Source organism: Rhyacophila brunnea, unplaced genomic scaffold (genome assembly GCF_057557595.1).
Source record: "Rhyacophila brunnea isolate RB1 unplaced genomic scaffold, BYU_Rbru_1.0 scaffold_20, whole genome shotgun sequence".
NCBI classification, from domain to species: domain Eukaryota; kingdom Metazoa; phylum Arthropoda; class Insecta; order Trichoptera; family Rhyacophilidae; genus Rhyacophila; species Rhyacophila brunnea.
In genome coordinates, this window is record NW_028232860.1 from 34,658,105 (window position 1) to 34,730,193 (window position 72,089).

The 72,089-nt window shown below is 34.3% G+C and overlaps 4 protein-coding genes across 4 annotated transcripts in view; 3 read left to right on the forward strand and 1 right to left on the reverse strand.

The window, feature by feature from the left end:
- The first annotated feature begins 3,535 nt into the window (after window positions 1-3,535).
- Window positions 3,536-10,021, forward strand: LOC147071581 (gustatory receptor for sugar taste 64f-like). The gene is made up of 6 exons (XM_085947975.1): window positions 3,536-3,556; window positions 4,279-4,401; window positions 5,797-5,951; window positions 7,440-7,602; window positions 9,360-9,449; window positions 9,917-10,021. The coding sequence occupies exons 1-6, from the start codon at window positions 3,536-3,538 to the stop codon at window positions 10,019-10,021; spliced, it is 657 nt and encodes a 218-aa protein (XP_085804101.1).
- Window positions 10,022-16,786: 6,765 nt separating this feature from the next.
- Window positions 16,787-40,109, reverse strand: LOC147071582 (gustatory receptor for sugar taste 64f-like). Its single transcript, XM_085947976.1, has 9 exons — window positions 40,101-40,109; window positions 38,715-38,949; window positions 37,623-37,778; window positions 34,379-34,501; window positions 31,962-32,119; window positions 28,056-28,210; window positions 26,696-26,861; window positions 19,210-19,299; window positions 16,787-16,891 (listed from the first exon to the last, which is right to left on the reverse strand). Exons 1-9 carry the CDS (start codon window positions 40,107-40,109, stop codon window positions 16,787-16,789), a joined length of 1,197 nt encoding a protein of 398 aa, XP_085804102.1.
- Window positions 40,110-40,318: 209 nt separating this feature from the next.
- On the forward strand, window positions 40,319-47,866 carry LOC147071583 (inactive peptidyl-prolyl cis-trans isomerase shutdown-like). The gene is made up of 4 exons (XM_085948184.1): window positions 40,319-40,491; window positions 42,367-42,670; window positions 44,559-44,755; window positions 47,202-47,866. The coding sequence occupies exons 1-4, from the start codon at window positions 40,442-40,444 to the stop codon at window positions 47,713-47,715; spliced, it is 1,065 nt and encodes a 354-aa protein (XP_085804310.1). The 5' UTR covers window positions 40,319-40,441; the 3' UTR covers window positions 47,716-47,866.
- Window positions 47,867-60,655: 12,789 nt separating this feature from the next.
- The window catches only part of TfIIFalpha (transcription factor IIFalpha), a 22,687-nt gene continuing 11,253 nt past the window's right edge, over window positions 60,656-72,089 (forward strand). The window contains exons 1-8 of the mRNA XM_085948183.1: window positions 60,656-60,839; window positions 62,102-62,292; window positions 63,412-63,546; window positions 65,190-65,291; window positions 66,649-66,717; window positions 68,831-68,949; window positions 70,193-70,321; window positions 70,842-70,956. Of these exons, the coding sequence (XP_085804309.1) occupies window positions 60,825-60,839; window positions 62,102-62,292; window positions 63,412-63,546; window positions 65,190-65,291; window positions 66,649-66,717; window positions 68,831-68,949; window positions 70,193-70,321; window positions 70,842-70,956 (875 nt within the window). The 5' untranslated portion in view covers window positions 60,656-60,824. The remainder of the gene's footprint in view (window positions 60,840-62,101; window positions 62,293-63,411; window positions 63,547-65,189; window positions 65,292-66,648; window positions 66,718-68,830; window positions 68,950-70,192; window positions 70,322-70,841; window positions 70,957-72,089) is intronic.

The window sequence follows — 72,089 nt, forward strand, 5'->3', positions numbered from 1 at the left end:
TTTTCTAGTGATCTGTGATATTGTATTTTATCTGAGGTGGCTTCAAGTTTTTTTTTTTTTTTAGAATTATTAATAACCATGTCCTTGCTTTTTCGTACAAGGTGGTTGTTAGTAATTTTGAACAATCACAAACACCCAGGCTTTGAGAAAAATACATAAATGTTTTTTTGTCATGACCGGGAATCGAACCCAGGAACTCTCGGGTGGAAGGCGAGCGCCTTACCAACTGCACCACGAGATCCGATTGTATGTTCGATTATCATTTTGTTTAATATTTAAAAAAAAATACGAATTATCTAGACTTTTGCCATGAATCACTCACTGTCACTATCAAAACAATATTAAAGAAAATTAATAATCACCAATAAATTGTATTAACAAAAATAATAATAATATAGATTGTCATGTGTTATTCGGAATAATTTGTATTTAAAGCCATTGAAATGTATTATATCAACGGATTTTTAAATTATATTTTTTCTAAGTCGTTGCTAAGTCAATTTTTCATTAACCGATTCAAAAAGGTTGCTCCATAAATGGACATAATAGCCAACAAAAATTCCATATATATATAATAAATATTGAAATACCTCCACGTGATACTAGATCCACACAGAATTGTAGAGAAGAAGAATATAAAATACGTCAATAAATATCTCAATATCAAATTGCTTTTATTTTTCCAGTAAGCCTGATCTTCTTCTCCAGTACCTGTTTATCTTTGATACTGTTCCTTAAATTAGCCATCCGATGGCCTGCGCTAAGTCTGGCGATAGCTCAAGCTGAATACAAATTATCATCATCGTCGCATCTTCATTCGAAGACGACATCTACATCCCGCTGGACCCTCAAGAGAAAATTCTGCACCTGCTGTTTTGTGGTCCTGTCTTTATCACTAAGTCAGTAGTAGCTATATTATATAATGTGTTTAATTTAATTATTTACGGGTTGCTAGTACTGCGCTGTCTATTTCCCACTTTTTTCGGCTGACCATCCCTTTTTCAAAAGTATTTTTCGCGCCTCCTTTCTTTCCGGGAAAATTCTATCGAACGTGTTTTGTTTTAATTTCAAAAACATAATTTGAAAGTAAATCAACTTGGAACTGTCACTATAAAACAGTATGTTAAAATGAAGTAATACGTCAGTTGAAATTACACATAAATACATTAATATATTATATTTGCCAGTGCTAGTAATCGAAATAATCAATTTGTGTTAAAGTTTACATTGGTCCATTGAAGCTGACTTGATCCTTTGGTATAAATACTGTATATTGTGTTATATTTTAATGAATACATTGTGCTATGAATTTGTCATTATTAAATAATATGTCTCATTGCCTACTTGCTTCTAGGGTTACTTTTGCTAGGTTTTATTTATGCTTTATTGCACACTTGCCCCTGCGGACATTAAGGCGCACCTAGCGGAAAAATATGAAGCTTGCAATTTGAGACATTTTTTTGATAATTTACAATTTTAACTGTATTAATCTTATAACTACCAGCCAATTTTTACTAGGTGGACACTAACTTGTAGGTCAGCTATTTTCGAAATAAAATAAATCCTTTAAAAATATGAAATAGGGACGGAATGATAAATATTTGTGAAAACTTAGCAACACAACATATTTATCAAGTATATCGTGAATATTTTCACACTAAAATGATAAATATTGTTTAGAAAATATACACACAATTCAGAAGTTATGACGTTTACAAGAACCCGCAAATATCGTCGGTGTTTTGTAAAAAGGGCGAATCAACCATTTTGGCGAAATCGAGATTTTAATGAAAATACAATATGTACCCCACTAGCTTTGTTGTGTAAAAATGGCGAATTTGTATCTCCACAGGAAAGTACTTAAAAACGATAATCGACTAAAATTAAATTAATTAAAATTACGAATAGAAAGCGAATGTGACATATTAGCCCTTTTAAAATATTATTTAATAATACCTATTATAATGACAGTATTCTTTTTAAGCTTTATTATAAAACTTGTTAGATATTTATACTCATCCACAGGTAATAAACAAACAAATGTCAAAAGTTAAACATCCTCCTCCTGTAAAATAGCATTTTGGTTAATTCGCCCTTTTTACAAAACAACGACGATATATTCGTCCGTGGCCTGATGCAACATACATGCTTTGGCGAGTTAATTCGTCCGTGGCACGGATCAACGGATTAACATGTATCTGAAAACATTAAAAAGAAAAATATTTTTTTTTAATTCAATGATAAACTTACAATAATTATAAAAAAATGTGAATTTGTCACAGAACCACATTTTATTATTACATTATATTTTATAGTCATATTTATTATTGAAATTTAGTTTATTAAGTTTTCTATTTTTTCTCGTACAGATTTTTGACTACCTAGTTCATAGTTTTCATATTTTTTATATTTATTTAAAAAAAAACATTGATTTTTATAAAAATTATAAATGTGTATAACTTGAAATTCTTTTTATTAACTTTCTACATTCAGCTGTCGAAATGTGATGGATTTTATTAGATTTCTGATATATAATATATATATTTATGTACGGCTAGTAGCTCCCTCAAGTCGTATATTTGTCTTAATTTTACACCCCTTAGATTGCCCTTAACCATTGTCACTGCTTATCCCAAATGTATTAATGTAAACTATATACCTAATAATTATTGAATAATCAACAGTGGAGCATCTTCTTTGCAATGTCGCAGCACTTGGCGTAGCAAGACAATGTGCGATTGGCCGAACAGTATTTGAATCCTTCTACTTATATTCTTATCCTCAAGTATTCTACTTTTCTCCATTCAGAATCTGGATATGTCCGTTACTTCAGGTGAGAATAATTACAGTTAATTAATTCTTAAACACTATGTGTAAAATCATCTCAATGATAAATGTGACCAGACGTGATAAAAAATAAAACCATAATTGAAATAGCAAGGAGTGCTTTTCTCAAAATATGACGCCTTCTTAGTAATAGATGCCTTAGTCAACGAATGCGACTCCATATGGTTTGCTATGTCTTTGGAGAATTAGTTGAAGTGACCACTTGGGGACGTCGTTGAGGTCACCACTTTGGCAGTAGGTGACGTGGATGAGCGATGGAGGAGTGATGTGAAGAACTGAAGTCTGAGGATGATGTAGATTGGGTACGTGTTTACAGTGACGACCCTAGATAAAATGCCGCCCCTAGGCAGCGCCAGAATACCGCCTCATTTTTTATACAGTATTTTTATCATCCTTTCATGACTAACACTAACAAAATATCAGACTAACTATTCGAAAATCTACACGTGTCGTTTCTGGTCATCAAGGACGTCGAAAGGCAACGGAAGTAAACTAGATATCACGAACCCTACAAAACCAGAGAGCTGAATTTTTTAATGGTAGCTATTTCTGTACGTTATTCCAAATGATTCTCCTCGATTTTCCGCTCTTCGAGTAACTGCCGCCTCCAAGCGACGCTCAATCTGCCTACCCCCACGGGACGGCACTGCGTGTCTATTTGCGAGTTTGACAGAAGTACAGTGATCCAATGGTAAAAGATAATAACGAGGTAATGTAGTGATAGTTCTCAATGTGGAGTGAGTTTACGAAGTGAGAAGATCGAGTGAGACATAGATCGTTGTAGCCTTTTTATTTAACCCAACACGGTTAAAATAAATGTTTACACAAGTATCCCAGGCTTTTGATGAGAAAAACTTTTTAATATAATAATGAAAAGGTGCTTACTTGCAAGAAGTAATTTGACTGTGTGATTTTTGTATGTAAAAGAATATATATTATGAACACACTTATTTGTTCCCTTTCTCACCGAGTCAGCGTTATACAAAACTGCTGACGACCTGTGAATCATTAAATAAATAAATGATATTTATTTGAGAACTAGATCACACGGACTCGTTGACAGTCATATGTCATTCCAATTCTTTTTTGTATATCATGTAGATACATACGTAAAACCAGAAGATATCACTTGGTCTTCTGAGATATGGCTGTAAATATACATACGTATCCTCAAAAATACATATACTGACGAATGACAGTAATGACGGACCACTATTGTATCTCGGTCTCATTGTGAGAGAACAAAAATATACCATTTTGAAGTAATTATCCAAGGAAAGATCAACGGCAAACATAGCTAAGGACAATACAACGTTTTAATAATTAAGAACCTCAGTGAATAGTATGATAAGCCATAGACAATTATTAGGTGCCAGTTTTTTTGTGATGCTTTGTAGTGAAAAATACTAATTGTATTTTCTAACCAATCAGATAACCACTGCGGAGTCAACGTTTAATTGGAATTTCATGGACCTTTTCATTATCCTGATCAGCGAAGGACTTACGGAAAACTTTGCGAAGCTGAATGAACGTCTCGATGCAGTTACTGGGAAGGTTAGAAGACCACAAAATGTACACTATTTTTTAATTTTTGTTAACATAGTATTTGATTCAAGATTGAATATGCACAATATTTACACAGGTTCTCGCATATAGATGTAGATAGTATAGACTCTTCTTTTCTGCCACATAGCCAAAATCAAACCTTCTAAAAACGTCGCTCCGATGTTGCATATGAATTTCATGAACATAGGCACCCAGCGACAGTCGCGCGTAACCTCTCGAAACGTATATATATGTGAATGCAGCGACCGGCAAGCCACTATAGGAATGACCAATTCGTAGGTGTACGTATGAGTTCTGGCGGCTTCGACTCGATTTGTTGCTAGATGTTTTTTCAAACTAAAAAGTCGCATTACACTAATGTACGGAGCTCTATTTGGCAACGTGTGTTTTCTGAATAACGATAACGTCACATCGACGTATTCGACACGTTTCAAACGAGCGAAATAGTGCATTTTAGTAGATATAACATAATAAATATCCTAAGAGATGATAGTTCCATGTATTTTGCCACATATGTACAATAATTGACACGGTCGTATGGTCTATGGAACATTCCTTCAAAAATAAAATGTTTTGAAATACTAGTGATGTTTAAGATTATCACAGCCAGCACATTTCTATAAGAGAGGAATTGAAAATTTACAGAAAAGATTGTGATTAAAATGCTACTAATTAGAAAATAATGAAAAAGCGGAATCATGTTTGCTTAACTTTTAAATAATTGATAATATATGAGGTACCCCTATTACAACTGTACATTATGTACATGTGGTCATTAATAATTGTCATTTAGTTTAAATTGCAATATAAGTGACATTCACTAGCACGTGTTTGTCAAATATTTACCTACTCTACTGAATGACAAAGACAAAATCAGAATTAAACGTAACAATTAAAGCAAGTTCACATTCCAACGTTGGATGTACTCTTAATATGTTACCTATACCAATTATCACAAGTCTTGTTTATAAATATTATCAAAGCATAATTGTAAAAGACGCTTCACGAGTTTTGATGTGCGAGCCGGCTACAGGGGAGTGTAGTGCTAGGAACGTCTAATGCCTAACCTAGTATATTGGTCTGCTAACAAATAGCACAAAAATATATTATTTGCAGTGTAAAATAGTTTCTATCTATAAATCTATTTAGCAACAATCTACTTTATTTTATTTAATTGCCTCTTTCATCAAAATACCTACTAAGATTTTGGCCAGTTAGCCAATCATAATTAACCGGTTTTTTTTTGATTATTTAAAAACGCGCGGTTACCCGGTTTCGGTTTAACCGGTTCTGAAGCACTGTTTACACCCCTTACTGTTTGCTTACGCCATAAACGCTTACATTTAATTTTCATCATAATATCTATTATTTTTGTATTGGTAGAACCTTCCTGAGGAATTTTGGAGAGTCACCAGAGAAGAATATGTGTCATTGTCAAGATTAGTTCGGCAGGTAGACGATTGCATCAGCGACATTGTTCTTCTATCATTTTTCAACAACCTTTATTTCATCTGCGTACAATTCTTCAACAGTGTTAAGTGAGTATCACTATAGAATTTTTATCCATTATTTCAATAGTTATGTTATATTTCAAACTTTTACAACGTATTTGAAATGCGAAGTATGAAATGGATCCCATCGCACATGGGTATTGAAGGAAATGAAAGGGCGGATGATCTGGCAAAGGAAGCTGGCCATTCAGTGGTGCTATTTCAGTGGATACCAGAAAACCTGGACTGGAATGAGGCTATAAAGAAAATGTGACAAAGTATGTGGATTGATTTTCACCATAGGGCATCATTAGAAAAGGGGAAATGGAGTAATTCTATTCTACCATCACCACGGTTGGTGCCCTGGTTTGTAGAGTCTCCTTTGATGAGGAACGAGCTTAAGTTAATACTGAGGCTAAGAACAGGGCACATAATGGGTAAAAGATTTGATGTCCTCATGGGAAGAAGCGAATCGCAGCTCTGCGATGAATGTCATGTTTCAGAGGACATTGTACATATAGCACTGCAATGCCCCAAATATGAAATTCACAGAGTACAGCTGCGAATTGCGGATATCTATAAGAATGTCGACGAATTGAAGGGTGTCCTGGCGGTAGGAAAACGGAAGAGCTAGGCAAAATTGTAAAGTTCTTTAACAGAATAGGAGTGAGGACCTGATCGGCGGATCCCTTTCTAGAAGAGAAGAGGCGATATGACAGCGAGTCGCAGTCAAAGCCTCGGTAAAATCACGAAAAAAAATCCATGAACTAGCAAAGGAACCGATTATCAACGAATTAAACGTCGCGTACACAAGGGAGAATTGTAGGTCAATAGGTCAATACATGTTGTATATTGTAGCGCAGGGTTGGCGAACCTTTTTACATACGCGTGCCAAAATTTCCCAAATATTATTTTTCGACTATCTGGTGTGCCGAGCAGTTTTTCATGGGGGAAAAACTATTTTAAAAATTCTACCAAAAAATGGTTATATTCTAGATACTATTGATAAAACATGGGGCTTCATAACTTTTTTCAATTGCGCCATACATTTCGGTCCACAAATTTTGAAACTGTCTGCCAGAATTACTACTACTATCTTCACTAAGTTTTTCTTTCTTATTTGGTGCAGTCATTTTTGTGGGTAGAAATAAAATTATTTGTTAATGTATTAAGTATTTTGATTTTTTACGCGCAAATTGACACCAGAATTTCTCCGATCAGATAATGCATTCTCTCGCTACAGTGGTCTTAAGCACTTTAAATCGATAAAAAATAGACGTTTGCGGCCAGGAATCCCCGCCGCCTGATGATGTTAGTGCGATAATATTATATGTGATGTATAAAGTCTAAGGACCGACCTATGCAATTATATATTTACAACAAACGTAATGCTTATCCTTGAAGAATATTAGCCTGTAATTTTTTATACAATGCCACTATAGCGCATTTGCCGGAAAACTGTAATAGCATGTTAATTCACAGAATAATAATAAATAGACGAATTTATATAAATGGTGTTATGTTGTATTCTTCCAGACCAATAAGGAGTTTCACCCACATCGTCTACTTCTCATTTTCGTTTGGATTTCTCATGGCGAGATTTCTATCAGTTTCTTTATTCGCTGCCAGAATCAATTTGGCTTCAAGGAAACCAGCGACAGTCATTTATGCTGTCCCAACCGCCTCCTTCTGCGTTGACGCAAGTTAATCGATTACATTGTAACATGTCGTTTATCTTATATTATATACAACACTGTTTCAGAACTGAACTGTCAACTGATACTGAACGGACAACTGAACTGGTCGTCTAAAAGCATATTGAGAAATTAATCATGTCAAAATTTAAAAAAAATATATTATATACAAGCTGAAGTACCCGGCTTTGCACAGGGTCGCTTCGAGGATACATTTAACTTAGATATTTAAAAAATAATAATAAGTAATTATCTTTTTAATATTAAAATATCTGTGTAATAAAATATGGTAATATGAAACTAATTCTAAATGAGTAAATGTCAAACAAAAGAACACTAAATTAAAATCGAATCCAAAATATGAAAACGTTATTAATGTTATTAATATGTAGTAAAAAAAATCACAATTGGATGGAACAAACAAACAACAAACTTTGTATTTTATATAACACTAATTTAGAAACCTTCGCAGGTGTGCGCACAACAACTGATAAAAGTTTCATCGCAATCGGATGAATGGTATAGGAACGCATACGAATAGAAGAAGACGAATAAGATAGTTGTACTAATTCAGAAACCTTTGCGGGCGTGCGCACGATAACTCACCAAAGTTTCATTGCAATCGGATGAATGGTATAGGTGGTATACGAATAAAAGAAGATAGCATGAAGAAGAAGAAAAAGAAAAAGAAGATGATGATTTTTCTAATTCAGAAACCTTCGTGTGTTTCATCGCAATCGGATGAATGGTATAGGAACGCATACGGGACAGACAGACAGACAGACATTCATTTTTATATATAAGATATAGCCTATACTCTTCGCGCAAGTGCAAGGAATAAGTTGACAAAGTTTTATCGTAATCGGATGAATGGTATGGCAGCGCATAAAATACGAACAAACAAATATTGATTTTTATATATTAGATATTCTTGATTGAAAATGTGGGTAGTGTGTAAATAGTTTTTTTAAGTAAAGTGCTGAGCAATGACCGTTAACCATTGAGGGAAATATAATTATGTAATATTACCGCCCCGCAGCCAGGGGCGTCACTCAAATTTCCATTCTGGGCAGTGTTGACCTGTGTGTCTCTCATAACTATCTTAGAAATAGAGAGCATCAGTTGTTTATTCTCCCAAGGTGCAGAAACAACCTGCCACTGGTAATGCCAATTGGGAGGACGATAACTATGTTCAACCAAATTGCTTCGGGTGTTGATATATTCCACTTGCGTGTGGGTGAGTTTAGGTAGACAATATTTTATAAATTATTAAAATAGGATCTCCTTAGCAAACTCGGTGTAGGTACTTCTTTGAACTTATATAATATGTATACTTGTATTTTCACTGCTTTTGTATGTTTATGTTCTGTTCTCTTTTTATGTTTTCATTTTCATCCCTTTTATTACTTTTGTTTTTCTTTCTTTTTTATAATAATGTTTTATGTCATGTTGTGAACGTCTTAAACTTATAATTTGTAATGTCCACAATGTGTAAAAATAAATAAATTGAAATTGAAATAAATTTAAAATTTCCTAGGAAGGGCCCTGTGTGCATTCTTGTGTAATAACATAGAGATAATAATATATTAATGTTTTTTCTTCATTTAAGTCAGATCTCATCGAAAGAATGTTTAGAACATTGAGATAACTATTGATGACCCGCTTGTATATTATTTGATATTCAAGTGATGGAAATACCTACTTAAAAAATTGAATGAAAAAAAGAATGACCATGACGTTTTCTTCAAATTGGTTTATTCAGGTTCTTCGATTTCTGGAGCAAGTAATAACGGACGTGGTGGGACTAACTGGATTTAATTTTTTCTTTGTCACACGTGGACTTATACTGACTGTGAGTTTTTTTTAAAACCCATTTTCAACTAATAATCTTATACCCCGTTTACACGTGCATGGATTTACTGCTGACGGTACGTATCATTATCGCAGAAATAACAAAAAAAATGCAAGTGTAAACACGTATTAATTATCGTGTAAATTGCGAGATTGCATGCACGAATAAAAAAAAAAAGAAGATTCTGAATTTTCACGCGACAGTTGGACAATGCAATATCTGCGCCTGCGCAGTAGAACGATGTTGTCGGAAAAAAAACGGATTACACCGCGCTGGGGCATTTTTTATGTCTCAACCTGTCAAATTAATGGCACCATACAATGACTACATCGTGTCTCGCTTACTCTTGAAGAATGAGATTGTCAAGATAGTCTATTGGTGCAAGTAAATCCACGCACGTGTACAGGCGCTATTATACTAAGTAATGTTTATGCATATAGCTATGTATTAATATTTTTTTCTTTCAGATAGCAGGAACTGTCATAACATATGAATTGATGTTAATACAATTCAATCCTTCAGCGTCTACAAATACGACATTTATTGACCCGTGTAGTATGCATTTTGAATAGAACTTACTGTTTAATATTAGTAAAAATAAATCTATAACTTTGATTGACTTTATCACCGCAAGTTGCCGCAAAAATGTGGTATTGTGCGGCAGCAAAAAGCATCGCTCCTCAGACCGCAAGATTCCACAGGATATCACCGCATCCCTGGCTCGCTTGGGTATAATAAATGACCCTGGGTGTCAGTGCGGAAGTGAGATTGAAGATGTTAATCACGTTGTTTGGCAATGTCCTCTGTATGATGCTCAGAGACAGAGATTTCTTGAGGATCTAAGTCAGTGGTTCTTAACCTTTTCGAAGTCACGGTGCACTTTGGAACATAAGAAAAAAATGCGGTGCATCAAAATCGAACGGTCAGAAAACAATGAAAAATATGCGGACATAACTTTTATTACAAATTAAACAGATTACATAACAGTCATAGAAAAAAAATATTAAAGAAAATATATAATATACATACTGACACGGCCCCAAAATGTAGGCCATCAGCTGGCATTTTTCCTTAATAAATTAGTGACGTCACAACTTTTCAACTTGAAAATACGTGCCCTATCTCTAAACAAAGCTATACTGATTGTGTATTGAGTCCCATAGTACAATCTGAGCGACTTATAGCTCCTCAGAATGAACTACGGATGAATTTTCTTTCAAGGGGACCAAATGGTCTTATAAGGTGGAATGTAAGTAATTGAAATGTATAGAATTAAGGTTAAAAATAGATGATAAATTGTAAACGACTTATGGGATATCATTTGCTAAACATTGTAAATAAATGTCCATTTGTATTTAATCTGATTTTTGAATTATATAAAAATAAATTTTATTTTTCCAAATTCAGTCGCGATGTTTTCGCCGCGGCCAAAGTCGAATACCTTAAATAAATAAATTATGATATCAAATATTGTCGTAATTAAAATCTAATGATTACGTTTTGTAAGTACTGATTACACACACTCAATTTAAATAATAATTTAATATTTTGAATTGTAATAAAAAGGGTACCAATTTAAGTACCTACTTTTGTAAAAGTTAAATGAAGGAATTTCGAAAATGGAAATTATGATAATATAAGTCTAAGGACTCGGTTGCTCTCCTAATTTAAAAATAAAAATTATTCTTTAGATCTGTCAATTAACCCTGACAGATCAATATTAAATTACCCGAAAAAGGTAATTTTCAAACTCAATAAATGAAGACTTGTCATGGAAATTTAGATTAAAACTAATGTTATACCTTTAAGTTGAAGTGTTCTATAAATATAATTGAATAAATTTTAATCGTAACCCCTTCAGGCTGTCTGTAATTAGCCCGCAAAAGTTCTGCATAAAAGAAACGAACAACTGCGATTTCTGCCAGTCTTATTATATCCACGCTCTTGGACGGTGATTTTAATGACTTACGTCTTTGTTACGTATTATTTTTAGCAAAAATATTTTCATTTTTCCTTTCCGTTAGCTCGATAAACGAACTAACAGATATTTGTGTCGAAAGCACTATAAGGACTTTCACGATTGTTATCAAACTTGTACCGCCTATAGGTATTAACTAATTATATATTTTTATTCTATTGAATGATCATAATTTTCCGGAAAAGCCGGGAAATAAACGGCTTTTCTATGATTGGTCCAAAACTTTGGCCATTAACTCTGTGGAGGAGGTAGAACGATCTCCCATTGGTCCATATTTCGAATGACGTCAAAATCTCGGGTTTTTCCCGCTGTGAGCCTATATAACGTCCTGCATTTCATGTACCTTCAGTCGTCGGTTTTTCAGTATTCCCGGAAGGTTGTGCCCGGAGGCGATCCGAATTCGCTTAGTTTTGGATATTTCTCCGATATTCATTCGGGAGGTATTTCGGTCGCGTCGTAGCCTGACGTCACGGCGGATGACGTGTGTGATTCGAGTTGTCAATCGATAACGTAATAATACTGCGTCGTATCATCGTTAGCGAGGTTATTTCCGCGATATATTTTTTTTTTTTTGAAAGAGCATAGCTCCTTAAAGTTTGCGGCCGGCGACTCATAGTTATAAGTGTGTAATCGTACATTAATTAAATATAAAATCATTATAATTAATTAACTTTATTTAATAATTAATTTAAATAAGATTTATAAAATAATTATGCAATTATTTGAAATTAAACTAAAGTGTATAATTGTCGATTATAATTAATTAAAAAGAAATTAAATTTATTTATCGAGAATAATTTAATAAATAATTTGAACTGAATTACCAAAAGGAGTTTTTATTTTTATTTTGAAAAACAATCAACGAAACATTTTATGAAAAACATCTAATACTAAGGAAAGTGACAGATAGTCAACTATCTTTGACGTTTACGTGAATATTTACGAAAATAAGTTCGATTTGAAAGACAATCAGATAATTAATGATCTAGGCACTAACCTATCGCTAGGTAGTGGTCCTAAATAATATAAAGTTAAATAATAATGATCAAGTGTATTCCAAAAGTGTCAATCAAGAACTTTAGTTGATCACCCTCTCCCCGAATAGTATCGAGCTAGCCAAACAAAGGTTCTTAATCGATCCGAGGGCAGGACCGGTTGAAGATAAAGTACCTTTGAGACTATTCCAGGACCGGGGTGAATGTCAATACCTACATGGAAAAAACTGTACGTAACTAAAATTACCCTTGACAAAATAAAATTTATTTGATGTGAAAATCAATTAATGTGATACCTTGTTGCTTATAGCTTGTTGAATTTTGCAGATTTCAGAAATATTAGGTCGACTATTTGATTTAGCCACCATCAATTTCCTCGTCTAAATTCGTAAGTCTTTCTCGTTTTACATATGATGTTGAAAACTGTAACAAGATTTTCAGTGTCCTTATGTAGATAACTGGACAGAAATCCAAAATTCTCCATAGTTATTTCAGAAAATTTATTTTTCTTTTTATTCTATTTGATTTTGCGATCTGTTGACAAGGTGAAAATTTCTTCTTCTTCTTGGTACATTTTCATAATTTCGCGAAGGACTCTTTCGGTTTTCACTACTTCGCTGATTTTTCTGCTTTTATCATTTTTTTCGCCGTGCACTTGCAACAAGCTAGCGGTGCACAAGTGCTCCACGGTGCACCGGTTAAGAACCACTGATCTAAGTAAACAAAGTACCAATTGCCACTGGATCATACGATATTTTTGGCTCGGTCGAATATCAAGGCGTTCCAGTGTGTCCAAGTGTTTCTGAGGGAGTGTGGCCTTCAATTAGTGTAAAGTGTAATTTTTTCTTTATTTTTGTAAATTTAAATTGTAATATTAAATGATTAATTGTAATAACAGTGTATGCTATGTAATTATGTCGCACCCCCAGTAAAATACTGTCGTAAGTCTGAAATGGGCGTTTTCGAGTTATGGATGTGGTTGGATTCGTATTTTTTTTGCTATTTTAATAAAATACTATCGTATCTCAAACTCAAATAGTGTCGGAGAGAAAGCACTTAATACAGTACATTACTTTCCGAAAACTGTTGAATAGATAATAAAATAGTGTTGTAACTAAGTTACGACAGTATTTTACAAGAAGCTTTCTAAAAAACTAAAACAATACTTTTCAAAAAAATACTGTTGTAACTCTGTTACTACAGGAAAATCTTGAGATACAGCGTAATTTTCTCACTAATTGCATGGATATTATTGTTCTAAAGTATTCAAACAAAAAAAACTGGAAGCAGCAGAGGCAACAATTTTTGTTATCAACAACTAAATGGAAGTAAAATACAAGAAGTATGCACAAAATACTTTATCAACACATTTGGGGTGAGTGAAAGGTACTGCTCCACTGCATGGAAAACAAGAGATCTTCTTTCCGGAACGCCAATTCCAGAACAAAGAGATCACAAAAATCACAAAAAAATTTGTGATGTTTAAAAAAATGATATAAGAGCTCACATTAAGTCTTTCCCAGTGATCGAGTAACATTATTTGCGTGCACAGACGTCCAAATTGTATTTAGATGGTAAATTAACAATTGCTGAAATGTATCGGTTATACAAAAAACAACAAGCTGACAGCAATATGCCATTTGGAAAAGAACACTATTATACGCATCTATATTTAATGACGAATTTAATATTGGCTTCTTTAAGCCTAAAAAAAGATTTGTGCGTTGAATGCGACCTATACAATAATTCTTCACCACCAGATGAAAAAAACAACTTCAAGAAAAATATGAGACACATCAACCTGGAAAAAAGAGGCAATGGATGAAAAGATCAAAGACGTAGCAGAGTCCCGAACTAATGGCCAAAATAGCGTCATTAATGTAGCTGTATATGATTTGCAGGCTGTTTTACCGTTTCCTTGCGGAAATGTGTCAACTTTTTATTATAAACGAAAGTTTGGCAATGTACAATCGTACAGTCTATAATATCACTGAAAATATTGCAAACTGATACATGTGGGACGAGTGTCAAGCTGCATGAGGATCCAATAAAATTGGTAGCTGTGTACTCGATTACAATGCATGTAAAAAATATCACCACAATGAGCATTTTATTTTTTACAGTGACAATTGTGCCGGGCAGAATAAAAATAAATACATTGCTGCAATGTATTTATATGCCACCGGGAATTCACAAAAAAATACAACGATCTCTCATAAGTTTTTGGTCACCGGGCATAAACAAAATGAAGGCGATATCGTCCATTCTACAATTGAGCAGCAGAAGACCAGGGCTCTAAAAAGTGGACCAATATTTGTGCCCAGCCAAATGATTACCATTGTACAAACAAGTAAGAAAACAGGACAACCATACATAGTTAAACCCATGACGACAAATAATTTTCTCAACATGAAAAAACTAGCAGATGAAATCGGTAAAAATTACAACACGGATGAAAATGGAGAAAAAGTTTTGTGGCAGAAGATTAAAGTTATAAAAGTAGACAGAGACTATCCATACATTATTTTTTTTAAAACCAGTTATCATGAAGAATGTAGGAAATTGAATGTTCGACAACAGCAAATAGGCAAACCGTTACCAATGGATGGTCTCAATATATCCAAAGCATATCAAGAGTGGCCAAAAATAACGACAATTAAAAAGAAGGATTTGCTTTCCTCTGCACCGCTAAGCATCGTGAATTTTATTATGATTTTTTGCTTCTCTTCCAAGTGATGTTTAAAAATTAAAAATCGTGTGTAAAAAAATTATTTTCCCATTAAATTAAATAATTAAGTATTTTTTGTTGTTTTGAACTAATAATTGTATCTTTCTTTTTTTTCAATAAATCTTTAAAGATTGTACCATAACTTAATATTTTGAAAACCTTCCTTTACAGTGCCCAACAAATTAGTTGAAATTATTAGAGTGATGGTAGGGAAATTTACATAGAAAGTATTGAGTTGATTCAAATTTTAACATGAAATTGTCAAATATCCTAATAAAATACAGTCGTAACTCAGAAATATTCAAATATCTCCGTTTGTATATGTTTTAGAGAAAAATGATGAATACAGTTGAAAATAGATCATGTTTTTCCATAAAAATGAGTAATAATTTTTACATTCAGACTTTTCCTGTATTTACAAAGAATATTTGAAACTTCAAATGGCTCTCCTGCAAAATGCCAATTTTTGACTTACTACAGTATTTTACTGGGGGTGCGATGTAAACGTAAAACTAAATAAGTCTCAGATGAGACTTCGTAGCTTAAAAAAAGGATATCACGTATTTAGGGAAAATTGCACAGCGCGTTAAGGTTCAAATACATTATGATGAACCGTATCACGATCACGTACCGTCACATGCTGTCACGGCAAAAAAATTAGTCTATGATTTCGTCATTCAGCAGAATATTTTTAACGATCATTATCTCTATAAATTCAATTATGGAGAGTACCAACTCTAATGTATTAGTATTTTGAGTTATTATTCATTAGTCATGCTAATTTTAACAGTTTCTACGTGTGTCTACTTTAAAGTTACTTGCGATATTGCATTCATAGATAATATTTTGAACATATCCCAACTTGCAGACCATGCATAATAGACAACATTCTTATAGAAAAATAGATAGTGCCAACCACTAAAAACAAAAAAAAACGTGATTTTGACATGAGTCGAAAATGTGTAGGCATGTAGAAAATGATTAAATAAACGTTCATTGAGTCATGCGGCTGTCGATGCAGCACGGTCCACGTGAGGTGATTTCATTGTTGTTCTGGTGATTTCGATAGATTTTGCTTACTGGCAATGTTCGTTTAAAGGTTCAAAATAATGTGCTACGGGATGGGAGCATCAGTGTAATAACATTTTTAATACTACCAAGAAAAACGACATTACACACCTTTCTCCCGTAGCGACAGCTTACTGTGACAGCACGTGACATAACGTGACATACCGTAATCATTATAATATGTATTTGAACCTTAACGCATTTTACGGGTGGCTTGCAAACAGGCGATATGTAGTGCATCAAACAATAAATTGTACCAAATATATATTTAAATTTTTAGGTATCGGTATATAGTATAAAAAACAGGTAATAAACACATAACTCCAGTGATAAGAACATGCCAACCCCCATATACTTATCACAGAGATTAGTTACATAATATGTATTTGAATAAATCTTAAAAATTACAAAATATTGATGGTTTTATGCTGACGTTTTCTTATCATACTTTACTATGTATATAAGCTGAGCGGCGGTTTCCTGTAACGCAGATGACGTAATTAATTCGTGAAAGGGCTTTGAAACATTTGGCTAAACGTGGCTTTAGATATACTTAGAAATAATCAATCTATTTTGAAGATTCAATGGCCGGTGTGATAGCTTTTTCTATGCGGTCTTTGGGGGGGTCAAATTGAAGCAATACAACCTCATATGTGGCGATGGCACCAGCAACCTAAAACAGATAAAAGTAAATCTTAGCGGGGTCGCACATCAAACCGTCCGACTGCAACACGTGGAATGATTTTGTATGTATTCACAAAATACATGTTACCAATTTTAACTTAATAATAAAGTAAACAATTTTAACTATTGGCTAAACGCTTCAGAGAGTACCTATTATAAGATTGATTATAAGAGCCAATAGTTAAAATTTATCGTTATTAGTATGACAGCTTTAGCATGGTGGTCTATGCGCGGCGGGCGCGATACCCGAGAGATGCAGGTTCGATTCCTGCGGGGTGTCTTACTTTTTTCAAAAAGATTTTTTCTATTGATTATAACACATTTTCTCAGAAGTGAACCCTACGTTTGTATGTATAACATGATGAATAGGCATATTTTAAAATGTTGTTTTTGAGATATTGAGCGGCTTTGAAATGTATTTATATATAATATATATAACGCCCACGGGGATGCCCAAATACCCGCTGGATAGACGAACTCATAAAGTTCGGTGGATGTACGTGGCAGCGAAGAACTTGGGACCTATAAAAATGGAAACAGCTAGGGGAGGCCTTCGTCCAGCAGTGAATCAACCAAGCTGATGATTATAATGTTGATATAATGCACACTCGTATTCACATATATAGGGGAAGGTGTTGTACCTGCGGACAATTTTTGGTTTTTCATTTCTAAATCTTCAAATATATCATATTATGCAATGTTTTTGATGTCATCAATAAAGGTGATTATCTGGGCTCATAATTACAAAATAAAAAACATATTTGGTGTAAAGGGTTTTCATTTATTGACAAATAATCGAGGACCGGGAACTGTGGACAGATGTTATAACTTTGGACATACAAGACAATATACTACTAGCCATCATTATATTCAATTTTAAAAGTTTTAGGGTCGACATTGAATGAAAATTGATTTTTCAATCGATCAGGTTTACCTAACATCTAAGGTGAAAGCAATTTTGAAAAATGACAGAATAATTTTTTTCGTAAAATTAAATAAATCTTTGAAAAAAATATGTAAAATGGACATATTAAAGATGGTTGTAACATTAATAACTAATTATCTTAAAAATATGCATTTATCAGCTTAAAATCATGTAAATAGCAATAAAATCTATGCATGTTGTACATTTGGACGCGTCTACAGATACAACCAGCAATATGTCCAAAGGTACACACATCAAAATTATTTTACTTTAAAAGTGTGCGGAAGTTTTTTGAGTATATATTTTGACAAAATGCATTCCTTTAACTTAACAATCAATAATTCACAAATTAAACTACACCTTTAAGTTGTATCCAATGATCTCTCAATAATTATGATAAAATAAACAGTAATTAGTCAAATACTTACTTTTGGATCTAAAAAACACTAATTCAAAATCTGGCTGCTTTCCTGGACTACAGATTTGATTGAGTGTTGCCAGAGTTATATGTGCGTAAATCCCTAGAACATAGTATGGCATAAATATGAATACCTACCGAAATAAAGCCCCTGTCCACAGGTACAACATTCTCCCCTATACACCTAATTGACATTTATTATGTAATATTATAAACTGTGTATCGTATAACAGCTAATAAGAAAGATTATATTAATTGAAGTTAGGCTACTCGCACAAGACAAATAGTTGAGGATACGACAGATCTTATGCCATGTGTTCACTGTATGGACACGAGGAATGGATTCGCAAAAAGTAGTGGGTAAGTATTTTTCTTGAAAGAAGCCTACAAGAATCCCTGTCATTCTCCGTCTTGCGTCATTCCAGGTTATACCAGCATCCCGTAGCTTCGCGGTATACACTCTATAGATATTATTTAGCGATTTTAGAGGACGCTGGAATCCGGTTGACTTGCATAACAGGCAAGCAAAATTGAAGTTCTCTTCAGGCGTCCAACGTCGCCACTTCAATCTCAGTCAGCATGATGAGAGGCTGCTGAGTTCTCTCTATTATCTCCTCGTTACTCCTAAAGCCCACCGCACACTCCGTCGCAAATATATGTTGTCGAAGCTCAGTATACAGTTTCAGTGATCCTTCATAAAGACGTAACGTGCCATGATTCGCTACCGTGTATTCGCACACATCTATCTCAGAGGAATGTGAAGCCAGCACCGTGTGGTCTACTTTACCGCGCATTCCCCTGTATGTATTATTCTTTCTGTGGTGATTCGCGTGCCCCCGTCGTATTTCCTCTCATCCATTCCTCATCTCCAGACACCCCTTGCAATGAACACCTGACCGTTGTCTTGTGCGAGCAGTCTGAAGTAAATAAGTAGGCAACTAAAATATTATTCATAGTTACTTACACCAAGCATGAAGTTCCGATTGACAGAGAAAAATCCCAAGCCACTCAGGGTGACCTCGTCGTGTACCAGCTGTTGACATAGTCTTTGGACCTGAAGACAAATTTATATATATATACCGCAATGAATAACCGAACAAATAAAATATAATTATACATTAAAACTTCTTTATAATCCATTAGTTTGAAGCAAACTTGAAAGTTGGTCAATAATTTGGGCCCAGTATCAGTTGACGTAAATGGTGGAGAGAGTTCAGAATTTAGTTTTTGAGATGTATTATTATTAATAATTATATGTAATGTATAATAATATATGTAATGTATGTATAATAATTATTGTATTATTATTAATAACTAATTACTTTATTTTTCTTATTAACACTACAAAATATGACGCAGTAAAACCGTATTGTTAAAGTAACAGTGGAATAATAACAGAAACATACAGGCTTTCAGAAAATGGCATAGTTGTATTAATTGTGCCTTTATCGGGAATTAAAACCGGAGCCAGGATTAGAATCTAGCCGCTTCACAGGATTACGACTTGAGATCAGTGACGTCCCGTGGGGGTAGGCAGATTGAGCGTCGCTTGGGGCAGCAGTTACTCGAAGGGCGACAAATCGATGAGAATCGTTTGGTATGTAATATAGAAATAGCAACCTAAACTTATTTAACGAAAATATCTTTCCATTAAAAAAAATCAGCTCACTGGTTGGAAAAAAAGTGTATTAATTGACATAAAAGGTTTAACAGGACTGTAATTTTTTGTTGAATTCGCGATGTCCAGTTTACTTTCGTTGCCCTTCGACGTCCTTGGTGACCGACATATATTCATATGAAACGACACATGCACGGATGATAAAAAATACTGTATACAAAAATGGGGCGACATTTTGGCGCTGTCCAGGGGCGGCATTTTGTCTAGGGACGTCACTGCTTGAGATTGTATGGATATAATCCATGGTTTTATACGACGAATACACAATGGCCGATCGGCTTATATTGTTGTGGGTCCTAGGATCGAGTCTTTATGGATATTGTTTTTCAATGAATGGGAAACACGTGCCTGTTTTGATACATTTAGAAATAACATCAATCGCTTTTTGTGAATCGAAAACGATTTAGCTAAGCAAGTTCAATTCACAGCTATTGAAAATTTTGGGTATTTTCACACAACATCAATAATTATAAGTCAGTCAGTCATAAACAGTTTTTTTCTGCATGCACAGTTTCCGAAATATAAGCGAAAAACCAAATAATTACAAGATAAAAAGAACTTCTTATATACAACGTTTTTAAACTTTCTGTTGAATCATATAAACTTGACTTGACTAGCTTAAATGATCAAAAAAAATTGTAAGTATTTGATAGAAATAATACTGAAATGTCATTTTGACATTCATATTGATTTCCATAGTAACACACGTATATATTAATAATTTAGTTGCTAGGACCCCAGACCCCTAGCAACCAATGATAGTGGATTGGATTACGGATTTCTTCCGAAATAACTTTTCATACAAAACAGAATTAACTGAAAATGAATTCAATTCTACTTAAAGATGGCTAAAAGTATTAAAAAAATGCATTGGCATCGTGTTCTGATATATTCTAAAAGTTTCAAATGTCTAGCTAGTCGGGAAGTTAGTTAAAAATCGATTGCAAGATTTGTACCGGATAAACAACCACTGGACAAATAAGAATACGACTCAATAAAAACGTTGTAAAATAGACGGAATTCTCTTATTTTTACCTCACATGTTCCCTGAAGTTACGCGGAATATCAATTGGAAAACGCTGATAAAAGTGGAATTAGTACTACAAAAAAAATGCGTTTTATTAAATTAAAACAACAATACTGATAGTCAGTGCTCGAAATGGAAAATTTCACGAACAGGAACGCTGTATAATCTTTCGAAACTAAGTACTTATGCTAATCCTTTCTTTACGTACGTGGGCATTTTCGCCAAAGTTTGTACATGTTTGAAATTTGGGTAATATTATTTTTTCACTCAAATTAACCATTTTTATATAGCTAGCAGATTCCTTGTTCTATTGCTGAATTGGTGATAGCAATTTTTCAGCAAAATATTGATTAATACAATATTTATATCATTTTTATTATGAAATTGGGCATAATAAGTTTCCGTTCCGTGACTACGAAACTTAGCTTTTAAAACATGAATGAAACACTTTTTATCACTTAAAAGAGCTCTATTAGATTAAAAAAACCATACACTTCAAAATAAAACTACAAATAGTCAAAAAATATTATTGAATTTTAATTCTTGGGCACATTTCGTTCCCCTCCGTTACCCTATGTCTATAATGGCAGAGCATTTTTCCTTTAGTATTTGAAAAAACCAATCAATGTTCGTTCTGCTATTTTTTTAAAGACAATAATCACTTTTACTAAATTTTATTGGAAAAATAAATAAGTTTCGTTATTTAATAATCAAATGAAAAATAGTTAACGTTCAACTTTTTTGGGGACATTTTCGGAATGGAACGAAATGGTAACGGAGTGTAATTTGTAAAGCTTAAGTTACATGTTACCATAAAAACAAATTTTTGTTTTATGAAATTTATTTGAATTTTTTGATAGACAGATAAATATTCAACGTGCGTCAAAATAACAAAACAAATCAAACTTAATCACTAAAATAGACATATTTTATAATAAATTTCACAATACTTGTAAAATAAGGTAGGTAATAATTTTGACACACTATACATTACCATAACTTTATTTGGCATTTATATTATTTGTAACTCAGATAAAAAATATTTTTAAGCAAATTAACAATATATGAAAAAAAAAATCAGCAAGGGATTCAGACGCGAGTTCCTAGCGCGGCACGGAGTATATAACTTTTACGAAAATAATTATAGTCAAACTCGGTTATTACGATCTCTGACATAGCGAGATCTCGGATGTAATAACGAAACATTTGTTGACAATTGGTTTATGATTTTCGCCATACATTTAATTCTTTCACTGTTATAACGAGCAACTTATCGGATATACCGAGCTAAAATACTGTTAATGTGTCGACCGTTTTAAAACATTTCGACCCTAAGCAATAAAATCCGATTGGACAGGATGCCGCCGGGGTCGGATTACGTTTATGACACTAGTAAAGTGTCTAAGTACCTACCTTATTGGTGTTTCACCGACAATAATAAAAAAGTATCCACGCATATGGTTGAAAAATCCAAGGTTTGTGAAGTCCGTAGGTACCTACCAGCGTTAATTACAATAAACAACTTCTTTTGTAGTTTATGAATGCCATGCTCGTTTCGGGGATTTTTACGATGGTTTCCAAATTTTTTATTTTCGGCTTTTTGTGTAATGTGACATGCTCATTTAAAAATACCTATTCTCTGATATAACGAGTAACGCTTATAACAAGCAAATTCAGTCGGTCCCATCTTCCTCGTAATAACCAAGTTCGACTTTATGTTGTCTTGAAATTTAATTGTATTCATCAACATAAAATGTAGCTATACAGGTTGATTGTAATCAAGACGTACTTTTCTGACATTTCGTGAATACCTACAGTTCTAGGTATTAAATCTAATCGAGTACACATTTCTGTTAAACGTGACAAAAAAATACTTTTTCATACATTTTTATAAATTTCTATGCCTAAAATGTATGGAGAAGTTTTAAAATTTTGGTGGCGTATAACAGAAAGAGTATGACAGAGCCAGTGCCTGTCTCGCAATTATTTCAGTCTGGTGTTTTTTCTTTTCCTTCTGTTGTTTTTTTTTATCTCCATACTTTTATGTGCGCTATTTTTGCGTATTCAGACATATCACATACTTTTTTAATCTTTATTATATTATTATATTATAGTCAGGTTATTTTTTATATTTTTTAATGAAAATATTTTTGTTTTTCATACGAACAGACAAAATAATTTTTTTTATAATCTATGAAGAACTAAACACACACTGTAAACCCAACTTTATGCATGCCATTTCGTTACTTTTACATTCCACATATACGTTACCACCAATATAGTTTCGGAGTGGAAGTAACGGATTCTGTTTCAGAAGTGTTTGAAGCCAAAATTTAGCTTAGTTTTATTGTTAAACCTGCGATATGTTTTATTATATCTGTAGTATGAAAGATAAGCTCCATATGTGTAGTATGTGAAATAGAAATATGTGTTTTCTTACCTTATAAATCGTGGTAACAGTAGTGGAACTTCTTAAATGACCAACCCAGAAAGCAACCTGTTCCGATAGCGATACCGACACACACCAACAATTTAAAGTGTACATGGCGATCAGTGTTATACAAAAATGTTGCTACATTAAAAAAAAACATATTTATAGTGAAAATTTTTCGCCTTCATGCTAAAATCGTGGTAACGGAATGTGGAATTCCACTTTTTCAAATATCCTGGGACACACTTTAAACGTGATTTTTTTTCAATATTGGTACAAATTTACGAAAAAACTATATATTTTCCAAAAATATATAATGTAAGCTGTTGAAAACACTACGAATTTAATTTTACACACTCAAAATTAATGACGAAATCAGACTTTGTTTATTTGAATTTATGGGTGGGACATGGTAAAAACGCACTACCTTTCGATCTAAATAATCAATTAAAAATATATACAGGTCAGATAGTTGTATTTAACTGATTGAATAGAGTAAATTAATAAATTTGCATGTTAAAAGTACATAACTTTCCAACATTTTATAATATAATAACTATGAAAAAATCAATCAAAGTCATGGGACATGCCAAAAACGCAATGTACAAACTTTGGCGAAAATGCCCACGTACGTACTTTTGATATAAAAATGCAACAATAAACTTTAAACTTCTTACGTGGATCTATATTGGGCAGGTTGGTAAGGATTGTCAGCGCCGCAGGCGAAATAATCTTGTTTTAACAAAGTATACCGTCAAAAATTGTATTATTCTTTATTTTTACTTTATCTACCACTATAACCAGTGCATGATACCTCTACCACCACTCGTCACTGATTATAACTTATATTACTGTCTCATTTGGGATAGATAAGTTTGTAAATAATTAGTCATAACAAACAACATATCCACATAAGTACCTTATAGATTCAAATTAAAAATTTATTTACGTACTTATAGAAAATTTTACAAATTCCATTTAAGTACGAGCACAGAATATCAAACATCAAGAAATAGTATTTAGTGTTTAAAAAATAAAGAAATAGTATTAGAAAAAACAGTAAGTGCCTACCTATACCAAGAATTTATAAAACAACGTTCACATAAACTCGTTCTCACGCAGGTGGAATATACGATTATCCGAAGCGATTTGGTTGAACATAGTTATTTCCTGCCCAATTATCATTAGCAATTATTGCACCTTGGCAGAACAAACAACTTTGATTATCAAGAAAGTTATAAAATAATATATAACAAAATCAATACTAAGTACCAATAATGGCATAGTTCTCATTTGTACTGGGTAGATATAAGTTGGAAAAAGTACGTAGCCTAAATACCTAGTTCTCTTTTAACTTTCAGAATACAGTATGTAAGGATACGTCTTGAGAAATCAATCGGATAAAACCATGGATAGTATCCACTATCCACACAGCTTTAAAGGATTCTCAAAGATTTATTTTGAACCTTCTCCACTATAAGGGGGCATAAGGTCGTACCTACATCTAATAAAAGTTTCAAGTCATCCAAACAACGTAAACATAGCATTATTTGTAATTAAATTACCAATGGTGTGTCATTTTCATTTATATAAGATAAAACATGACGGAAGGTGAAACTCAGGTTGCTAGGTCATTAATTAGTACCTACTATATTCAACATTATAAGGACTAATATTGTATTGTATGCATGTTATGTTACAATGGTGATGCTTTGGTTACCATTATTGTAATATACATCTACCACCGTATTTATTTAATAATCTATGACTTAACACCACCTAAAATAATTAGATGTCCGCACTGGACACATAGGTACCTAATTTGTTAGTACCTACTTATTCTAAACGATTTAATCTATGTTGTTTGTCCTTCCCTACTCACATTATTATTGCCATGGAAATGATAATAGGTACCTACATACAATACAGATATTATGATAGTCGTACATTTTTAAAAGTAAAAATAGGGGTTTACGACACATCATAAACTTTTTTTAACAAAAGCCAATTGTTGAGATGAATACCATCTGTTGCCACGTCAATGGTTATTGGAGTGAATTCCTAATGTAATGTGGTTTTAGCAGATTTACACGAATTACCTACTACTTTATTATACCTTCATTATTTTTATAAATAACCACTCAATATCATTTTTTAAATGATCAAATTGTGTAGGTATGTGGCCAGCGTTACGTTACCTGCGACAAAATATTTTTCAATAGTTTCGGTTAACACGTTTCGCCTGATGACATTTTTGACCAACTTTTAGGAGAACAATTTTTTATTAAAAAATCAAGTTAAACACACAGTTAAAATTAAAACACAAAACTTACTAGAATGTAGCAAAAAAAACACCAAACTAATAATATAAACAATTTTGTTTAGAAACGTATTTATATCTTAAATAATACAAAATATTTTAAAAGGCAACTAATAGGAATATTATAGCGTAATTGCACGAGTCAAATTATCAAACTTTTTTGTATTAATTTATCCACCGAAAACACAATTCATTCACCCGAAAATAAATGGCGAAGTAATATTTTTTGTCACTCCGAATAAAATAATATAATAAATTAGTAGGCAAGTAAATTAACAATGCGTAATAGTCAAAGGCAAGATTGTATTGAAATTTGAAATGTTTCATCCTTTAGAAATTATTAAACAATGTATACTTTATTTTTTAAGAGTTTTCAAATAGTGTCAGCAAGGCACATTTTTTTGGGTAATAAAGTAATTTACGCTTGCAGCTGGTTGTTTCTTGTTATTTAGACAATGCATTTAGGCATGGACATATCGACACAAAATAAGAAGGTTGAAAGAAATTTAGGAATGTCATAATTTTTATTTTTAACCCTTGCACGCCCGGCATAACATAACTTCACTAATTTTAATTTTGAGAAAAACTTTAAAAGATACATTCATATATAATTATCTCAATCTAACGAACCGAAACGCAATTTTAAATGAATCCACGAGCCGGAACGGTATATTTTGGAATTCCACGAACCACAACGGCGCTCCGGTGCGTTCCTGTCCATTCCGAGCGCTGCTGATAGTATCACACTGCCCTTCACCTTGGTAATAAGTAGCGGTACGCCAAAGATCCTGGCATGGGAGTCCACTTCAGGATGTAGGACCCATGATACTAAACTTTTGATTAGGTGAGACTGATGAGAGTATAGCTGATTTATTTGTTCGTATATTTACGATCATAATGAATTATTGGACTGATTTGGAGGTGGACGATTCCACTGCTTTGGCACAACTCTTGATTGAAATACAACAATAAGCAAAACAACATTATTGCTCACCTCTGTGCAATATGCTCTAGCAGGGCAGCATCGCAGGGATGGAAGCGACCTTCGAGCTTCGAGAGGAATGGCAGCACCCGCAAGAGCTACGCAGGTCACCCTGGCCACCATGAATCCAAAGGATCCGAAGAAGTACGCCACGTGGATCGCTCCATCATCGGACGGTCTATAACACATCACATAATTAAATTCTGTCATCTCTTACACCTATGTACTAGGGCTTGCAAACGGGGTTAAACCGAAACAGGATAACCGGGTAACCGCACTTTTTAAATAACCGAAAACCGACTAATTTTACCCGGCTAATCGCCCAAAATCTTAGTAGGTATTTAATTTAAAGATACAATAGATTGGAAGCAAATAAATTTGGTAGCGAAATTACTTATCAGTGCGTATTTATTAAGGGTAACCGGACAAAACAGAACATAACAAAACAGAACAGCGTGTGGAAAAATGAAACATTAATTTTTGTGGAATCTATTTAGGTTAGGTTAGGTCATTATTTCGTTGTACCTAGTCACCCAATCACTTTGAACATATTATATTGATTAAGATGAGATATCCTAAGCTTGCCGGCAACACCGAGTTAAGTCCCGTTTATTTGAGGCTTTCTAGCGATTAGGAATGCAGAAATTAGGTAGGTATATAATTTAATTTATTATGGCATATTGAAAATCTGTGCCATTAAAAATTTATCAACATAATAGAGATAGGACAATTTCAATATTAAATTTATATTTTTCCAAGGTCATAGTTATATTTATCGTTGTTCTGTTTTGTCATGGAACCGGCCTACTTAATAAGTCTGTATTCTATAAACTGGCGTACACGTCACACGGAAAGCATTGTGCCATTGCGTTCAACTGTTCAAGTTTTCAATGGGAGGGAACGAGATGGATGGTGAAGCGGGGGAAAACCGACACGCCAGCTTATAGAAGACAGACTCTAGGTCAGTTGTCTTGAATTTGGGCCTTGCAGAGAAGTTAAATTTCCGATAATGTAATAAATAGTTTAACGACTATGCTTTTTGTCATATGCAGGATGCAGATGCACTATAAAAATAAGAACTATTATTTAAACATGGTACTTTTAATTTAGATGGTTTTACGGTTTAATTTAAACGGTTTTAAATCAGTTAAATAAACCGAAAACTGATATAGCAGTCCTTCCAAAACCATGATATTCTATTCAGATCCATGATCGGCTGAACAACTATCCTCCATGAATTGCTGTCACATTATTCTATGTTTCACTCAGTCTCATTGGCATATATGCGTCAGTTTTAGTTTTCCTTTGGTTTGGTTTTAGGAGCAATAAGGTAAATATAATATATTTATTCAATAATCTAATTATCACTTACGAGAGGCCGTTAAGCATCTGTAGGCATATGAAGTAGAGATTGTTGGTGAATGAAAGCAGTACCAGGGGTGCGAAAAGGGCGCTGGTCTCCCTCGCCAGTTTTGCTACCCCTGCAAATAATTCGCGCAGTCTCTTCCAATCGGAAACAACCGCAGTCTAAAAAGAGATTCACATAGATAATACAAAAAAAAATAATAATAAACAATGTCCATGAAATCTAATATAAAAGATGTAGGTAAATAACATTTACTATGTCTGCCTTAATTTGGTGTGCAAATGAATTTTTCTAGTGTATTTATGCATGAGATGTTTTCAAATTATGTATGTTCAACATAAAGGTGTTACATTCTCAAATATTTAAATAATTAATACATTCTTAAATAATTTTATGATAGATTTGAACTGTTTGGAAGTCTCATTTTAATTTGTCTGACGAATCGGGTGCATTATGTACGTCAAAGAAAACGACGCTGTAGAAATCCACAAATCCAAAACAATAGTTAATTTCGGTAAAATAAATCAACTAAACCTTTTTCTCAAGTGATATTTACGATTATTTTTAGGAGAGTACGTAGGCATATATTTTATTGCGTTTAATTTTATACGTAAATCCTTAAGAACTCATCAATCTCCAATAACATCGCGTTACTTAATTAAAGTAATTCCAATTTTGTGTTTCTTGAAGTTATACTTCTTTTGGCGCGTTTGGAAAATCAGATCAGAGTGTATTTTTGGCGTATGACATGTAAAACATAATTTATTTTTTCACACAAAAATAAACGTACTCGATTGGATTCGAGCCACCGATTGTTCGGTTATCAGCCGAACGCACTACCATTACGCCACAGTATGATACTCCAATCGTGACGATTAGACAGTATAATATTATAGTTTAAATTTGTTCCCTTACCTAGGCAGCGAATTTATTATTGTCGGCCATTTTCAATTCCTTACGTAAACAAACGATTAAACATCAGACTGATATTTGTTACTTTAAAAATAAAAACAACGATAAATAATTATATAATTTAGGAATATAAGTTAAAGTGTACAGAAATAAACCAACGGCGTTCCAATAAGCGGTCCCTTTTCTTGAGTGTGTAATTTAACAAGATAATTAAGAGCTAGTGCAAGAATCTAGGTTATCACAAGTTTTGTTTTTGTTTTGTTACGCCAAAGAAGTATATATTCTAACGCGAGTATGTACATAAGTACACACACACCAATTTTTTTTTTTTTAATTTTGTTTTGTCTCGGTTTAGATAAAAATAATTATTGTATACCAACATACCTATAATAAGTTGAATGCTGTTACTATTTTCATAGTAACGTAACATTTGAATATTAACCGGAATTGTTTTCGTCCAAAGAATATGATCATAATTTATAATATAAATTCTGTGGCTATTTGGCAGAAGCAGATATGGTCATTTTACCTATTTTTCAGGGGAGCAATTTGAATGTTGTGTGTCTGGTGATAAATACAGTACTGTGTAATTAATTATGAAGGAAATTTAATGAAATATTATGAAGAAATTAACTGAGTTTTAATCAATTATAAGCATTTTTATTTAAATAGCACAGTTTTTCTTAAAAATCACTTTAAAAAACATATATCAGGTTTTGGCAAATTAAATATTAAAAATAATATACCATATCTCACACGTATCTAGGTTAGGCATATCATTATACATTATTATAGGTGGCTTAAAAATAACAATATCCATGTTATACATGCATAATCGTCTTCGCTGGTTTCAGAATCACCAATATTGGGTACAGAAGGTTGAGTTTCAAGTGAATTATAGAAAGTATGATACACGGGATCTATCAAATAAACAGCGCTCGAAATGGAAAAATTTACTAACCGGAGCGCTCGACAGTTTTCTGAAGATTTTTACATAGTAAAGTTATTGAAGTTTATGTGTTTTTTTTTCATAAAAATAAGTGTTTTGGATTTTATATTATATGGCATATCCAGCTCAGACGGTCAAAATATTTATTCCACGAGACGAAGCGATAATTTTACCGATTTCACGAACAGGAACGGCGCTCCGGTGCGTTCCGGTCCATTTCGAGCCCTGCAAATACATCATGCTCAGTAAGTCCTTCTTTTCTTGAGGATTTATTCGGGCAGGTGCCGTATGAGTCCTTGGTATTCTAGGAATATGCGGACGCCCTCTGGAATTCCTTAATAACTTCATTGTTCTGAAGGGCTCCTCATCATTCAGAGAGTATTTTTGAATTATATCACCGAGTAGTTTTTCATACCGTAGCCACTTTATACTGTGCCAATTGATCGGTTGCCCTTCAACACACTTCGACTTCTTAATGAAAGTAGTTTTCAGTAAGTCCGAATAAGAGAGAAAAGTTTCCGCTAACATTTCTACCGCATTAAACGGATTTTTGCCTCGTACAGTTCGTACAAATTGGTACCAGTCTTATGGGATGTTAATGTTAAGTTCAATAGATTTTTTAGCTTTTTCTATGCGGGCATGATCCGTGTCACATTCCATTCTGGTGTTTCCCACTTCCAAAAAATTTTGTTCTATAGAACGCAAGTGTTCAGATTCACTGACAAAATAAGACATTGCTGAAGAAAAGTTTACCTTTTTGTTTTGCCCTGGACAACAGTCTGAATAGGCCACTGTGTTGGTTACTGTTGCTGGAAGATTCTGCAAATGCTGAACGAAGCACGATGCTATTTTATCAGATCCCCGACCAGCAATCCCTTCATGCCACATGTAACAGCTTGTGGTATCTGTTAGTCCACTATGTTGGTATTTAGGGAAGGTGTGGGCAGGCATTGCTGCAAATCAAAAACTAGTATTCGAGTGGACTGACTAGTTTTAGATAACAATTTGTCGTGTTCTTTCTTCTTATATGATTCATCAACCTTAATCAAGTGTTCGTTTTTTTTCCATTAAGTTCAGCTTTCCTTTCTAAATCCTTTGCACACTTAATCTGATTGTTATATGTATCACATACTTTACAAGTGTCTATACTAGGACTTTTAAATTTGTAGCCTAAGTTCACGAAAAATTTAAGCATATTTAGAATATATAAAAGATTTTTTCTGTTGAGAAATCCGGTCGTTTTTATACAGATCATCCATTTTTGCAATATTTAGTTGCGAAGATAAATAAAGCTTGCGTGTATGTCTTCGGGAGTAGCGACCTGTTAATATGATTAATTACTTAAATTTTTTCAATGTTATTTTTATTGTATGGTTCGTGACGTCCTCTTTGGTCACCGTCTATGATTCCTGTTTCCGAGCTGCGTTTTTTCACAATTGCGACGTCAATTTTATTTTGGGATACGCCACTAATATTCTGAAACATTTTCTTGCAAAATTTTACTGAATAAATAAAAAAAATGTTCCAAAATCCATATAGTACCTACCAAAACGGTAACCATATCTTGTTTTGGCAAATAGAATACATTGATTATATTAAATACTTATTATTTTGCCAGAAGCAGATATGGTACCAGATATATACGAGTACCATATCTTGTTTTGGCAAATATGACTTGCTTAATTCTATTGATTATGAATTATGAAGTCAGTAGAAGAGATAAACCATATCTGATTTTAGCAAATAAAAATATACACATAAAAGAACAAATCTGCATTTAAACCTCAAAACACCAAAAATCGAACATGTCTGCTTCTGCCAAATAGCCACAGAATTCATTAATAAATGTATAGAATGTCGAAAACAGTTATGTAGAATAATTTAAAATTTAAAGTATTTAATGTCAAATAAATAAAAATTTTAAGCCTCAATTTAGTTAATAATTATGTGCTTGGATCTGTTGTCCGCTCAGATGCTTAATACAATTATTTACGTATAAGTGAAAAACAACATCATTAATAAACCAACAAAAAGGGTAACTTCGTACCTACCTGATAGTCTATGTTCTCGACAAAGCTATTGATATGCCGAAATCGGGAGACCAGGCCTAGGCTTACTTGGATGAGCAGGAGATCTTGGAAATTCCATGCGAATGTCGCCACTTTACTTACAAAGAATATAAACACACACAGGGGTACGTTGTATCCAACTGCAATGATAATATTATTTGCGTTACAAAAATATCAGTTACAATAATGGACGAATCTTACAGAGTTGGCGCTTTTTGTCAAGTTGTGATGATATTGTCAATTTAAAGCCTAGTACCCACGCACATTCTTGCTCGACGGTTTTGCTCGATCGAGCATGTTGACTTGGAAGCATGCTCGTCGTTGCGTCCACACAGTCGAGCAATTCGACACAAGACGCTGTGAGGCCACCTTCGCATCGCCACGACTTCGACCACGAGTGAGAGCGAGGCCACACTAGCCTTGCCGGTGCTTCCTCACACCCTCACTCAAATTAGATCGCGTAAGAATTACAGACCTTCAATCTTTTTCGGATAGCGCAATTTGTTCGATGTCGAACAAAAAACAATCGAGCCAGATGGTACACACGTTGAGACATGTTGGAATTAGCGTAAAACCATCGAGCAAGAACGTGCGTGTGTACTTACTATAATGTTTTCTTAGGTTTTCGGCAATGGAAATCCTTACTAACGGGCCCCGATCTTCACGTAGTCCAGTGGAAGGTATATGTCAGTAATAAGACTCGATGGATGTTAATCTTCAGTCATCAGTGATGTTTATTCGGCATGTTCTCAAAGTACAGTTACATGGTGTAAACTGTAAATAAAAGGAAACTTGAGTTCTTTCCCTCTTCCACTTCGCAGTGAAACAACTCGGGGAGTAGAGCTGAGTTAAAAACAAGTTGAATGGTCTGACTTGAATGACATTAAAATCATTTACAATGGTATAAATATGAAATAGTAAGTATGTAATATTAGTGACGATTAATTCATGTACAAGTGTTTATATGTGTGTAGCAGTGGCGAGGGGCGGAGGTAGACTGTTAAGATTCGACATAAATAGTGCACAGTAAACTTTTTCATTTCATTCCATTCATTCCGACCATGTCCGATCCTAATAGGATCATATGGGCCTCCACAGAGTAGAGGTTTTATATTAAGAGATTTTGTTTTTTTACGAGAAATGGATGTCAGCCACTTGCTCAACCTATTAGGTCCATACCCTGACTCACGCACAAATTGAAAAACAATATACCTATATGTGTACTTTCCAGACCCAGGATTCGAACCTGGGACCCACGGCGTTATAGTCCAACACTTAAGTTTCATTGAACTAAGAATACAATTTGCAAATGGTGCTGGTTAGTTTTTAAAATTCAATTAAGCCATGTATCTATAGTCTACCCTACTTAACCAACCCATAATAGTTTAGGTATGTTATGGGGATCCAACAAAAATAGTGGACAGTTTTTCAGTTGTACTTAATTGTTTTCGTTGAATTAAAACTAATACTACGGATGGGGATGGTTATTAACCATAATCGATAAAAAAAATATTCTTCTATCTATAAAATATCTCAAATTATGTATATTTTAATGGCATAATTTTAGATATTTTATAGATAAACGAATATTTTTTTACTATTATCTATGGCTTGGATTAGGAATGGAAGGAAATTTTAATTGAATTTTAAAAACAAACGAAAACTATCTCTACATTGTAGCCTTAGTTCAATGAAAACAAATACGTTTGACCACAGAACAGATAATAAATAGAATACCGATAGGCCATATTCAATACGCCGCATGGTGAAACAGGATTTTGAATGTGTGAGTGTCCTACGAAAATGAAGCACGCATTATGCACGTGCAATGGTGTGTATAATACACCAACATTAAATGTGCGTAAATGCATAAACTGAGAGCAGTTTTCAGTATTCGACGTAAAACGTATTATTGACACGTGTGTAAGTTTAACCCAGATTCTTCCTTACTCGAGTCGGTTACCTGCTATCGCCTTACTCGTTATGTATTTCAGTTCCCATTATTTCTGAGTTCCCTGCGTTTGACTGACAAAGTTTAGTGTATATTATTTATGAAGGATCTTTACAGCCTACCTCCACCCTTCGCAACTGGTGTGTAGTAACACAACTAGATAGGGTGGATAAATTAGGGTTAATCAATTATTATTTAATATTGAGTAGGTACATTGCAATTTAGTCGAAATCACACTGATCGACTATTCTTACCAATTTTACATAATTAATATCTTGCGGTGTCGATCAATAATTAAACAAAAGACAATTTATCGTTATTGGTGAGATATCATAGAGAGTTTTATGATGTGGTCAACCTATTTGCGTGCCCTTATGACATTTAAAAATAAATTTATGTATGTATAGGAGTATCACTCTCAACACTGGTAATGTATACATTTATTTACCTATTTCAAAAACGAAGCGATGAGACCTCATGCAATATTCTTCGAAACAACCGGAAAGGGTAGAGTGTTCAACATCTGACCGGCAATCTGGGGTCTGAGTCGCTATACTTAAAAGATGCTCCACTATAATTTTAAAGCAGATGAAAAAAGATTTAAATATAATATAAAGAATAATAACACAAGACTCACATAATTTTATGTTTCGTGTTAGTATGATTTAGGTTTGTCAAACATTGTTCAATACTGAACCTCGACAACTCTGAATTAATACATTAAACCACATGATTTAAGTTGCCTCATCTCCACCCACCATATAGGTATATGCAGCCGCCTTCCATTATGCTATAAACGTGTCAGAATGAAAAGATTTGAGTGCCACACTGCCTTGTCCCGAAGCGATGCTGCACGGGACTGATGTAGCAAAAATAATTAACACGACACTAAATTGATAGACAGCGTAGGTAGTTTAACCCAATGTTTGTTCTAAGGGATGAATATACCATGGGGCTAAATCAGGGCTTGAAATGGAACGGAGCGCACCTGAGTGCCGTTCCAGTTCATGAAATCGGCTCTGTCTATTAATATTTTCGGAAAATTATTGAGTGCTCCGGTTCGTAAAACTGTCTATTTCGAGCGCTGGGCTAAATGGGCTATTACCCAAAACTCTGAAATAAGTATAAGAAAAAAAACTTTCAGAAGAGAAGTACTGTATAGTAACTCTAGTTACTTGTCGATACAATTTACAATTATTGAAATCAATCAAAACTTTAATTTAAATTCAGACACTATGACATGCAAAACGATTAATTTTACACGCATCAGTCAACACATTTGTGATTGAATGACGTACTTCAATATTATCATATAGCAAAAAAAGCATGAAAACTATTTAAAAAAATAATTGTTGTAAATTGCCGTTTTAATATGTTGATTTTCTGGGGCACACATGTATTAGCCCAAGGCATGGGGGGCTGACAGGGCTCTAACCTGGGTGCCCGAACTTAGAGGGGGCCCGGCGTGGCGGGTCGAGCAGTTAAGTAAGATAAACACACACCACAAATTTGGTCTACCGTTTACTGCGCTATTGTACATAAAGAATATTAACATTTTAAGATATGTATCTATGCGATGCAATTTGATGTGATATGACAATTAATTTTATTAAATCGCACCATCGCAACTAAACTGCCACAATCCAAAAAACGTCAAACAGAGAAAATAAGCTTTGAAGTTTTTACCTTTCGCATTTTTGTAAGTACCTACTGTGTTTTTGAAATATGTTTAGATATTGAATGAAGTTTTGACTTGAATTTGATGACTTAGAGATATAAAACAAACGGTACATATACTATGAACGATAGACGATGAAACGTAGTAATTAACTCAAAACACGTAAATTTGGACTTGTGGCGGTTTAGTTGCTAGGTGCGATTAATGGTAATGCATGTGTAGATTTTTATTTTATAATTATAAGCTAATAAAAAATGAGTATTTATCCAATATGGCGAAGGGTCGCATGTTACTTAGCTACCACAAAAGAGAGTCGCGAGTACCAACTACACCAGTGGTCGGCAAACTCATAAGTCAACAGAGCCAAATATCAACAGTACAACGATTGAGATTTTTTTGAGAGCCAAATTTCTTAAACTTACTATATAGGTAGGTACACTGTTAACTTAATGATCTTATTTATTGATTAAAAATAAATTGTAGGTAAGGTATCTATAAAATTAAATTATCATAATGACTGACAAACACTTAATGTGAACAATGGCCTTACACCTCCTTAAAAAGTTTGGGTAAGTCAGGTTTGTATGTTGTTGTTTTTAATTTTAGGCACGATTCCAGGTTCTCGTCAATAAAACGACTTCTCAACTTACTCTTGATAAGGTTCATGCTTGAAAAAGATTGTTCGCACGAATATGTAGAACCGGAAAGGGAAAGAACTGCAAGCGCTAGTTTTTTTTAACTGAAAACTTTCAATATGAGTCACGAATACTATTCCAGGTGTTAAAAATCATCATGTCTTCCTTTTCCAGGTCTTTCAAAGCAGACTACTAAACTTGTGCTGTGAAACATGTTCACATTTGTTTTTCTCCAATATGTCCATATCAGCAAAGAGATGTTCAATAGAGCTCCATAATTATTCTTTACCCATAAGCTATATCTATAATAGAGTTGATAATCTTAATCACCAATTCAATAACTTTGCAAATGTCTGCGCACAAAGCTCTTATTGACGAATGATGCAATGGTAAGCAAGTATCTCGTGATTAATTTTTCTTTCAAAATAGCAACAACCCATTTTCTTACACAGGTCATACTTAACGCCCCGCCCCGTCTGCTGAAATTGACATAATTTTATCGAGTGGAATATGATGTTTTTCCATACACTCAATTACAGCATTTGCAATATCTTCTCCACGTGTTTGATATTTGAGTGGCAATAATCTTACAAGTTCTTCTTTAGGACATGTAGATGAAATAAATCGTACAAAACGTGAAACTTGTGCTGTATCATTTATGTCACAAGACTCGTTAACTGCTATTGATAAAGCTGAAACCAATTAAAGATCTTCGACTTGCTGGTTGATTATATTCGAAGACATTTTGCCTGTTCTATCTTTCACTGCTTTAGCCCGTACGTGGTCATTTGTGGCAGAGCCACACCCAAGGGGCCAAGAGCCACATGTGGCTCGCGAGCCGTGGTTTGCCGACCACTGTACTACACTATATTATGATGACGAGTGCCAACAACTCAATAATTCAAGTGGATTTATTTATAAATACAAAAAAATCGCTAAGAATACATGTTCCGCGGAATATTATTTGAGGAACACTACTGTAGAACATCATAATGCCCCTAACCTTAGGGATAGGTTGGGGGCCCGCTTCAGGATGTGGGGGCCATGGCCCAGGGCCTCTTTAAAGCGTTAATCTCGCCCTGTGTGCTACTAGGTATACGATTTGTATTTATATTTTGGTTTCCAAGCTTTCCAGTAAGTTGTCAGTTTGTCAAAAAGAAACGAATCACCAGTTTCATGCATTCATATTTTGTTTGTTGGTTCGAGAACCCGCTTAACATAGGTACCATTGTACTTGCAAATAAATATGTATCAATAACATTTCTCAAAGAATAAAAATCAATGAGCGAAGGTTAGAAAAATCAGAAATGAACAGTAATTGATGCAGTACTCACTGATGGCACATGACATGATGATGAAAGCAACCACATTCAGTTTACTTCGCAGTGGTGGCAGATTACTCCTTGTGTTTCGTTCTTCTTCTCTCCAGTGGAGTGCCAGCGCAGGCCAGCCACGGCCCACAAAATGCAGCAAAATGGCTGCCACTACTGCATTGCCATAAAACACAGCTCCTGCAGTCGCGTTGGCAAATCCACCTTACAAAAATAGAACAGTGAGATTAGTAAAGTTCAGTGACGTCCCTAGACAAAATGCCGCCCCTAGGCAGCGCCAAAATGCCGCAATTTTTTATAATCCTTTCGTGACTCTAATATCTTACTTTTAATCATAAAAGCACTATTAATTAAACGTCTCTAATATATGTATATATTATGCGTCCCTGGCTGTGTTCAAAATTTCTATTGCACCCTTCGTGTCAACAAGGTTGCCGACCTCTGTCTAGATTCTAGATACTGCTTAGCATGGCCCCCACATCCTGAAGCGGGCCCCCATGCTAGGATCTTTGACGGGCCCCCTACCTATCGCTAAAGATAAAGGCAGCGTGACGCTCTACAGTAGCGTTTTCCAAATGGTGTACTCGGTAAAATTAATGTGAATATTTTTTTTTTGTATATTTGAATTCATCTATTTGACTTATGGAGTTGTCGTGTATCGATATCCAATTAAAAATTGTATCGAACAACCATATAATTTTAACTTTTTTTTTACTATTCGAGAGAATTTGTGATGCGTGTTTAAATCACTTATATGGTCGATTCGTCACGCCGGGCCCTTTCTGAGTCCGGGCCCCCAGACTAGAGCCCTATCAGCCTCCCTTTGTGGGGGCCATGCTGCTTAGTGTATTTCATGGAATGAATGCATTTATCGAAATACCTAGACCATTTCATTTTGTTACCGATTCGTTTCAAAATACCACATTCGTTATTTATATTTTAATTCTATTTGGAACTTACTTTTTCGCAAAGAAATTATCAATCAGAGGCACTCACCATAAATTTTTTATGTGTAAATTCTATAAACTGATTGATTCCTTCTCGGGTGTGCCGCCCTTATGCATCGCTTGGTCTGCCTACCCCCACGGGACGTCATTGACCAAGGAGGCGGACCCATTCAAACATAAATCTAATTCTTACCTGTTTCTGCTGCGTTCGCTTTTGACAAAGTTCTTGTGGCATGTATTAATGACGCGAATACAATCCATAGTGATGGCAATGCACTGGCAACTGAAGCCACTGCTAGAAGACCACGTAGTTTAAATGTTAGGCCAGATGGTGGACCACTCAATCCTGATACCGGAAACAAGCCAAGCACACGAGCCACACCCAGCGAAATTCCCATAGATTGGTGAAATGAATCTCGGTACAGCAACTGTAAATTCAATTATATATTATTTAATTACATAATAGGTATTCACTTACTTATCTACTCGCTTTCTCAAGAGATGGCTCTTATTACTAGGTAGGTACACAATGACGCTAAACCATGGACCCCATAAGGGGGGCTGACAAGGCTCTAGCGTGGGGGCCCGGACTTAGAGGGACCCGGCGTGGCGGGTCGACCAGTTAAGTGAAAATAATACACACCATAAATTTTCTCATATAGTAAAAAAGTCGCTTGCGGCGCTATTTTTCTTATGACTATTGACATTTCAAAAAATGTGACTGGGTGCCGTAATTTGATGTGATATAATTATTAAATGATAATTCACGTGTAGAATTTTATTTTATAATTAATTTAAGTGTGTTTCCTGACTTACAAAATTACTTTTTATCCAATATGGCGAAGGGTTGCATGTTACTTGGTTACCACAAAAGGAGGTCGCGATCTGCTTCATAATATTTATGATGCTGTGAGTGAAGAGTACCGATAACTTACTATATAAATCAACTGGATTTATTTAAAAATCGCTGAAAATACACGAAATAACCTTAACCATGAGATTCCATGGAAACCACCTGGGGAACACTACTGTGGAAAATCACACTGCCCTTAACCTTAGCGATGGGTAGGGGGGCCCGCTTCAGGATCAGGAGGCCATGCGCGGAACATCGAGACAGGAAGAAGTTGATGGCATATTACTGCAAGATAGATTATGTTTGCAACAGGTTTACTAAGCGTCGAAAAGTATAAAAACTAGTACGCTCCACAGCAGATTATTTTAATATGGCTATTGGCTATTATGGTCTTCTGATCTATTTGTGCACTAGGCGCCATATTATTGTTTTTATAACATGTTTTTGAAATTGGCCATTAAGATGACACACATTCATTAGCGCTTAAATTGTTTCGTAGATTTTTTCAATTTATTTGTAAGGTCCCGGGGACCCCATCAATTTGGAAGGCCCGGGTATTTTTCACCCTATCCAAAATTCAAGCTTGGTTTACATTTTTTTACTGACCTAACTGAAATAAGATCTAGTATACAGTATAAGAATCATTCATAATAAATAATTATATTATACATAGAGGTTTCATTGAAAATTATCTTTAAGGAATATTTTACTATTAGCTACCCACACCATTGCCATGTCTACCGAAGTTTTCATCAGGAAAATAAGAAACGTTAATTTTTTCAATTCTCTGATATTTAGATAATAATATTATTAAGATGAATAAAAGTGACCTTTTATGTGTTTTTTTTTAAAGACATTTGTAAGATTATATCAAAAATGCACGCTTTCATCAAACAAAATCGTTGAATTCCATCTACTAATTTTTGACGTTTTTATGTGGCAACACTGCTTTTGACATTTCGCGCCTTCGCGGTGTGTTTTGATGATTTCATTGTTATTTTTACTCCGTCGATTGTGTTGTATTTCCATTATTTTCACTAAAACAAGTACTAAGTTTTACATAAATAATGGCCGAAGACGATAACGACGGTAGCAAGTTTGACGAACTCAACTTCATGTATGTTATAATGTGTATTAATTCTAAATACCTATATGATATTCACGAAACATTTGAATGGAATAATTTCCAATGTACCTAGCTTCCATTTAGACACCGAGAGTCTTCATGATAAGGTTTCTAACAAATTCCGTCAATTTGATGAACCAATTTGGCAAAGTTAGCACATTACCTTTACGTATAATTTAAAATGATAGGATAACAAAAGTACACATGGGTTTCTATTGTAATTCAGTGTCAATACAAAGCAGGTATTTCGGATTTAATAATCAAAAATGTCTACTCTTCTTTGTTGGCACTTCATATCAAGGCGGGATATGACCTCTTTCACTGCCTCCTATCTCTCACCCATATTATCTAGTTTACAGTCCCTTCCTGTTCAAGTTCCCACATCTTTGTCTTGTTCTTCATCATGATGTCATTTTCACAAGCCATATACTTGACATTTGGACATTCTATTTATGCTCGAGCGATCTTCATCAACGGCAATCAAATCGAGAGGATCAACAGCTATGTCTACCTCGGACAGCAAAAATGTCTGTAGATGGAGGCATAGATGACGAGATTGCTTGAAGAGCCAAGCATGGAGTGCATTCGGGCGCGTAAGTTAATATCTTCAAGAGCGACCTTCTAATATGCCTGAAGCGTAAAGTATTCAACCAATGTGTGCTACCAGTGCTAACGTATGCTTACGAAACATGGACTCACAACACACGAGAGATCCAAAAATTGAGAGTTGCACAACGTGGCATGGAAAGGTGCATGTTGGGCATAACGCGTAAGGACCGCAGAAGAAACCAATGGATAAGGAAGCAAACAAGAGTGAGAGATGTGATAGAGGTCACCAAATTGATGAAATGGCGGTGGGCTGGACATATTGCACGGCGAACGGACAACCGCTGGACGAATACAGTCATTCAGTGGTACCCGAGGGGCACTAAGCGGCCACAGGGGCGCCCCAAAACCCGCTGGATTGACGGACTTGTCAGGTTTGGTGGAAGTACGTGGCAGAGAAAAGTAAGGAACCGAGAAGAGTGGAGGGAGCTGGGGGAGGCCTTCATCCAGCAATGGATCTACCCCGGCTGAAAATATATATGCTCGCCTACAACTTTCAACTGTATACCAGCAAACTTTTACCACACGAGTAGTCATAATAACGCCTGTACACATTCATAGATTTACTAGCAACAATAATGTGTACATTAAACTATCGCGATAATAACTGTTTACACACAAAAGTGCTGACTGTCTCGCCAATCTCATTCTTCAAGCGTAAGCGAGATGCGTTGTTGTCATTGTATGGTGCTATTTGATAGTTTGTGAAAATTGGTAAACGTCAAAATACTCTGTGTAGTGTAGTTTGTATTTTGGTAATAATGTGCCGCAGATGCCGTCATGAGATATTATAACTTTCTTTTTAGACCAAACTAAACCTAACCTACCCTAACCTAACCTACCCCAACCTACTATTACCTAATATAATCTTAGTTTGTGATAATGATGCATCAAAATGTATGAACATTTCAAATTTTAAATTAACAATTATTGGATCGAAAAGCCTATGCGCCAACAGAAAAAGGTATTTATTATAATTGTCTACTTGGAATGAACTGTTTTCGTAAAAAAAAAAAGCTTATGACGGCATCTGCGGCACAATTACCCGTATTTTTTCCGGCATCAAAGCTGTGGAAGGTAGTTTTAATTTCACATTCATTATTTCTGAAGAGACACATGCGTGCCAAAGAGCGATGTGTGGCTCGTGAGCTATAGCCTTATCAAAAAGTAGTGGTTGCTCCTTATATAATACAGGACAGGACAAGACATCTAAATCGATTCCATGATATTTTATTTTTTAACTCCGTTTGCCTATTTCAGAAACATCAGTGAGGATTTTAAGAATCTTGTAACCGTCAGAGGCTATCTAGATGCCTCTGATAGCGACGGTTGGTCAGATGATTGCGAAAGCGACGCGTCTTCGCAGAGCAGCGTGCTTAATACAACACAATCTTACGAAGCATTATGGTCAACCTACAGTCCCATCGGAGAATGTGAACTTCTCCGAAAAAAAGTTATTAAGAAAGGGAATGGAGTGTCTACCAAAAGAGATCCGTTTGTTAAAGTTCAGCTGTCAGGGTTTTGGGAAGGTGAAACTAAACCCTTTGAATATGACAAAAGTGTGGTAAGGTTTTATTCTTTCTGTATTTAAAACTCAATATCTTAGTTTCAATCTGAGCTGGAAATGGAACCAGAACAGAACTTCGAGAACGCTCTATTATTTTGAAACTGGAATCCTTGATTTCAAATCTTGAGAACTACGATCACTCGTACTGAACCTGTTATTCTAATAAAATATTAATTCATATGTTTATATCAGCGGCGAGGGGTTGAGGTAGGCTGTCAAGATTCGACATAGATAGTACACAATAAACTTTGTCAGTTATGGTTATTTGTTTTCATTGAACTAAGAATACAATTATTTGCAAATGGTGCTGGTTAGTTTTTAAAATTCAAATAAACTCTGCCTTACTGCCCTGCTTTTGCTAATACATATCAGTATCACGTGAACAAATTGTAGATTCATGTAAAACCCCACCCATTACCATGTAAAATCCTAGTTGACGTAGCACCCAATGTTACAAACTTAACGATGAGTAGGGATCTCGCTGTTAGAAATCAATCTAGCGCTGTTTGACACTGGAAACAGTTTTCTGGACAAAATCTTTAATTTTCTGGGTAAAAAAATGGCCAGAAGAGTTTAAAAAAATGCCTATTATTTTAAATTCTGTAAAACACCTGGGTGAAAAAATTTAAGCAGAAGTGGCAAAAGGTTCCTCAGCACGCCATGCATCACAATTTCTTGTTGGCACATAACGTCGCTAATTTTCTACAAACGTATCTCAAAACATACTTTATAACATAATAGATTTAAGGCCATGCATTAGTTGAGGCACGGTCTAAAAAGATCGTTGCTAGGCGATTCGCAGATTGCGGGTGGCGGGTGAAAATGACGCCTGTCAAACGAAATATTATTTGTCATATAAATCCAACATACGTCCATTTTATGTTCTGTTTATTGTTCTATTAGTAACAATAATAATATATTCATTGACATGTTTTCTTTTTAAAGTAAATGGGTAACGTTTTTAGTCATCTTTACACGATTTTAGAATTAATTGACCCGTCGCCATCACGCAGCAAAGTGACGTGTTCCTGGGTCAACATTCTCTCACTGAATGGCAGCGAGTCCAAAATTTCGTCGCGCGTACAGTTGAAAATTATTTGTCGTTTCACTGATGCATCACCTTAAGCAATGACAAAAAACTCATATCACAATAAAAGATTTTTATAAATATTATAAACTCGTATCTTGAGTTACATGTTTGTAAGTATACAGAATACTGAACTCCGACAGATGATTATACTGAAGCACTTTCTCGTAAGTCAATATACGTGTTTACAGCTGTAATATTGTGGACTCGCAGTAAAGTTGCAGCACATTCTCGTATCTCCCACAATATAACTAATGGGTCGAAAGTATGGTGCGATAGATTGAAGGTACATGACATTTTTTTCATGCAAATATGTGACTCTAAATGGATATTTCATAGAAGAAAATTTATTTCTGAATTAAAAACTGAGAGAATAAAGTTGTTATTTGCCTCTCCTGAAAAGTTGTGTTTTTTGAGATACGTGTTGGTAGAAAATTAATGACGATAAGCATAAAAAGGTCCACTATACCTGGTATAGACACGTTTTTGTGTTTTGAAATGTAAATAAAATATCCATAATATATCTATGACTATGTAAATCGGTATAAATAAGTACATATAATGAATTTTTAATTTCCATATTATAATTTTTCCACTGAAACCGGATATTTAAAGTAATAAGGCGTTCAACAGCTCCGATTTCAATTATGCAGAGGATGCTCTTAACTTAATTATTCCCTTCTTTGTCGTATTCCTTATCATTGAGGATCATAACTCCATTTGATTTTCTCAATTTTCATATTTTCAGAGAATTTACAAACTGCTGAGTGGACTTCATATTTTTTATTTTATTTTAAGGTGTGGGACCTTCAGAATGACTTCTTGATGCCTGGCATATTGATAGCAGTCGAGTCTATGGAGGTCGGAGAGTACTCCATGTTTTTAATTTCCCATGAAATTATGTATGGTGAAATGGGATGCCCGCCAAGGATAAGACCCAAATCTACATGTCTTTACCACATACGCATCTTGGGATCCATGAAGGAAAACGCAAGGTAAACGGAAGCATTAACTTAACTATACAGATGACTTGACTGTTTGATCTTTGTATTTTTCCTTTACGATAATATTATATACAACATTTTACATCTACGCATGAAGTGACGTGTTGTTGACATTCGTACTGAGATAATCTATCCTGACATTGGAATAGTCGAAGAATACCTGTTTCTGAAACTTTAGGTACAAGTTCAAATTGCACATCTGATAAATATCACATATTATTTTTTAATATGTGTTTTAATATAACCTCTACCGAGCATTTCCTCCTTTGAGGTGATAAAATATCCTACAAAAATGCATTATTGAGAATGGCAATTACAGTTGAACTTGGTTATTACGAGGAAGATGGGACCGACTGAATTTGCTAGTAATAAGCGTTACTTGTTATATCAGAGAATAGGTATTTTTAAATGAGCGGTCACATTATACAAAAAGTCGAAAATAAAAATTCTGAATACCATCGTAAGAATCCACGAAACAAGCATGGCATTCATAAACTACAAAAGAAGTTGTTTATTGTAATGAACGCTGGTAGGTACCTACGGACTTCACAAACCTTGGATTTTTCAACCATATGCGTGGATACTTTATTTATTATTGTCGGCGAAACACCGATTAGGTAGGTACTTTGACACTTAACTAGTGTCATAAACATAATCCGACCCTCGCGGCATCCTATACGATCAGATTTTATTGCTTAGGGTCGAAATGTTTTTAAACGATCGACACATTAACAGTATTTTAGCTCGGTATATCCGATAAGTTGCTCGTTATAACAATGAATAAATGTATGCAGAAAATCGCAAACCAAAATGTCAACGAATGTTTTCTCATTACATCAATAGTAATAACCGAGTTCGACCGTATGTATATTGATGCTGATACTAAAGTTCTGGAACTGAAAATATTCAACGAACCGGGCAGAATTTCAGTATTACAGACCTACAAACTTAACTGGAAAATGGCCAAAAATGGAACTACAAACTATTATAGGACGCTATTTTGAAAATTTCATTCGAATGTCAGATTTTGTCCAGTTACGAGTCTTGATTGGGTAGTTTTCGACAGTGGATCCCCCATCCCATTCGTCAGATAAGTTTGTAGGTCTGTACAAACATTGATTACATAAGTCCTGCCTTTTGCAATAATTACTGATCTCTAATATCAATAATAATGACTTTTTGGTGTTTCAAGCTTAGATGGTTGGTTTCTACGTCAGTTTCTTTTCAAATCAGGACAGTGTATCTTTTTTAATTTTCCGAGCAACACTTAACTGGTTCTATGCCTTCAGCGAGTTTTCTCGCTCTATGAGGCCGTGATCGACAGGCCGCACGTACAAATTTCACAAGTTATATTATACTAATAATAGACACCTGTTCGAATAATTATGAAATACAATACCACAAATTATCGATATAACAGCGATTGTAGTAAGAGCTTCGCTCTACATTCAACGTGTGTCGTTAAAAATCTGCGGCCTGTCAGATAGATACTGACATAGTAATATCGAGAGATGAATAAAATTGTATTCCATCAGTTTCTGCAAGCGTGAACTCAAGCAACGTTGTTTGCTTTTAACGCCTCATATAAACAGACATTAATAAGCTATAGTATCTATTCATAAATTTTATTAATACCGGATGCCATCTATAATCATGTTAGTAATATTGCTTTGATTAATTGCAGAGAAGATAGGCCCTTGTGTTGGCAAAATATGAAACATCTTGGATAATGTACATACAGTCGAACTTGGTTATTACGAGGAAGATGGGACTGACTGAATTTGCTCATTATAAGCATTACTCTTTATATAACATTTTTCGCGCCACGTTTTATTTAAGCATAGAACATAAAAAATCTGAAAACCATAGTAAAAATCCCCGAAAGAAGCATGGCATTCATAGACTACAAAAGAAATTGTTTATTGTAATGAAGTGCTGAGCCGCCAGCGCTGGTAGGTACCTACTGACTTCACGAAGCTTAGATTTTTTACATGCAATGTCAACCATATGTGTGGATACTTTTTTAATGTTCTCGGCGAAAACACCAAAGGTACCTAGACACTTAACTATTGTCATAAACGTAATCCGATCCCGGCGGCATCGGTCTAGTTAACTGCTCGGTTGGATTTTATTGCTTAGGGTCAAAAATGTTGTTTTTAAACGATCGACACATTAACAGTTTTGCTCGGTACACCCGAGAAGTAGCTCGTTATAAAAGTGAATAAATGTATGGAGAAAATCATAAACTAAAATGTCAACGAATGTTTCCTCATTACATCCGAGATCTCGCTATTTCCGTGATCGTAATAACCAAGTTTGACTGTATATATTGGCTTTCATCCAGACAGTGAATGATGCAAATCTTACTCGGTCCAACTTATTGTCTAGGATATTTTATTAAAATTATATATTTTCATATTTGCTACTTTCCTTTCAGAGCCTCAAAAAAAGAATTATCATTTGAAGAAATACTCGGTAAGGTGAACGACATGTGCACTCAGGGTGAGAGTTTTTATAAAAAGGGCTTGTTTTCTCAGGCGAAAGGATCCTTGAAATCGGCTTTACATATGCTCAACGGTTGCCCGCTTGCAAATGAGGCGGAGAGCAGAAAGTCGACAAGCAAATTACTATGCGTACATTTATATATCGCCATGTGCTATATAAAAATGAATCAGCCCAAGCGAGCGTGCTCCATCTGCAACGACATGAGAAAGATAGACATTAACGCCTTCATGAAAAATTACAGAGCCTTGTTTCAAAACGGCCTAGCTCTGATGATGATTGGAGAGATTAATGAAGCCGAAAGGAAATTCTTGGCTGCAAGTAAGTTAAATCCTAATAAAAAGGAAATAAAAGCACAGCTGGATTTAATTGCCAAATTAAATAAGAAAAAAAGAGAAAAGGCCGATTATATAAAAGCTATGTCAGAGGCGAATATACTCAGTAAATAAATACAGAGGTGGGCATACTTGACAGACACTCGGCATTATATGATATCAACATAATTTCGGTTCCATGACAACACAGAACAGTGACAAAACAGAACATGACAAAACAAAACATGACAAAACAGAAAATGACAAAACAGAACATGACAAAACAGAACATGGCAAAACAGAACAACGATCAATGTATCAACTATGACCTTTCAGGAAAAATATAAATTAAATATTGAAATTGTCCTATCTCTATTATGTTAACACAATGCTTACGGGCCCTTTTAATTAATTTTGTAATTAACGTGTTAATTTGCATTTGAAAAGTAATTAGCAAAAACACAATTTTGTGCGGCCCGTAAGCTATGGGTTAATAGATTTTTAATAGCACAGATTTTCAATACGCCATAATAAATCAAATTATATACCTAATTTCTGCATTCCTAATCACTAGAAAGCCTCAAATAAATGGGACTTAACTCAGTGTTGCCGGCAAGCTAGGATATCTCATCTTAATCAATATAATATCGAGGTCTTAGTGTCAAACAACACTATCTACAAAAGTGCAACTTTACAGGAGAGCCAAAATTCGTTATTTTAGATTCTTGTTACTTAACAAGGGAAATGTTTATTTAAAATCTAATGTTAATATTTTATAATTTTGTGTATTGTACATTTATCTTGCTTATGATGATGTTAAAATTTATAGGGATAGTTTTTAAAAAATATGAAAACAAGGGTAACTTATGTAGGTAGCGTTAAACTTTACTAACGATTTAATAAGAAATTAGAAAAGATTGACATAACGTTGATTGACTATCATGTACCCGTAAATGTAAAATAACGTTATCTCAAGATAACGTTGTCTGACTTTAAGCACTCGATATGTTCAAAATGATTGGGTGACTAGGTACAACGAAATAATGACCTAACCTAAATAGATTTCACAAAATTATTGTTTCATTTTTCCCCTGGCTGTTCTGTTTTGTCCGGTTACCCATAATGTCATCGCCGACAGCCTACAGACATGATTTCAATGGCAAATCTCACTAACATGAATGACACTGGTTTTGACATTGTGTGTATGTGTTTGTTACTGTAATTGTTTGTATGTGTTATGTGTGTGAAATGTACTGAATTACTGGAAGCCTTTGTATGATTGCATTGGTTACTGCTGCGTATTAGTACCAATACAATTAACCCAGTAGGAGTAAGGTAAATGTACCAGTAGTTGACCATGTACCAGTAGTTGACCTTTTTTCAATAAAATTCCCAAAATAAGAAACGTAGACACGGGATTGCTCTAAATTGTAAAGTTGAGACAAGTGAAGCCATCTGTGGTCGGATTGAGGAACTAATACATCAACATATGTCATAAGAGCATCATAGCGGCTATTTGAAAACAACACATCACGCCGTAACTATTTTATTTTTAATTTCTTAAGTAAATTGTTAAGGATATCAGTGGATGTAAGCATATGGCAATTTAATGTTTTTGACATCATAATATCAAGTTAATGCATTACGGGCAGTCATAGTATTGAAGTATCGATATCATTTGTAATTTTTAAGTTATATTTACAAGGAAGCAAGTTTGTGGGGGGGTCAACTACTCAAACTTTTTTTAATACTTTTTCAGTAGTTGACCAGGGTGGTCAACTACTAGATAAATTAAATTAAATTATTTCACTTAGTTTTGAACAATTTTTACATTCATAAGTATGGAACGATGATTATTTATTAATTAGAAGTGTCTAGGGTGGTTCTGTCCAGTAGATGACCTAGGCGTCAACTTTTTTTTTTGGTTTTTTTGGTTTGTGTATTTTTTCTTCGGAAAACAAAAATTTCTTGAATTATAGCCCTGAATATATAGCAACTGAATGAAGCAGGCCAACAATAGCCGACAACTTACGAGAAATAGCGACGCGATAAAAAAAATGCAAGGCATCACGGAGGATTTACTTTGGTCATTATAACGTACCCATATAATTAATAATGTTAACGTTAGTTTTGCCGCAAATTGTTTATCAGCCTACCTCACCATACTTTTTTATATAACCTGCCTGCTTCACCATACTTTCATATAACCTGCCGCCCCTAGGGGAGCAGGATCTTAGCCAAAAAAGGAATCGAGACAGTGTACCAGCAGGTAAATGCCGACGATAAAGAATGCATAACCGTCATAGTAACAGGGAGTGTCGGTGGGGCTGTCACACCAACGACAGTCCTCTACAAGTACAAAAGAATTCCTCAAGACATTTCCGAAAATATGGACTTTGTCCATGGAGCCCTTAAGCTGTAACAGTACCAGGAGAATCGTAAAGTGTGCCTTCAATGGTTACATCAGAGGAACCCAAGCGGTATTTAGAGAGAGTTCCTGAGTAAAAACATTGATGAGGAAAATCTTGAATCATTCCGCAAAAACAATGAACCTGATAAAGATGATAAGTCACTGTTCGCACTGTGGCGAAAAGTAAAAAAATGAGTTGGAAAATATCACTCCACCTGACCCGGTCAGACTCATCGATGAGGCATTGCAAGAAGAGGAATCCGATCATATGATGTCTTTGGCCGCCTGGAATACTATGAATTATTATGATGTTTCATCTCCAATCGCTAGGGTACCTGTGGCTGGTCTAACGACTTGTGATGGTGATTCGTCTCCAATCGCCAGTGCACCTAAGGCTGGTATAAGGATTTGTAATGATACTTCGTCTCCAATCGCCAGTGAACCCGTGGCTGGTCCATCAAATATTCGTAGTCCATTCAAGAGACATTTTTTCTTTTGGGAAGAAAAATTCAAGAAGAAAGCAAAAAAGGGGGAAAAACCCCCACTCCACTTGCCAGGAGTATTTCCTAAACAAAAAGAAATGGAACGGTTGAAAAAAGAACGAGCTGCAGAGAGGCAAAGAAAGAAAGAACTGAATGAGCAAGCAAAGGAAGAAAAAAAATGGGGGAATTGAAAGCAGTCAAGAAGAAAATGCGTTTTTCTTCTGAGTCTTCTAACCCAAGTGTTGAAATTTCAGACTCAGCGGAGAGTGAATGGCATAAGTCTAGTGATGAAAGCTTTAAGCCTAAAACTCGATGGCTGCCTGTTATGAAAGTCATTAATGAACATTATATTATAATACTTCCCGGGGAAAATCGTCCATATTTCTAAAGTAAAAGCTACTATTTCATCGACGCAAAAGTGCGGGAGACTATGGAAATGGCCAGAGCGATCCGATGTACTTAGCCATGAATGGAAGGCTGTAGTATCCCACATAAATGACCCGACACAAGTAAGCAAAACTCGTAATGTTTATTTAGTTCCGGAATCGGACTTTATTTGGAATATCTAAGGATTTTTATGTTAAGTTTTATTTTGGTAAGTACTGAGCCTATGCTTTACTATGTAGTATGTATGTACTTAGTTGCTAAAATAAATATATTTTTGTATTTTTAGTTTGAAGTAACTAATTTTGCACCTTTTGTTACCCGAACAAAGCTGATGATTGGCTGTCAAACAAAATCCTCTCCTATGTAACTTGTTACTAAACAGCCCATTGCTACCAAGTTGATTCAAGTAGCTATGGGCTAGAGTGGTCTGACAGGAAGCCCTGAGGCAACTCTGATGACAGATTTGCCATAAAGCCTTCTGATTAGACATGGTCAACTACTGAAACATATAGTGGTCAACTATTGGAACTTTCAATTTTTTGGATGGTCAACTACTGGAACAAAAACATGATCTTGAAAAATTGAACACAATTTTTTTGTAACAGACCCTTTCTTAATTTTTGTCTTGTCATATTAATTAAGACATTTGATCCATTATGAGTAGACTTGCTTTGCCAACATTCGGTGTAATGCTAAACGTAAATCATTATTTTTGTTGAATTTTTTTCTTAAATGGTCAACTACTGGTACGTTTACCTTAGATACATGTCCGTCAAGCCGGCAGTCAATTTATAATGCATTCCTACATATATGATAGATATTGTTTGCAAATTATATTATTTTTATAGAATTTAAAATAATTAAGTTAGATATTATTTAAATACGTTATTATGCGATCAGTAATTATATTTCTTAAATAGGTATGCTTTAAATAATCACCCAATATGGAATCTTTGCCACTGTTATATTCACTTGAAAATAAAAAATGCCAAAAATATATCTAAGTTTATAATAATATGTACTTATTATTGTTTTTGTGTTTTCTTTTTTTTTGTTTTTATTTTTTGCTTTTGATTATGGAACAATAAACAAATTATATATCCAAACAGTATAAAATTGTAACAATAATCATATCCAAGCGTTATACATAATTCCAATAATTTAATAACTGGACTGTGACTTATTGTTATTACAATAAATTTACATTTTTTTAACATTTTTGTTTGATTTCAATGTTCCGTATCATATCCCTTCTTCATTTAGTCTGTGGTGATTATGATTAAGACTATTTTTAACTGTATATCTTTTCAATTGTAAAGATCAGGAAACACAAAATTAATGGGGACCGTCTCATCCTACCAGTGGGTCTATTCTATACTTATCGACCGCTGAAGTGATAAATATTATCAAACTTAGGGTAGAATTATATCAAAGTATTAGCACTTATTGTAACAATTACAATAAGTTCGTTGTAATTGTTGCAATAAATGGAACTGGGCAAAACTTAAATCAACCGCCCGAGATTGATAGTATAAATATTATGCTCTATTGTATAATATTCACCTAACTATGTATGCTCCATCTGAAGCAACTATGCTGTAAATATTATAATGCTTGGTTGTTTTCAATCAGTATTGATACTTTTTTGAACCCTAGAGATGATCGGTGAGTCCATGAAAGACGAGGTGGTGCATAGAAAGCATGTAGTCAACTTTAGTAATGAATTAGAGCATGAAACAAGCTGGTAGAACTGCATAATATTTTCTTACCTTGAATCCTGATTCTTCGGGAGTAAATTGTGGGATGATCATAGATGTTTTTTTTGCTGGAATCACAATTTTAAAATACACATGGAAAAACAGTTTCACAAGCTAATAATCTTTCATTGCGGAAATAGTAATATTATAAGGTATTAACAGTTGCCTTTTATTCAATTAGTAAATCCAGAAAAAAATACGTGGAGCACCAATCAAAGGTTATAATAAATCTCAAACATTTGATGTCTTAAATCAGGGTCCTCCAACCTGTGCAAGATAAAATTTCAGGGGGTGCAATGATATTTCCACAAATTCGTTAGTTATCATATAGATGTCAGAACATTTATTAAAAATTTTTTTTTTTCATATACTCAGTGAACTTTACAAATTCAAGACGTTCACAACATGACAAGTAAAATGAAGAAATAGTATTAAAACAGTATAAAAAAATATAAAAAGCCAATTCAAAAATTATAAAGTACACCGAATGAGTTAAGAGGACGTTCTACAGAATTGACCTTGAGAATTGAAAATATGATTTTTTAACATGTCCATAATATCTGGTCTACTAGTTAATATAAAAAGGTCGTGTCAAAGTTGTTTGTGTTAATAAATTTGCTCTATGACTGATCCGACTCATATTTCACATTTATTTCATCAGGGCTGTCGAAGACATAAATTATATATATTTATAATTTTAAATTTTTATTTATAATATATATTATTTAAGTTTTGTGCATCTAATGCCGGGTCCACACTGGCAACAAGTTAATTTGGTGGCAACCTCGTTAGATTTTACGATAATTATGATGATTATCGTAAAATTTCTTAAGCAATTATGGTAAGTATCGTAAAATTTAATGAGGTTGCCAGCAACTTGTTGCCAGTGTGGAAATGGCTTAATATCCACTGTGGTTCACGTAGTGGCATGGACCTGGGGTTAGCTAATTCAGGAAGTCAACACCCATGATAGAATTTTTTCCAGTTTTGGTTGCATTATATTCCAAAACTCTTCTGTAAAAATCGTTTCCGAGTTTATAAATGGAAATTTCTCGGTGTACATAGTAAACAAACCTACGAATAATAAAAGACAAAAAGGAACATACTGATTCATCGCAGTAAAATCTGGTAATCAAATTCGCCATTTTGAAAAGCGACGATTTTGCGTAAACAAATATCACGTGGTCTGTACGTGTGCGGCAAACTTCGAATGTGTTTGTAATTTTGTGCAAAGTGCGAATGTAATGTTTTCAAATAATTGATATGGATTAATTATACCATCGTATTATTTTCTCGAAATCATAAACATACTATAATAGTATTTGAGTATCAACCTATGTTCAATTTGAATTGGGTTATAATAATAATATACCCGTATATATATCAATAGTATGTTTGCTACAAAATCCACCCAAGTTATCAGTACGTACTTGCACAGGTTTGATTAAAAACTATGATGAAATTAACATTTTAAAAATATGAATGCTTAATATTATTTTGACCGCCCTGTTTTCTGATCGGCTTTACATCTCGCAGGTGTTCATTAAAAAAATAATAATGCTCCGCGGCAGAAATTATCAGTAATAATAATAATGTTTCTTGAAATAAAATCTCCGATGATTAGTGATTTTTGCGAAAAGATCGATTTAAATTAACGTAGTTACGACGCCGAGGTCCTTTTTATACTGAATTATATTTGAACGTCGAGCTCTTCAGCGGCCTATTTTAAGAATTTATAAACTCATCTCACATAGGTGGAATATATCAATATATGAAGCAATTTGATTGAATACAGTAAAGTTATTGCCATTACTAAAGGCAGGTTAGGTTAGTTCTGCACCATAGGAGAACAAATAACTGATGTTCCCAACTTCTAAGATAGTTATCAGGGGCACACCGGTCACCACTACCAAGAATAGCAGAGTTTACATTTAAACACCGGTTAAGTTGGAAAAAGTATGTAGCCAAATATAAATCTCTTCTGACAATTTGTAAACATACCTAAGAGAAAGTCAATTGGATAAAGCCTCAGTTAATGCTTCGGAAAAGCCTTATTGAGCCTTAAAAGCACGGCGTTGAAGGAACTTCGGTGTTTAGCATTGTATATTACGTTCTCAGACTAGTTGAAAAACATTCCGTTCGCAATAGCATACTTTTTGGAATCTGGATATAGTTCTGTTTTACCAGATCTGTGGATCATAATAGAACATAGCATTTGTAAATAGAAGTATAGTGTGGATGGCGCCCAGAATTTGTCGCTAAACCAAATGCGCCTGTACCAGTGCTCGTCAATATCGCCTAGAGACAAAACTGCCCGCAAAAAATATATAACAAGTGCTTTTTTGGTTTTTCGATTTGCGTATCGATATAAATTTACATACTTACGATAATCAGTGCAATTTGAGATTTAATCCGTTGCAGCTGTTACCTAGTAGAGTAATAACTTAAAATCTTCAGATTTTAACACTTAGTTAATGCCTTTGTATGGTAGCATTTCTAATTTAGAATGTTTAAGAAGGTTAGCACACAATTTTGAAATATAATTTTAAATAGTTTATATTTTTTTATCATCATCATCGGCACTACAACCCAATGTGGGTCTTAGCCGCCTCCAGGAAATGTCTCCACTCCCCTCTGTTTGCCGCAAGCTCCCTCCACCGCTTACTCTCAGGGATGCTGTGTCTCTTTCTATACAGTCCAGCCACCGCAGTCTAATTCTTCCGACCCTCCCTTTCCCTTCTGGTCTGTTGAAGAGAACCCTCTTTGGTGGTTGGGTGTCTTCCATTCATGAGACATGGCCTGCCCAATAAAGTCGCCCCACTTTCACATGTGAGACCACAACCTTCCTCGCCACGTGCCATCCTCCTCACATACAGCTCCGAAGATTCTTCTTAATATCTTCAAAGATATCAAGCTTCCTCTGATCTTTTTTTGATAAAGCCCAGCATTCCGACCCATAGGTTAATATGGGTCTGATGAGGGTTTTGTATAACTTTTTCGTTGAGAGAAGTCTTGATCTGAAGTGTCTGTAAACCGTAGTAAGATTTGTTTGCCAGAGTAATCCTTCTGCTAACTTCTTGGCTGATGTCGTTTTGAGGGGTAATTTTTTTATACTTATCTTTATTTAGGTATATTTAATTTTCTGAACAGCTGTCACATTTTCTGAAAATGGCTTTCTCCTCCGGAATGGATCGGGACACACTGTTCGTGAAATCCGCGAGATTATCGCTCTCTCGTGGAAAAATTAAATATTGCATTACGTTTTGTGAATCATTAAAAAGTACCTACTAAAATACGAATCGTACCTAGTAAAAAAAAAAATATTTTTGAGGTGACGTAAGCATCGATTTTCGTCAGCGTCGCCAACAACTGTGACCTAATCTCGTATGCCACAAGTTTAAAGACAATTACTCAATTTAAAGGTTCTGAGCTTGACATTTCTATATTACTATATTTCTATATTACTTAAATATGTAAATATTTTCGAAAAATTATTGAGCGCTCCGCTACGTAAAATCTTCCATTTCAAGCGCCGTATCCGGAAATTTGTACGTAAACAGTTCACCGCAGGACACTTATTCGTGCGCCGCAGTACGTGAAACATGAGTTCGTGTAACAGTTAATCAGATGACGAATAAGTTCTTCGTTGAACTTTTCACCGTGGAGTATATTTGTACGTATGCTACAACATGTGGCGAATTTTATGAGATGTCTTTACCAGGTTAGGTTAGGTTAGGGTTAATCTAAATGGAACAGTACTATTTGCAAACTATCGCCGCATTTTGTAAGATACGTACAAATGTATTCCACGGTGAAATGTTCAACAAAGAACTCTTCATTTGATAAAATGTTATACGAACTCATGTTTCAAGTACTACTTACTGCGGCGCACGAATAAGTGTCCCTCGATGAACTGCATACGTACAACTTACATATAACCTTCAAGCGCTGGGTGCCTCTCCAAATTTCCGGCATTATGCTAATTAATAATTTTATTGTATCCTTACGATTTCTGCTTACCGTTTCGATTTTTGACTGAATAAAGAAGATGTTGCATGTGCCCCAATGGACCTCTTTTTCGACGTTTGCTTGGAAGCCTATTTGGTAACCTGAAAAAATTTGTAAAATCTTATTTTAATAACATCACAGACCTGAATTTGCGCTTGAAGGCCCCCTAGTCCTAACTTCTTAAAGAAATGCGATTGTTCATTCTTTTAAAAATAATTTTCTTGTAGATTTTCGTATGAAAACCACGTAGTAAGTATTTGACGGTTTGTGGGTCAATGGCGTTAGGTAGATACAAATTTCTTGAAATTATAACAAATCAATCGTAAATAGAAACCCAGTCGATATTTCGAGAAAATTGAATACCTACTCGAATACAGTCGAGAGTCGATAAGGTAAGAAATCACAATAATACAAAAAAATCAAACACATATTATTATGTAGGTACAATGTTTAGTTATTTTAAAAACAAAATCGTGATTTATTTAAATTCGGTACCTATTAAATCGATTAACAACTTTATATAAAACTCTCCTGCGCCCAATATTAACCTATGGACCAGAACGCTGGCCACTCAGCAAACAGGATGAGAAAAATATGGATATCTTTGAGAAAAATCGTTAGGGCTGTTCAAGAAAGTGAGTTTCGGAAGTCAAGGTATAATGAGACACTTTATATGGCCCAAAAGATCACGTGGCATATTAAAATGTAGAGACTGCTGGATCGGGCGCGTGCATAGAATGCCGGAGGGTATACCAGAATGACGGGCTATGTACGCAATCCTGAAAGGCCGAAATTGAGGTGCCATAGGATATTTTAAGAATGCTCGGTCAAAGCAACTGGAGAGTTTCGGCGCTGGATCGTCCAGGATAGAGGAAGTTTTCGAAGGAAGCCATCACCCGCCAAGGTCTGTAGTGCCATAAATTATGATTAAGTATATAAATCGATTACTAGTTTTCTAATAACGTTTAGTTATACCTATACTCTAAGGCAAAAATTACTTAATTAAAATCTAAACTAGGTACAACTCAATGTTGTTTTTGAAAAACTATTCCTTCTTTACTTAAAACAGTATTTTATTGATTTAAAAAAAAAAACACTTGAATTACTTTTTGTTTTATTTTGCGTAGGTAGATACATACATACTAAATATATTTGCGTATCAAAAACAGCTACACACCGAATCATTAATTTTATTTTACATCACGGCATTATTAAGTTTATATTTTATCGTGTTTTAACACAGGACACGAAATGGTTTAGACCCACACATTGTTTTAAAATAAAATGTAATCTACTGTAAGTAATATTACGTTAGTTATTTATTATACCTAATATATGTAATAAATAATAGGTACACTAATCTACACTCTTAATCAAAATTGAAATCATTTAAATAAAAAACTACTTTCAACTAAGTACCTATGTAATTTTGTTAGAAAATGTCTAAATACGTGTTCACATTTTTTATTATTTTGAAAACAAGTAGTAATGTATATTATAATGGTTCGTGCGTGGTCTCACGCCCTGTCGATTGCTGTGCTTTGTCTGCAATTATCATCGTAAACACGCTGTCAATCTTGTTGATAAATCTGTAATAATATTCTATGTAAAAATATTAACTTAACCCATTAATAACACGTACACTAACGCGAATTCTTAAACATCATTAATAATTGACACAATTTCACAAAATTTAAGTTACCTACATGTGATAGAGTTCATTAAAAGCCTCAAATTGAGATGGGCTGGGCACATAGCTCGAAGAAGAGACAATCGTTGGACAAATTTAGTCATCCAAGAGGTACAAAACGTCCGCAAGGCACACCTAGAGGCCGCTGGATCGATGAAATGATCAAGTTCTGCGGAAGTACGTGGCAACACAACGCACAGGACCGAGAGAAGTGGAATCAGCTTGGAGAGGCCTTCATCCAGCAGTGGATAGATTCAGGCTGATAATGATGATGACATGTAAACCTTCATTATCGAGGTGTCCTAATACGAATAATTTCATGTAGGTACTCGTAAATTCAGTTAAAGCAAATTATTTGAGTGCATCGCTATCTCTTCAGTCCTCGAAATGAAAAATTTTGAGCGCACGATAAGACGTAGTAATAAACGAAATATATACGAAACGTATTTATAATATTAATACTATCGAGCTAATGTAATTAATGGAATTTGAATTTAAATTCTAATAGATTTAAGTTTTGTACTATTCCATTTGAGTCGTTTTTTGCGACCCGGGTTTCGCCTTTCGACATCTTCAGGTACTATGTGCACTCGCCAAAAGGTAATTCTTGTGTGAAAAACGATTCATTTTTTTTGTTATATGACCTATCTAGCTCAGACGGTCAAATATTTTATTCCACAAGACGGAGCAATAATTTTGGGTAGGTATTGTATGAACCGGAACGGCGCTCCAGTCCATTTCGAGACCTAGACCCCTTTCGTTTTTCTTTTGACCATGTCCGATCCTAATAGAATCATATGAGCAACCACGGAGTGGAGGTTTGTATTAACAGATTTTTGTTTTTTACAAGAAATGTATGTTAGCCACTTGCTCAACCTATTAGGTCTAGGTATACTCCAAACACACATTGAAAAAAATGTGTATTTACCAGACCCAGGATTCGAACCTGGAACCCACGACATTATAACCCGACGCGTTAGTCTCTTGGCCATCGATGGCACTGTATGCATGGCCCCCACAAGGGGGGTCTGACAGGGCTCTAGCCTGGAGGCCCAAGTGAGAAAACACAAACCACAAATTTGTTCTAATAGTAAAAAAAGTTGCTTGTGGTGCTATTTTGCTTGCAAAATATGAACGTTGTAAAATAGTATGTTGCAATACGATGCAACTTAATGTGATATTATGATGATTGATATTCACATGTAGAATTTTATGTTATAATTGATTGTAATGTGTTTCCTGACTAATAAAAATAGCTATTTATCCAATATGGCGAAGAGTGCATGTTACTTGACTACCACAAAAGTGGCTCGCAATTAGTGTTTCAAAATAATAAATGATGACGAGGAGTGCCGACCACTCAATAATTCATGTGAATTTATTAAAAATACAAAAGAACACTAAAAATACTCTTCATTTCACCTCGTGGATCCATGGGGTTCCGCGGAATACCATTTGGGGAACACTATTGTAGAACACCTCACTGCCCCTTAAAGATAGGCAGGGGGCCCCGCCAAACATCCTGGCCTAGGAGCACGCTTCAGAATGTGGGGGGCATGGCTGTATGTAGGTACCTATACCATAATTATATTATAATATAGGACCGCCTCTAAATTTTGACCTACATGTGATCATCGGGCGAAAGACGATGAAATGACATTATTTTACCGAGAGTAATAATATATTGTGACGAATTGATCATTATAAAAAATAGCTCGATGGCATGTCTGCATTTGATATTATCTGAATAAACTGTATTTTTTATGGCAAACTGAACACCTCCTCCCGCGACCGGTAAAACATTCATGTAAAGTAGGTACTGTTGTAGACAGGCTAATTATTACAAGCCATTGGTTCTATTTGTTTTTATCTACCTAGTAGGTGCGCGTTTCAAATGTGGAACTATTTGGGAGATCTACATGGGACATAGGTACTTCGTAAGCACCTACCCCCTTACCCAAACTCTGGGAAGAACGTAGTTCTACGTCAAAACATTTTATTAACAGTCGTTTACAAGAGGAGTGGGCCAATTTGTTTCCAAAAACACCATAATATCACAGCTCCGAAACCAAAACCTGATTAAAATTAATCGCATTAGGAATTATATTATTTTATAATATAGTATGAAACTGACAATAATGACATGATCCTGGAATTTTCATGCATGATTTCGATTCATGAAAGTAAACTCTTTCAAATTTGCAATAAATGGGCGCTTGAATTTTGAATTGTGTCGATGAAATATTTATCCCATTTCATCAAAATATTTATTCGTATGTAGGAGTTTTTATGAAGCATTAAATCACGGAAGTCGTTTTTCTGCATTTGGCAATTCTAAAATAGATGTTCTTCTGTCAAAAATTGTGCAGTTGTCAATTTGTCGCCTTGCGGCAATTTATTTTAAATAGTAAATATTAAATAATATTATTACACATGACACGCCTCTGTTTTAGGTATCTCTCTTGATTTATTAAGGGTTTTATTTTCCTGGTCATCAGAATACACTAAAGATGTCCGGAACTTCGGTAATAATAAGCTAATTTCCAATTTAATAGGTTATGTTTTCTACTGGCCTCATACCCATACTCCTGTTTATAATAAACTTTTTCTGGTATTCAATAATAAATTATATGTATTGTGATAATTGATATCATACGATGTGTAGTGTAATAAAGGCTAATTATCAATAATGTTTACTGTGAACGGTAATATTTTCATGACATGACATTTTAATTTAATAAGGTCAATAAGAACATACGTTAGTCAAATCGTCTTGTTCAATTTGTTGTATACAACTATTACATTACACCGAATACACATTTATCATTGCATGATCAGTATCTTTAAGCTAGACTATTACGAAGAATACTTTTGGTACCAACTCCGTATTATAAAAAAAACTTAAAAAAAAATAGAAATCAAATTTATGCAATATACTTAATTCAAATGAATTCGATTCAACCTATAGATGACAGTAATAATGACAGCCTCCATTAGTTTCCAAATTGAAAATGAACCAAAATCTACTTATTTCTGTGTTAAGGCCGGTTCGGGTTAGTCGAGTAATTTTGTAACTAAACGTGTAAGAACAGAGAAATATTGTCGAGTAATTTAGTAAAATCATTTAGTCGAGTCAATCTATTTTGTTCTAATTTTTCGGTCAAATAGCGACCCCACCACCTTTCACTAAATACTAAACAAGCCGCAAGACAACTCTGAACACGTTATATTTAGTCAAGTTCATTATTTTAGTAAACTATTTGTTTATTCAACGAATAAGACAAGATTTTAGAATGTAAATAAAAAAATAGTTAATTATTTATTTTTGCTTTGTTACATTGTGCTCTGCTCATTTTGACACGTCACTCACTAATGGACTGTGTTCGAACACTTTTCAGTTACTAAATCGTTTAGTGGTAACTAAATCACTCGACTAATCCGAACCGGCTTTTAGAGTAGGTTTTTGGTTTGTTTTTAGATCTCAAAAGACCACTACCAAAAAAACAATACGGCATTAATTAGTATTTGCCTACCTCCATTAAACATTGCTACATTTGCTACTGTCATGAAATACAATTACATATTAATAATTTTTCACTCTTACTAACGTAACATAATTTACATAAGTAGTATAAATTTGTCCAAGATACATTTATTTTGATTACGGAAATGTGCAATTTCAAGCCGTTTTGCAAGATTTTTTGAGTTATATATCTTTTTCTATCGGGGAAGATGCTTTTGACATCTTGGATGAAATCTAAATGCATTAAATAATTTTCCAAATCAGGCCGCCCCGTCTGCCCCCGGCAATTCGGTGCAAGAATTCAACATAAGGGTCCCGAAAAACATGAAGAAGAAGCACCATGTCATGAGGTTTAATGCCACTCTCAATGTGGACTTTGCGAAATGGTCTCAAGTCAAAATGGAGAGGGAAAATAATATGAAGGAGTATAAAGGTCTCGATGAAGATCAGCCAAAGTAAGTTCTTTGAAACCTCATTTTAATATTTATTTATTTATTAATAATATTTATCTATAATCAAGGATTTATTTTGATCTTCTGAGTATGGCCACGCGCAACCTACCCTGTCAATTCTCTTGACAGAACGCGAGTTTGACATTTACATAATGAAGATGACCCGACTTTCTTCATTGTTCTTTATTCATGCCCGCATGAGATTTTATAACTTTCTTTTTAGACCAAACCAAACCTAACCTAACCTACCCCAATCTCTTATAATCTTAGTTTGTGATAATGATGCATCAAAATGTATGAAAATTTCAAATTTTAAATTGACAATTATTGGATCGAAACGCATGAGCGCCGACAGAAAAGGATAATTAATATATTATAATGATATTGTCTACATGGAATAAACTGTTTTCGTTAAAAAAAAATCATAAAAGCTCATGAGGGCATCTGCGGCACAATTACCCATTGTGTTAATAGACAATAATAATACAAAACAAAAATAATATGCTAGTAAATACAATCAACAACTTGTTACCTATCCAAATGTAATCGCCAATAGTTTGCATTGACAACTAACCTTATCACTGCCAGCCAATTTTTACTAGGTGGACACTTGTAGGCCAGTTATTTTTGGGATAAAATAAATCCCTTACAAAATATTAAATAGGCACAGAATGATAAATATTTATGAAAACTTACCAAATCAACATGTTTCTCGAACTTATCATGAATATTTTCACACTAAAATGATAAATATTCTTTAGAAAATATACACAAACAGTTTATTAAGAAGTTATGAGGTTTATAAGAACGCACGAGTTACCACTCTAGGCCATGGGGCCTGACCCGACATACATGCTTTGACGAGTTAACTCGGCTCTGGCAGTGAAGTACATATTATTATTAGGGAAACCTGTTCACTGTTGCCATCTAGCTGGCCAATAAATATTTTTTGGTTTACATACTTATAAATATTAAAATTAGAAATACATTGTATATTATGAACCAATCAAACCTAATGCGTTTTACTTAGGTAAATATTGTTCTGTAAGTGAGTGGAATTAGTATGATGAAAAGATTTTATATTATAAGTGTATTTTTATCGTGGTGGAAAATTGTCATAAGGTTCGGTGCAGGGTCGGAGTTTGGTCGAGATGCTCGTGAAGAAGCGAGGAGGAAAAAATTTGGAATAACGGCTAGGCGTTATCGTTCCGAAGACCAGCCCTGGATTCTTAAAGTCGGCGGGAAAACTGGGAAAAAGTAAGACAATGTTAATGTTAAAATGAAAACTTAATTTTTGGTTAAAACATTTTGTTAGTATTAAATAAGTAAACCTATCTTTACAATCATTTTGAAAATTAAAATGACCTCTGCTGAATGCCGATTATATTTAAAATTATAGAAACGTTTTTGTCATCGGTTACTGTGGACTTTTAGGAATTTGATCTGCTGTGCTGCCACACATCTTAATTGCAGAAGCAGAATAATTGATTCATTTTCATTATTTCGCACGACTCACATATTGATATGGACAACGTCACAATACTCCAGGATGAAACATCTAGCCCTGAGATGCATAGAATGTACATTATGTTAAATCAAAATATAATCAAAATGACATCTATAGACAAAAATAGAATGACAGCTACAAAACGTACGCGCCGGAGACGATCAATAAAATTATCAATGTCAATTTTCAGTGATGCTCGTTGATGCAACCAATTGATCGTTTACATATTATGCAATTGACGCGATTGTCATTCGTGACTTTGATGGCAAATGATGAGAATTTTGATTGAAGCGCATTGGCAGGCGCCATTGATGCAGCCAATTGATATTTTACTGTGCGATTGACAATCGTTCGTTCAGTAGCAAACAGAAATCGCTTCACGCATAACAGTGTCTTGATTTTCAATGTTTGGCCAAATTAGCTCTAACAAGATGTCAAAACATTCTTGGTCCAATCTGAGAAAAATTTTGTAATCCTCTGGTTCAACATCTTTCAAAACTCGTAATAAATGTTCGTGAGTGAAGCGACCAGCGTTTCGCCCTCTTTTCTTTCTTCCAAGTGCAGACAGCCAAAATTATGGCAATTAAGCCCAAATCTGTATTTGATATCATACTGTTCACACACTGTAGGTACTGTTTCTGCAGATGTTCTCAAGCAACCGGCGAAAATATTGACGCGTCAATTCCAATCGCACTTCAATTGAAACGATCAATTGGTCGCATCAATGGGCATCATTGACAATTGACATCATCACAATCATCATTTTTACCATTTATAAAATTTTGATTTTGTAATCATTATTATAAATTAATAGTTAATATTAACTTGAAATAATTAAATTGTTGCTTTATCAGTGATTAACTGAATCAATTGACGCATTCTGGATACAATATACTTAGAAAAGTATATTATATTAGATTTGTATATTCTTTGATTTGTCGAAAAGTTTAAATATTATTAAAATGATCTCTGTTTACAATAATAAATATAATAAGACGTATTTCAAACTGCTAAGCTTTCGTGATTGTGCATACAATTAATATTTAATTCCTTCAAATACTTGTTAAGTATCTATAACTTTTCTGTTGTTGTTTGTGTGGGGAATCCCCGAGTCGCGAATTATTTAACACTGACAGATGTCAGCTATCACGAGTCTCTCTAAGCACGGGTTCTTACATGCACCATTTACATTATTTTCACCATCACTTAAAGAGCCGATAAATGCCAAAGTAGCATATAGCGATTCGTGACATTCTATACATATCGGCCTAAGCCTTACTGCAACTGCATTTCAGTTCACCTCTGTGCATCTTTTGATCAATTGCACTGTGCACAATTCCTTAATTATTTAATACTGGAAGTAAATTAACATGCTTGAATATTTCCTCGACAGATTTAAGGGAATAAGAGAAGGAGGAGTATCAGAAAATGCTGCATATTATGTCTTCACTCATGCACCAGATGGAGCCATAGAAGCGTACCCGCTCCAAGAATGGTGAGTTGAAGTCAAAGATCTCCCTGTCCTGTTCCCCCAGTACCAACATGTCTCTCATTTGTTTCCTAAACAACAGAGTGGTATAAAATTATGAAGTGTGTTTCTACACGCAGTACAGTGAAGTCTCTGTCACTTAATTTAATTTGTTATTTTATGTCCAGTACCATAAAAGTTGCTAAAAATTTAAATAGGTTTCGTTGGTTTTAAGGGGTCGAATTGAGCCACAAAATTAGGGTGCAATAAGTGCACTCAACTACTTTACAAGTTCCTTTGATTAACATAATGTCCTATCCAAGTTATTTAATTCAGTTCAAATTAGTAAATCAAATGAAATATCATTTGGCTACTTTTTCCAGTCAGGACATAACTTCTAACAAAAATACTTCTAACCTGTAAGAATTTTCTAAGCCTGGGTACATACTAGTGGCGAAGGGTGGAGGTATGTGTAGTCATACGTATTTGTTTTTATCAAAATAAAACTACAATTTACAGATGGTGTTGGTTAGTTTTTTTTTAATTCAATTAAACCCTGCGAAACCAAGCCATAATAGATAATAGTCAAAAATACTCATCTATCTACAAAATATCTGAAATTATGCCATTAAATAATACATAATTTTAAATATTTATAGATAGAATATTTTTTTTATCTATAATAGTTTGGTTAGACAGGACTTCATGAATTTAAAAAAAATAACCAACAACATGTGTAATGTCCTAATTCAACGAAAACAAATAAGCATGAATGAAAAAGGGTGCACAATTTTGTCGGATCGCCCAAAGTATACTAAAACTATCATGGTTTGGTTCTCAGGTAGGGTTTAACTAATTTTTAAAAACTGAGGACTTCATGAATTTAAAAAAAATAACCAACAACATGTGTAATGTCCTAATTCAACGAAAACAAATAAGCATGAATGAAAAAGGGTGCACAATTTTGTCGGATCGCCCAAAGTATACTAAAACTATCATGGTTGGGTTCAGGTAGGGTTTAACTAATTTTTAAAAACTGACCAACACCACCTGTAAATTGTAGTCATACTTCAATAAAAACAAATACGTATGATTAACATAGTTTAATGTGCACTATTAATGTCAGATCTTAACAGCCTACCTCCACCCTTCACCACTACATAAATAACATGTAGGTGCTATAATTATTATAGTGTAGTTCACAAAAATATGAATTTATTTATCTTGGTTGGAAATAATATAGTATATTTAAACGATTTATATGTATTGATTCTTAATAGGGTTGTTAATATTCTCATTTTCATTAAGTTGATATTCGTTTACGAGATGAAATTATAAAATATAATAATATAAAACTCAAATATGTTTTTTTTTTAATTTCAAGGTACAACTTCCAGCCTATCCAAAGGTATAAAGCTTTGTCCGCAGAAGAGGCGGAGCAGGAATTTGGCAGGTATTTACACTAAAAACATTGTGTTAATTAAAAGTTGATTTAATTTTGTACAGGAAACACAATTGACAGTTAGATAACAGAAAATAAATTGAGAGCTTGCAACACTGAAGTGAATATTTATTTTAGGAAATTTATAATCGATGAGCTGGTGACTTTCAAGAAACTGTATTTAGTATGAATATTGAAAGGAGACCTGTGTTCGTTTCACCTTTCGTTAAGCTTCAACTATATATTTTGAGGTTACATGTAAATTGTACGTATTACATTTCACCGTAGCACAGTTCACCGTGAGCTTTCTTATTGGAATATCGTATAGTATACGGTCATCGCTATAGCACCGAGATTAAAAAATTATGCGTTGTTCGTGGAGCATTGCAGACAATAATGTTCCAATTTTATTAAATCCCAACCTAACAAATAATCCAGTATATCTCTTATTTTCAAAATTTGTTTGCCGCTGGCCTCCTGTAAACCGACAAAAACCGTGTTTTATTTAGATATGAATTTTATCTCAGTATTATACAACCCAAAGAAGTTGGACGGTCTTTAATATACAACCATAATATATTTCCGATACAATATTTCACGGTGAAGTGTGAACTGCATGTGTATAAATTTCCGGACACGATATTTTGAATCGTTACAATCAGCTTTTAAGGGTTCGCACTTAGGAAATTGATTGCAGCATATTATACTTAGCTTAATCGAGTTAAAAAACTTAATATTTGTAAATTGAAAAACAAATTGTTTCACATTAATTTATTTTAATTATAATTATAGATATGAATGGCCACTACTAAAAAGGTTTTGTTCATCTACCAACTATTCCATCCCAATTTTATTGCGTCAGTTTTTTGCACACATACAACATAAAATTATAATAAACATTGGTTGCATTCTGGACCTGTCGTGTTTACTGGTAAAGCAGAATCTAACTTTACTATAATATACAAAATTGATAAAAACATATACGGATATATCGTCACTGTTCTGGCAGAACACACTAACTGGAGAATACTAGTTTTGAATAATTTGACTTTGAAGTTGTTAAAATGTTTGAAATGGTCTATCATGTGAGTTTATTAAGTAATCGTAAAAAGGATGACTTTAAAATAAAAACTGTTTATCTATTAAAAAGGTTTCCAGACGGTAAAGCTTGAAATAAGGAACATTTTGGTATAACTAACTGAATATGTCATTTTTTCGAATTAGTGTCTTCTGCCAGAACAGTGACGATATATACGGTACACGCAGCTGTCAGTTGGCTCTAATGTCATGATGTTAGTATGTATTGCTAGCTGTTTTTGAAACCACAGCTCCTCAAGTTATTATTGTCTCTATATTACGCTTAACAGTGAAAGAAAAAGTCAGGAACTAAGACGGTAGGAAGGAAAGAAAGTAATAGGGATGTTTTATTTTCACCTCTTGAACATTAGGGCCCAGATCCAGTCTCTTCGAAGTTATTACCTCAATGTATTTATGAAATTCGCTTGTAATGGAGTACAGGTAAATGTCAGTTTCTAAAAAATGTTTACTTTGAGGGCTTGAATCTAGTGTCAGTCAAATTCACATGTTGTTTTGATCCAAAGCATGGACCTACTATAAATACTTAAGGCCATACCTCAGTTGAGACACGGTCTAAAAAGATCGTCGCTAGGCGATGCGCGGATTGCGGGTCGCGGGTGCAAATGAGGCATGTCAAACCAAATATAATTTGTCTTATAAATCCAACATGTGTCCATTTCATTTTCTGTTTATTGTTTTATCAGTAACAATAATAATATATTCATTGACATGTTTTCTTTTTAAAGTAAATGGGTAACGTTTTAAGTCATCTTTACACGATTTAAGAATTATTACGGCCGTCGCCATCACGAAGCAAAATGACGTGTTTCCAGCTCTCTACATTCTCTCTCCGAATGGGGGCGAGTGCGAAATTTCGTAGCGCCTATGGTTGAAAATTATTTGCCGTTTCACTGATGAATCACCTTAACTACCATTTCTCATAAAAAATATCAAATTTTATTTTATATTCATTTCTTTTTCTTCACCAAATTTGCTTCCAATAACATTACTTAACAATGTATCGTAACAGGTTTTGTTTATTGTTTAGGCGTAATAAAGTGATGAACTACTTTTCTTTGATGTGGAGGAAAAGAATGCGTGGAGAAGAAGCAGACGGAGATATTGAGGATCCGGAAGAGAAGAAACTTAAATCAAACAAATCCAAGGGTAACAGATTCATACAATAATTATTATAACTTGTATTGGTTTAAATAAAATATAATAATAAATGAAGACACTATGTAATTGTCAGTTATTCTGAGGTATTCACAAAAACCGACTGTCATTAAGGTATCACCTCCGAAGGTGGTGAGAGAGAGGTTTAGGCATCCCTATCGTTTGGTTTGGTGTTGGATGAATGGTGTCGTCTGTTGTTTGTTTACTTCGGGTGATAAGAAGAACATCAGATTATTGAGAGAACAATGAGATTTATTTGCGGAGAAAAGAATAATATGTTGTTACATTATTAATTGTATAAAAGGAACAAGTTGTGATGTGGTGATAGTACCGCATGATCGTCCAAAGGGTTCTGTGGATTTTTTTTAAAAGCATCAACAATGTGCTCTGTCTGCGAGTGCAAATGCACTTATCTAAAAATAGATACAGAGCATCTCGCTGCAGCCAATCAGCAACGAGTCGACTATTGACTCATCAGTGCCAAAAAATAACTATCTAACCCATTGCGGACACGAAAACAAAATTTGAATATTATCAACAAAGAATAAATACATTTTGAGCTTGAAAATTGCTGTCTCGTAGTCAACGATGCTCAAATTTCTATGTGTCTACCTGATAATGATTCTGGTCTCTTTAGGGTTCTATGGAGTTAAATCCTTAGCGGATGACACCTTTTGGCGGTGTTAAAGAATATTAAGAATAGATTGGTTCAATGGATATATTATTTCATCATCATAATTTTTGGCACTACAACCATTGGCGGGTCTTGGTGTTCTGGATGATCCAGTGCGCCTGCTTTCCAATAAATTTGACCGAGCCTCCTTAGATCCCCATGGTCCAACCATCTCAGTTACAGCTGTCCAGGTCTTCTCTTCCCACAGAGTATGTGTACATAGCCTACCTTGCTGATAACTCCTCTGGTATTCTATACATGTGGCTGATCCAACGCAATCTCTGTGAAGCTTGCTCCAAATGAATCTACAATAGTACAAAGACTTCGAGCTAATGCAATCATTACCTTTAGTTACCTTTTTTCAGCCTCACATTCATAATATAAATTAGACTTCTTCTTAATACAAGAACGGTCTACGCATAATTATAAAACTGTTTATGTAGGAAGAACATCTAAACATTATTCATAGAATGAAAACATTGGGTATACATAATACTATACACAGTGTGATATATTGTATTTTGTTGTTGACATGACATAATATTATGTAATTGATTTTAGAACTTAAAATATCCGACATGGACGAATGGATGGATTCTGCTGATGATTCTTCAGATTCAGATGATGAAAAGGACAAGGAAAAAGATGACAGCGACACCAACGCCAAGAAAAAGGCAAAAGCAAAGAAAGGTATTCTAAATAATTCATTATAACATGTGCTTAACCGGATGTATGCCACAAGAGTGCAAAACTGTCCATAGAAAATTAGTGTGTATATACACTGTACTTTACACTCATTATACTAGCCCTTGTCGATTGTTTTAAATAATTTAATATATTCTACCTACACACACTGCCATCTCTTGGAATCATGGTTAAATACCTAACCGTACTACAAGGATTTATGATATACTTTTAATATACCTCCAAATAAGATGTAAATATCCGCCATGGTAATACACCTCCATGCATTTAATGAATGAGAAATGGATCAATTTTTGATTTCCTTTGAGAAGAATTTTCAACTGAGATGTCTCTGTACTAGACAACTAGAAGACTCATTACTAATCCAGTGGCTTTCAAACTATGATTCCAGTCACAGGCACGGGTTAATTTCCAAAGATTTTTACTTAGCTAAACTTGATGAAGGCTTATAGAAAAAGAAAATTTATCAAGTATATTATGTAGTAATTATGTTGATGATTGAAAGGTGCACTGGCCAAAAAGAAGAAGAAGAAGGTGGAGGACGATGAAGCCGTTGAAGAAAGTGATGACGGAGATGAGGAAGGGAGAGAGAAAGATTATATCTCTGACTCGTCCGAAAGGTAACTATAATATTCCTAATGCAGAGTTGAGATTTTTTTGGCAAGTATTTTTTAATAAATAATATGTCAAAGAATGAATAAGATTTTATTGGTTATGTGAAAAATATATATGTATTTTAATGTCGTCCCCAAAGAGTTTATGGTGTTTAATTTGGCTCTCATGAAATGGATGGTTATTTTATTATTTTTAAGTTTTGATTGATTACCTCACCCTCTGGAAAAGGGAAATATGGTGTCTTAGGATCACAGGGGTCTATCTACAATAACACAGTTTTGAGATAAACCCATATGTATAAAGATTTTGGTACTATGATAAATCAATGTCTCTGAATTAGTGAATTTCACACAGAAACACACATTACCATCTTTTTTCCACGGAATATAGGTTATATTAATAATTTTTTATGAGTAAATGGGTGTTAGCCTTTTGTCCAACCATTGGTTCCTTGATATTAATCAAATATTCATTAAACCAATGAATAACCTTAACTAATATAAGCGATATTAAACCTCATTGGCTGTATATTGCCTAATACCTACGAGTCGACCAATGAACGACCGCAATTGTTTTAATAAATATCAGCAATTATGTACGCATCAAACCAACATGTAATTAACTAAAAGCCTGTCATAGACATATGGTAAATCAACGCATTGAACATATGATTTTTGCTAGACGCAGGATTAGAATCTGCACCTGGGACTCCAGAGACTTGCTTGACCGAGAGTCAACCGTAAATTGACTTGTTCACCAACATAACCGATCCTGTCAAGTCAGGATCATTGATTCTATCTGTTAATGAAATAAACTAATAATTACAAGATAAAAAGAACTTTTTATATACCACGTTTTTAAATTTTCTCGTTCAATCATATAAACTTGACAATTCTATGTATCAATAATTTAGGACAAATAAGGCAATTGTAAACAAATCATTTTTTTGCTATTTTGCAACAAACAAACACACAAATATAGAATACTGAAATGTCATTTTGATTTCCATAGTAACGCGTGTATATATTAATAATTTAGTTGCTAGGACCACCCCCTTAGCAACACATAACAGTGGATTGGATTACGGATTTCTTTCGAAATAACTTTTCAAACAAAACAGAATTAACTGAAAATGAAT

Excerpts from the sequence above, each read along its gene's own strand:
- LOC147071581 (XM_085947975.1), top strand. The coding sequence starts at position 3,536 with ATGGTAAAAGATAATAACGAG. Across the intron at positions 5,952-7,439 it reads CAATTCTTCAACAGTGTTAA|ACCAATAAGGAGTTTCACCC; the intron begins GTGAGTATCACT and ends GTATTCTTCCAG. Across the intron at positions 9,450-9,916 it reads CACGTGGACTTATACTGACT|ATAGCAGGAACTGTCATAAC; the intron begins GTGAGTTTTTTT and ends TTTTTCTTTCAG.
- LOC147071583 (XM_085948184.1), top strand. The coding sequence starts at position 40,442 with ATGGCCGAAGACGATAACGACGGTAGCAAGTTTGACGAACTCAACTTC. Across the intron at positions 42,671-44,558 it reads TTGAATATGACAAAAGTGTG|GTGTGGGACCTTCAGAATGA; the intron begins GTAAGGTTTTAT and ends TTTTATTTTAAG. Across the intron at positions 44,756-47,201 it reads TCCATGAAGGAAAACGCAAG|AGCCTCAAAAAAAGAATTAT; the intron begins GTAAACGGAAGC and ends CTTTCCTTTCAG.
- LOC147071582 (XM_085947976.1), bottom strand. Across the intron at positions 26,862-28,055 it reads CAGATGCTTAACGGCCTCTC|ACCGTCCGATGATGGAGCGA; the intron begins GTAAGTGATAAT and ends GATGTGTTATAG. Across the intron at positions 19,300-26,695 it reads CTAGAGCATATTGCACAGAG|GTCCAAAGACTATGTCAACA; the intron begins GTGAGCAATAAT and ends ATTTGTCTTCAG.